The sequence below is a fragment of the Gossypium hirsutum genome, chromosome D04 (assembly GCF_007990345.1).
Source record: "Gossypium hirsutum isolate 1008001.06 chromosome D04, Gossypium_hirsutum_v2.1, whole genome shotgun sequence".
NCBI lineage: Eukaryota > Viridiplantae > Streptophyta > Magnoliopsida > Malvales > Malvaceae > Gossypium > Gossypium hirsutum.
The window spans coordinates 48,523,947-48,596,035 of record NC_053440.1 but is presented as its reverse complement, the minus strand read 5'-3'; the positions used below and the strand labels follow the sequence as shown (position 1 = coordinate 48,596,035).

General features: G+C 34.7%; 3 protein-coding genes, 2 long non-coding RNA genes and 1 other non-coding gene across 6 annotated transcripts; 4 read left to right on the top strand and 2 right to left on the bottom strand.

The window, feature by feature from the left end:
* Positions 1 to 32,934: 32,934 nt before the first annotated feature.
* TRNAA-AGC (transfer RNA alanine (anticodon AGC)) lies at positions 32,935 to 33,007 on the bottom strand. Its single transcript has one exon. It is a non-coding gene; the product is annotated as a tRNA-Ala (tRNA).
* Positions 33,008 to 33,168: 161 nt separating this feature from the next.
* LOC107899543 (uncharacterized) lies at positions 33,169 to 40,959 on the top strand. The gene is made up of 24 exons (XM_016825291.2): positions 33,169 to 33,504; positions 33,608 to 33,738; positions 33,945 to 34,029; positions 34,527 to 34,580; positions 34,663 to 34,754; positions 34,873 to 34,976; positions 35,268 to 35,343; positions 35,714 to 36,146; positions 36,556 to 36,894; positions 36,987 to 37,193; positions 37,262 to 37,360; positions 37,467 to 37,536; positions 37,612 to 37,739; positions 37,867 to 38,161; positions 38,265 to 38,488; positions 38,572 to 38,696; positions 38,820 to 38,934; positions 39,153 to 39,208; positions 39,300 to 39,393; positions 39,467 to 39,641; positions 39,719 to 39,790; positions 39,871 to 39,971; positions 40,061 to 40,123; positions 40,401 to 40,959. Exons 1-24 carry the CDS (start codon positions 33,460 to 33,462, stop codon positions 40,506 to 40,508), a joined length of 3,291 nt encoding a protein of 1,096 aa, XP_016680780.1. The 5' UTR covers positions 33,169 to 33,459; the 3' UTR covers positions 40,509 to 40,959.
* Positions 40,960 to 43,508: 2,549 nt separating this feature from the next.
* LOC107899542 (omega-3 fatty acid desaturase, chloroplastic-like) lies at positions 43,509 to 45,508 on the top strand. The gene is made up of 8 exons (NM_001326876.1): positions 43,509 to 44,014; positions 44,124 to 44,213; positions 44,308 to 44,374; positions 44,477 to 44,569; positions 44,651 to 44,836; positions 44,920 to 45,000; positions 45,094 to 45,231; positions 45,329 to 45,508. The coding sequence occupies exons 1-8, from the start codon at positions 43,509 to 43,511 to the stop codon at positions 45,506 to 45,508; spliced, it is 1,341 nt and encodes a 446-aa protein (NP_001313805.1).
* Positions 45,509 to 46,412: 904 nt separating this feature from the next.
* Positions 46,413 to 47,613, bottom strand: LOC121215897 (uncharacterized). The gene is made up of 2 exons (XR_005911875.1): positions 47,420 to 47,613; positions 46,413 to 46,823 (listed from the first exon to the last, which is right to left on the bottom strand). It is a non-coding gene; the product is annotated as an uncharacterized lncRNA (long non-coding RNA).
* On the top strand, positions 46,746 to 48,495 carry LOC121215896 (uncharacterized). The gene is made up of 2 exons (XR_005911874.1): positions 46,746 to 46,886; positions 47,067 to 48,495. It is a non-coding gene; the product is annotated as an uncharacterized lncRNA (long non-coding RNA).
* Positions 48,496 to 55,400: 6,905 nt separating this feature from the next.
* LOC107898249 (uncharacterized) lies at positions 55,401 to 56,514 on the top strand. The gene is made up of 2 exons (XM_016823776.1): positions 55,401 to 56,414; positions 56,494 to 56,514. Exons 1-2 carry the CDS (start codon positions 55,401 to 55,403, stop codon positions 56,512 to 56,514), a joined length of 1,035 nt encoding a protein of 344 aa, XP_016679265.1.
* Positions 56,515 to 72,089: the final 15,575 nt, after the last annotated feature.

Sequence of the window (72,089 nt, the reverse complement as noted above, 5' to 3'; positions counted from 1 at the left end):
TTCACTTTCATATAGTGGCCTACACACAGTCCATGCCACATATGTGATCATTTCTGTCAATTCATTCGTATCCCTTTTTATTCCGAATGTTCAATCGAGAAATTTCTCACTTTTTCTCATTTTTTTTCACTAATCAAAGTCAATTCCTTGTCTTTCTTGACTTATAATAACACATTTAACTTATTTAACACTCACATTATTCAATCCAGTCCAAAAATCACATTTTGGCAAAATTATATTTTTGCCCCTAAAGTTTCACAAAATTACAATTTTGCCCCTAGGCTCGGATATTAAACTTTATCCCTTATTATTATGTATTATGACATGCTGAACATTTTTCCCTTCTATGACAACACCAAATTCCCACTCTAACACTACTTATGAACATTTAGTATTTTTATCGATTATGTCGTTTTACTCGTTTTCACTCAAAATCGCTTAGCAAAAGTTGCTTAACATAATTTATAGCTTCATATTCTACCATAAAACATCAAAATAAACACATTTTACATATGGGTATTTTTTCAAAATAAACGCTAGATTAAATTATTGCTAGAATAAGCAAAATCAAGTTACCGGGACTCCAAAAACGTAAAGAACATTAAAAACGGGGCTTAGAATCACTTACTATGGAGCATGGAAGCTTGAAAACCCTAAAAATGGCTCCCCCCTTGCTGATTTCGTCCCAATGAAGAAGGTGAGCCCCAATTTGCCATCTTTTTCCCTTTTAATTCATTTTAATTACTAGATTACCAAATTGCCCCTAACTTAAAAATTTCCTATTTCACTTATCTCATGCCCATTTTTGTCTACCAACTTAACCAATAGTATAATTACCATATAAGGACCTCCAATTTAAAGTTTCATAACAATTTAACACCTCTAACATGTAGAACTCAACCTTTGCACTTTTTACAATTTAGTCCTTTTTACTAAATTGAGTGCCCAAACGTCGAAATTTTCGAACGAAATTTTCACAAAATCATTCCGTGAAATCGTAGACCATAAAAATATAAGAAAAATAAAATTTTCTTCATCGGATTCGTGGTCCCGAAACCACTGTTCCGACTAGGCCCAAAATCGAGCTGTTACATTCCTCGTCACGCCGTGGTCCAAAACCTAGATCTCATAGTGACGTGGACTCTGTTTTGGCACAAAATAAACCTTTTGGTGCCTATTTCAACCAACCAAAATTTATATTTCTATTAGTGCATATTTGTACACTTGCACCTGCACAAGATTAACCAATAACTCATCCCAAAACATGCATTTAACCATTTACACATCACTCAATCCATTATTCCATAATTTGGCACCAATTCAAACCAAAAAACTTAATCTAATTCAACCTAAATCACAAGCCTTTAAAACCATTCAAACCAACCTTTTACAATGTCATTCAATGATTATTTATGCTACCAAATTGCCATATAAATATCAACAAATTACCAAACATACATTCTCACATTTGAGCATTAACACTTCATGATTCAAAAATTAACCAATTTCAAAACAAACTATTCATCCAAAGTAAACTCTTATAGATATAACACCTATGTACATGCCACATAACTGAGCTTAAAACGAGCAAAAGTCTATCGAGTCGATAGCTAGATTGTTTGAATTTCGAGGTGATATAATTAACGAGTTTCACAAACCAAAAATCTACAGAAAAGGGGAAACACAACTAGGTAAGCATTTTGAATGCCTACTAAGTTCATAGGCATAAATCATTAACTTACCTCACTTTACACTTATACACAATAAATTACTCAACTTGACAATTAGACCTAAACATGGTAATACAATTTCACAATGTGAGTTCTCATATAAGCGTATCATATAATAAATCAACATATAACGTTTCATTTCACTATAAATCAACATTCCAATGTCATTATTATAATCAATCCAAAATCTAACCAAATTATTATCAAGCTTATGCCATTTCAATATCATTTCTCAAATTTTATTAACCATTTAACCATTTGAACTCTAGTAAATAAACCACACCAAAAAGCACCGAAGTGCTAAATATAGAGCATTGAACTACTAAGTAGAGAGCACATGAGTGCTAATCAGAGAGCACTAAAGTGTTGAACTCGTACAAATACACAAATAACCCTATTGGCATGCCAATCGTATCTTAATCTTTTACTAACTTCACACGGGCGTTAATATTGTATTCGCAACATTTAAATCACTGTATTATCATCATGCACATATCATCCAACCATAAAACATTTTGTATCCACTAGGTACTTCATATATGTTTATAATTGTCACATATACAATACTTTACAATTTAGTCATTCCAATACTGAATATCATTAAATTCACATCAAATCAAATAATAAGAAAAATAAAACATTACAAACACAACAAGAATTAACACAGTCAATTTCATATGAACTTACTTGACAAAAACAACAACAAACAAAATGTCAAGGACCATTATGCAATTTTGCCTTTTCCTCAATTATTCTCTAGTGGATTCAAATCTCGATCTATAATAATATTTCATTTCAATTATCAATTCCAAATACCTTATAACATTCTATTTTATTCATATGACAATTTAATTTCATTCTTCGGATGTTTCCTACTTTTTTCATCTTATTCAATTTAGTCCCTAAAACTAAAATTGCTATAACTTTCAAATTTGAGCTTCGATTTTGAAACCTATTTAGTTTCATCCTTCTATAGCCCCCTACTGTCCAAACAAACAGAAATTTCATACCAATTGTGAAATATTTACACTTTAATCCCTATGTTTAAAACTAACAATTTTCACTTTACTAATTAGTCCTTTTTCACTTTTAAGCCTAAAAACTAACAAATTAACACCAATTTCATCAAGTATTCAATAATGGAATCTTGTGAAAACTGTAATAGTTTTAAAAATTGGTACATGGGCTAACTTGATTTTTGGGACTTCAAAAACATAAGAATTATAAGAAAATAACTTAATTTCACTAACCAATTAGTAGCAAAAAGCTTGAAACACTAGGGATATTTCTTTTCCACGGCCAAAGATGAAGAAGATAAAGAAATGGTTCATGTTTTCCTTTTAATTTTTGTTTATATATTTTAATTAGTTATTAATTAATTAAGATTAACTTAATTAATCTATGCTTAATTAACACTTTTGGGTGGTTCACAAGTCATCCCCACCACCGTTTAACAATATAATAAGGGTCTAATTTCTCAATTGATCCCTCAATTAATTAAAAATCCGTAACGATTAAATTTTACGACCTTTACGATTTAGTCCTTATACATTAATTATCCAATTGACAAATTTAAAGAACTAAAATTTAATTAAACCTTATACTAACCTCATAAATATTAAATAATAATATTTACAGACTCACTCGTTAGAAATGGTGTTTCAAAACTACCATTTTCGACAACATTGACTTTCAAGTCGTTACAACTCTCCCCCTTAAGAAATTTTGTCCTCAAAATTTTTACCTGAGAATAGATTAGGTTAATGTGCTTTCATAGCTTCCTCCAACTCTCATGTAGCCTTCTCTATACCATGTTGATGCCATAACACTTTCACTAGTGGTACTCGTTTGGTTCGAAGTTGTTTTATTTCCCGAGCCAAAATTCTAATTGGTTTTTTCGAATACGACAAATCTGGAAAAAGTTCTATTCATTAGGAGATATCACATGATATGAAAATGATCTATTCCTTTTTAGCATTGATACGTGAAAAAAATTATGAATCTTTTCATGTTCCAAAGGCAAAGCTAGTGGATAGGCTACCGAACCAACCCCTTCTCGAATCTCGTACGGCCTTATAAACATCGGGCTAAGTTTTCCTTTCCTGCTAAAGGATAGAACCTTATTCCAGGGTGAGACTTTCAAAAACACTTTATCACCAGTCTAAAACTCAATATCTTGTTTTTCCAAATCAACATATGATTTCTGGTGATCTGCGACAGCTTTCAAACAATCTCGAATAACCCTGACTTTATCATCTGTATTGCGTATCAGATTGATCCCTGCTAGCTTTATTTCACTCAATTTTGACCAATAAATAGATTTCTACATTTGTGTATGTGTAAAGCTTTGTATAGTGCCATTTTTATGCTCGAACGATTGTTTTTATTATAAGCGAATTCAACTAATGGCAAAAATTTCTTCCAACTACCTTCAAACTTGATTACACAACATCGTAACATATCTTCGAGTATCTAAATCACCCATTCTAATTATCCATCTATCTAGGGATGAAAAGCTGTATTGAAATTCAATTTTGTACCCAGGGCTTCGTGTAGTTTTCCTCAAAATCTGGAAGTAAATCTCGGAACTCGATAAGAAATAATGGATAATGGCACACCATGTAGTCAAACAATCTTAGAAATCTACAACTCAGCTAACATCTCTAGTGGCTAATATGCTTTGACCGAAATAAAGTGTGCTGATTTGATCAATCTGTCAACAATTACCCAGATTGATTTTTTTTCGGTGACACCGATAATCTCGATACAAAGTCCATCGTGACTCGTTCTCATTTCCACTCTGGAATCATCGTAGGTTGTAACAAACCTGATGGAACCTGATGTTCGACTTTCACTTGCTGACATACTAAACAATTTGTCACAAACTCTGAGATTTCTCATTTCCTTCTCGACTACCAATACATTTATTTCAGATTATTATACATTTTATTACTGCCTGGATGTATCTAATATGTACAACTGTGAGCCTGGTGTAAAATGACCCATTTCAACTCTAAATCATTCAGCACACACTACTAGTTACGGAAGTATAAACTACCATTATCACCGATGTTGAATTCGACCGTCTAACCACTTTTAACTACTTTTCTTTTTGCAAGTAAATTTGGATAATCTTTCTGCAACTCCTGAATTCTCTATAAGAATACCGGTTTAACTCTCAACTTAGCTAAAATAGGTGAGTATTCATTACTTTCAAAGCATAAAAATATTTTTGACTCAAAGCATCAACAACCACATTCTCTTTACCTGAATGATAATCAATGATCAGATCATAATCTTTCAACAACTCTAGCCATCTTCGTTGTCTCAAATTCAATTCCTTCTGTCTCAACAAATACTTCGGACTTTTGTGGCCGGTACAAATGTGGCATTTCTTACCATATAAATAATGTTGCCAAATCTTTAATGCAAATAGAATCATAGCTAATTACAGATTATGAATAGGATAATTCTTTTCGTTCGACTTAAGTTGTCTAGAAGCATAGGCTATAACCCTTCCGTCCTGCCTCAATACATAACACACCCCGTTAAGCAAAACATAACTGTAAACAATGAATAATTTTCTGGATTCAGGCTGAGTCAATATTAGAGTCTCTATCAACATGGCTTTCAACTGCTCAAAACTCTATTGACAGCTTTCAAACCAGATAAAACTGAAATCTTTCTATAATAGCTTCGTCAACGGTAACACTACCATTGAGAAACCTTTAACAAATCGTCGATAGTACCTGGTTAAACCCAGAATACTACGTACCTTAAAAACATTTCTCGGAGGTTTCTATTTCACAATTCCAGAAATTTTATTTGGATCAATACGAGTACCATCAACTAATATTACATGACCCATAAATCCGACTTCTCGCAGCCACAACTCACACTTACTGAATTTTTCATATAATTGTTTTTCTCGCAGAGTTTGCAAAATTGTTCTTAAATGATGAGCATGGTTAGCTTCATTCTTTGAATAAATCAGAATATTATCGATGAATACCACCACACACTTGTTTAAATACAATTGGAATATCTGATTCATCAAAACTCTAAATGCAGCTAGGGAATTAGTAAAACCAAACGGCATTACAAAAAACTCGTAGTGTCCATATCGAGTCCTAAAAGCAGTCTTCGGCATGTCTAGCTCTTTAAATCGAAGCTGATAGTAGCCTGATTGATGGTCAATATTTGAAAATACTGTAGCTTATTTCAACTGATTGAACAAATCACTGATACGAGGCAACAAATATTTGTTCTTTATTGTCACCTTATTTAGCTGTTTGTAATTGATACACAGTCTCATCGTTCTGTCTTTCTTTTTCACACACAGAACAGGAGCACCCCAAGGTGATACACTCGGTCTAAAAAATACCTAGTCAAAAATTTCTTGCAACTGTACTTTCAACTCTTTCTGTTCTGTCAGAGTCATTCTATATGGAGCAATCAAAATCAGAGCAATTTCAGGTGCCACTTCAATTAAATCTTCAACTAAATTTGACAATTCTTCTGAAAATACATTAGTAAATTCATTAACTTTCGGTACTTGTTCAATCTTAGATTCTAACACTTTGGTATCCAAGATGAAAGCAAGGTACGATTCATAGCCTTTTCTGATCATTTCCTGAGTCTATAATTCTGATATGATATTGGTCTCACAATCTGTTCTGTTAGCTTCAACATTAATATTTTCACCATTCAGTCATCTCAATACAATCTGTTTCTATCTACAGTTAACCACAACATTATATAGGGTCAACCAATCCATACCGGGAAGAATATCGAATAAATCAAGTGGAAGTATCATCAAATTGTAAGGAAAATCACAACCCCGTATTCTCAGTGGAACTTTTTACATGTATTATTAATTAAGACACACTGTCCCAACGGATTTGTTACTCAAATAATATAATCAATCAACCTTACTGGTATATATTTTTTATTTACTAATGCATTGCATATATAAGAATGAGTTGACTCGGGATCAGTCAATGCATATACATTAACATCAAAAAGAGAAAAAGTACTAGCGATGACTTTGGAGCAGAAGCCTCCTCTCGAGCTCGAATGGCATAAGCTTTGGCTTCCGATCATACAACCGTGTCTATGGCTCTACCCTGATTAATTTTTGTATTACTACTATTCCTAAATTATTAATTCGCCATAATTTGATACATCAAATTAAGCTTTCCATTACACTTAACGAGCTTATTCTCAAGCAATTTTAATGTCTTTTTTCTTATTTTTACTTAGTTTTAGTTCTTCGTTTTAGTAAGTGAATTAATTCATTTTATGCTACTTTTGATACCCGAATTGGCCAAATGCATCGTAGGGACCCTAACGATTGATTGCGTGTGTAGAGAATGTAACACCCCGAATTTTGGGCCTAGAAGAAATAGGTTTTCAACAAGGGCACAGATAGAAAACTGCACATGAATATTTAGTTGTGCAAGGAAGTGACATAAATGAATGTCTGCTTCAGTGGTTAAGAGATTTAGGAGTGTTTGGAAGTGCCTGAGAGAGAAGTCAGGGGTTCAAGCTTATGCAAATTTTTTTTATTTTAAGTGAATAAAATCCCTGGATCTAGTAGGTTCTTAAATTATTGTGGTTAAAATATGACACAAAAATAGCTTGTGGTCTAGTGGCAAGGTGGCGTGTTGTGTAACTGTGAGGTCTGAGGTTCAAGTCCTGGGTTGCACAATGGAGTAATTATTTTGCTGCTTGAGCTGGGTAGATGGTGGAGTTGGACAAGAATACTGCTAAAAAGAGTTTGAACTGGTCATAGAGTGAGTTGAAGAGAAATTGGTGGAGTGATTCAAGGAGGGATAAGGGGAGAGATTTTAGGAGGAAATCAAGGAGTTTGAGAGTGAGGGTGAGCTGTGCCGTTTGGGGGTATGCTTATGCTGAATTTGGTCTTTAGGCATTGAGGGAATCAATTTTGGGGTTGTTGTTTTTTCTCCGTTTGCTTCGGCCTTGGTCAGTTTTTTCTTTCAAATTTTACTTGTGCCGAATTTTGCTAAAAACTTCGGGTACCTCTCGGGTTTGTTCTTTTTTTTCTGCTTTTCCCTTTTACTTTTCTTTTCTTGTTTTGTTTTGACCGAATAGTTATTTAGTCCCCTCTGCCGAATCTCCTTTCTCATCCTTCTCTGTGTTGTCGAATTCTTGAACCTTCTCCACTATAGATTCTTATAAAAGGGAGTATTAGCGTTGGTTCTTCTCTGTTTTCGTGGTTGAATGTTGATTGTTTCCGGATCCCCTTTTTGGTTTGCTCCTTCTTGTGTTTCAAGTTACACTCTACCCTGTCAACAGTTTGGTAGGTGAGTAAGTGTTTGTTATTCATTGTATGGGATGCGGTTTGAAAGGATATATGTTCATTATTGGGTTTAATTGGATTGTTAAGCGAAATGCGATCTAAGGGTTGGAAGTAAAGGGTTTTGCGGCTTTTATGTTAGGTGGAGTTCAAGAGTTGGTTGGTGCTTCTCCAAGGAGCTAAGGGTGCGGTTCGGTTGATTTCCTGTGAGGGGTATCGATTACTGATTTTTCCTTAGCATCATTTGGCTTTGGTTGATTAACGAATCTTGGTAGTTAATGAAATGACGTTTTGGTTGAATCTAGGTTGGTGTACGTGGAGATTTGCGCTCTTCAGTCGAATTCAGGTGTGTAATCACCCCACTACAACCGTAGATCGGCGTAAAGCCGAAAAGCCATAAACATGGCATTTGAAACTGCACGGGCGTGCGATCGCTCGAGTGGTACACCCAACGTGCGATTCGTGGGTAAATAACCGAAATACCCTTGATGGGTAAAATGACCGAAATACCCTCGATGGGTAAAATGATCAAAATACCCTCAATGGGTGAAATGGCCGAAATACCTTCAATGGGTAAAATAACCGAAATACCCTTGATTGGTAAAATGACCGAAATACCTTTGAAGGATAAAATGACCGAAATACCCCGAAGGGTAAATGACCAAAATACCCTCAAAGGGTAAAATGATTGAAATACCTCTGAAAGGTGAAATGACTGAAATATCCTCAAAGGGTAAAATGACCGAAATACCCCTAAAGGGTAAAATGACATCTAGGCCGGGTTAGGGGTTAAAGAGAGTCAAATGTGGCCCGTGTTGGAAAATGTGCCCATATTGTAGTAAACATGTAATAATTTTCTATATATTTAAACGATGAATAAATAAATAAATTTAATTTAACATTTCACTATTATATCTTTTTGTGTTTTTGTCTTTCATATTTTGCACATATAGCAAAAGTGTGACAAACAAATATTAGCTCATTGATTTTCTAACTTCAAAATGATGATAAGTGACACTGTAAGAATGTTTACAGTGCGAGAAAGAAAGCTTATTTCAGTAGATAATCTAAAAAAGTCCATAATCCCATAAAAGAATCAAAGTGACCATTTGATTCAAATACTTAGAAGGATTATTATGTCGTCTATAATTCCAATTGGGGCGATGGTTAGTCTTGGCTATTGGAGAAGTTGACTCCACGGGTAGAGACATAGATGTATTCATTGGGAGAATGATACATTGGACTGGACCCAAGATGAATTAATTTTGAACTCGTTTGTGAATTAATTCATTAGTGACATTCATGGTGTGATTTACCTAAATACTGAGTTAGTCATTGACCATGCGTATGTACCTCATGTTCTTTAATATAAATGGAGACTTATGTTCTAATGATGATCAAGCCCATAGCTGGTATGCTGGGTACATGACTTGTGTACGACATGGTTTTACTAGCAACAATGAAATTCATAATTCAATTAAAGAGTTAACCATATCCTCTCATTGGTATTTTGTGGATTGATAAATATGGAACGTGGCCATTGATTGCTTGTTCTCGAACGACCAATTTATCACAGTTATTTGTTAGCAGTGATCATATAAATCAATAAGAAGACACAATGGTGATAATGAGATAAAATAAGATTGTATTCAGTGAACGAATGTAACTCAAATGAATCAATGATATCATATGAGGGTAAGACACACATGACGAGGTCATTGGACAAAGAAGTTGGATGAATTGCTTTCATATAGAGTATACAATAAGGATTTTTCAGTCATGATACTTCTTATGGACTAACTCCATGATTAAGTAACTTGAGAATTATCATGATAATGTTTCTAGAAATAATTACAATTTCTAGAGCCAAATTGTATATGTCTGATTGGTCCCTCCGCTAGCTCAACAAAAGCTCGATTAGACTATATTAGAATCAGAAGAAAATTCTACGACTTTGGAAATAATTTAATTGAGTCAATTTATTCGATGTGGAATTAAATTACGTGATTGTGATAATTGTTCAACTAGAGAATTTGATTAAAGATTTTTTTTTTGATAAATTAATTTTGGAAAATCTAAGTGAGTTTTGGGAAAATAATTTTGATCAAGTAAAATTAAATTAATCAAATTAATCAAAATTAATATGATATTTTTGGAAATTAATTTCAAGTCAAATAATTGGTCTAATAGGTAATTGAACTTGAAAATTGGGCTCGAGAATCTAAAACCGAGATCAAGACCCAAAAATTGGTCAAATCAGGCATAGTATGTAAAACTGGATTGGCGGTCCAATTAGTAGTTGGACCGAACCGGTCGAGCCGTTAATCGAATCGACAACAGTCGAATCGGCTCGAGGTGCCATGAGGGTGTCAAGCTTGCACCACCAGGCGTGACGGTGCCGGCGGTTGAGACGATGGCAGTCCGATGGTCGGCGGGTGATCCTTCGACGATTGAGGAGTGGAGGAATCACACTCCTACTTGGACTCTATCAGATAATTTGATTTTGGAAATATCACAATCAAGTTTGATTAGCTGGTTATTACTTTAAATATAACAATCAAGTTCTTCTTTTTGGAAAAAAAAGATTAAAACTTTGGTTTTCCCTTAAACTTATTTTCCACTGTGTTTTCCAACAGCCTGTGTAACACCCCTTACCCGTATTCGATGCCGGAATAGGGTACGAGGTATTACCAGAGCACATACACTTTTAACACTCACAATCTTTCACTTCCTTGTCGTATGAATTTATAAATTTCCACTTACTTGTTGAATTCATCACGAGTACCTGAATTGATCCGTATCATTACATATTCTCATGTCGTCACATTTTCCCATTTAACTATTGTAATATATCAATTACTCAATATCTCATAAGCTAAGTGTCACATATACATTATCCATTCATCTCCCATACAACTATCAATATTAGCCACAAAGATAGTACAAATTTTCTCTATTCGATGTTAAACCAAAACATGTTACTTCATTACCAACTAACCTTACTAAATATACACCTTATACTAGCCCAAGTGTTTAACCATTCACCCATGACATAAATATATTTTATCTATTATTGCAGAATATAGATGTGCTACCCAAATCATAATTCACCTCACATAGTAATTGACTTAATTTTTATCATTTGTCAAATAAATTACAAAACAAGTTATATAACAAAATATAGATACATTTTAAACTTCACCAATAAACAAATTCTCATGGCATTAAATAATCATCACGCATCAAAGACAAACGTACTTGACATTTCCATCACATAAACCGAATTAATCAGTGCAACCTATCATAGAATGACCCACCTATCATGCTTCTCAATTGCGTCACTTAATAGACCAAATATACCTAACATTTATCATCATGATCAATCCACAACAAAAATACATCCAGATATCAAAATTACTACACATACATATATATCTACCATGACTAAATTTCTTAAACATTTGATCAACTGCTTTTCAATACCGCAATAATTCTTTCAATACCAATACATATTTACCATTCAATTTACCATTGACCGATTATAATTGGGCATATAACCATTTATACACAATTCATTCATGTATTTTATTGTCCTCCTCCTCCTCTCCATTCCACATCCTTAATGTATATAACACGCTTATTAACATTATACATAATTTCATTACTCACTTATATGTAAATTTAAAGCTGCCCATCTGAGTCAGAGTCACTAAATTATTTTATTCCGAAGCTATGGAGCTCCAAATTAAAATCCATTAATTTCTACTAAAACTAGATTCATATATCTTTTTACCATAAAAATTTCAGAATTTCTGACTTAGCCAATAAGTACAGTTTATTCTTTAAAGTTTCCCTTGTTGCACTGCTCGACAGTTCTAACCTCTCTTCACTAAAAATTGATTATCTCATTGTACAGAATTTGGATGGTATTCTAGTTTATTTCTCATGAAAACAGACTCGTTCAGGATTCTAAAAATATAAATTTTAACCATACTTAATTTTGTACAATTTTTAATGATTTTCCAAATTTAGAACAGGGGATTCCGAAATTATTCTGACTCTGTCTCACAAAATTTATTATATCTCATCATTTACAATTCCATTGCTTACAACGTTTCTTCTATGAGAAACTAGACTCAATAAGATTTAATTTCATATTTTACTAATCTTATAATTCTATTCCTATGATTTTTGGTGATTTTTCAAAGTTGGCACACTGCTGCTGCCCAAAACTGTTTTAGTGCAATATATTGATTACCATTTTGACCCTAAACTTTTAACACATGACAATTTCGTCGCTAGGCTCGGAAAATGAAATTCTTGCAATTTAATCCTTGATCCAAGCCTAATAATTCTCATACATATCAATAACAGCCCATGGATTCCATGAAATTTCAGAATTTTCCACAATTTCAATACTTTTCAACTTAATCCCAAATCATGTTTTCATCCAAAATTCTTTAATTGAACACATTTAAACATCCATTAACATATCAATTTCATCATCAAATAACAAAAATCATATGAAATTATCAATGGTATCTTCCGAAACTTTCAACAAAATGAGAAACTAGTAGAATACTAGGTTGGACCTAATTGTAAAAGTCTAAAAATATAAAAATTTTAAGGAAAAAGTAAGAATTATGCTTACTTGAAGCTAAAATATGGAAGACCAGATCTAAACCCTCTTCCATGGCTGTTTCCCACCGAAATTTCAAGAAGAAATGCTCTTGAAATCGTTAAAATAAATTTTGGCCACATAAACTTTATTATAATTCCAATTTTGTCCTTAAATACATAAAAATCTTCGATTTTTTTAACGGTATGTCGTCTCTGCCACTTAATTTGGGCCATTTACTCTTTTAGTCCTTTCTTATTTAATTTTTAAGCTATTTAATCACTTTAGCAAGTTTTTCATCTTTACAATTTAGTCCTTTTTAATTAATTGACTGTCGAAACGTTAAAATTTTCTGACGAAACTTTAACACTACCATATTGACACTCCGTAAATATTTATAAAAATATTTATGGCTCAATTTGTAACATCGAGGTCTCGATACCTTTTTTCCTCTATTTCTTGACTTAATAAATTTTTATAAAACACAAATTACTAATTCAAAAATCTCTTAAAAATCATATTTGACTCGTAATTATTAAATAATAAAATTTACGAGCTTATTTTCTGAATTTGGTGATCTCGTACCACTGTTTTCAACATTTCTAAAAATCGGGCTATTACAGCCTAGACGTGAACGAAAACATCACCTAGAAGGGGTATCCTAATATCAAAGCATGGAAGTCATGATATGCCTAACAGTGTTGAAACGAGAAGAATTGAGGCCATCTACAGTGGTATCGTGATACTAACCTTGGGTATCATAATACCTAAAATCTCAAGGCTCTCTCTTTTAATATCGCGATACCAGACCATGGGTACCCCTGTTGTGAGGAGGCAAAAATTTACTGTAGGGGTAGTCCTTGTCCAACTCCAACACCAATAAAAAATAGACGATGAGGGGCATTTTGGGTACAAAATTTGGGTTGTAATCAAATGTTAAAAGCCACTTTTGGTTTAGAGAAAAAAGGAGAGCTTTTAGTTTAGGTTTTCTTTTATCTTTTTACCTTAGGTTTTAGAGTAGTTTTCTTCTCCATAGTTCTAAGGTTTTTAGTTTATGCTTTTCTCTGGTTTTTCTTAGCATTTTATTAGTTAGTTAAGTTAGTTATCACTGTAACTAGGATTTATTTAGTTGTTTAGCACTTCAAACTCTCCTGTAATTGCACTTTAATCCTTTAGTTCAATATCATTTAAATTTATTATATTTCATCTTTCAAAAATCATATCTTTGATGTTTTTATTTATCTTTCTTGCTGCCATTACTTCTTGTTATTGTTGTTCTTTATGTTAATTAAGTTAGTTATACTGTAGCTAAGATTTATTTACATTTCTAGTCTCTGTACCTCGCATTCAAGACTTTTTAAGCTTAGTTTAATGTATTTCAATTTATTTTACTTTAACTATGCTAAAGCTTGTTCCTTTTATGTTTCTTGCTCTAGATTTCGCGGTTAACTGCTTTTAATTTCATGTTATTTAAGTTTTATTGCATAAAAATCTCAACTTTCATATTTTTCTCAAGCATTAATTTCATGGTTGCTTTGTTTTCCATTGTTATGTTTATTTTCTTAACTTTGAGTATGTGTAGCTAAACCCTTAAGGAGGTTGGTTGATGGAGATGTGGATAAACTAAGACCTTTAGACAAAGAACTAAATCGTAACAAATTTGACTAATTTGAATAGAACTAAGATCTTAAGTAGTGACGCCCTTAAAGGAATATTAAGATAAAATGATACCTGAAGGTAAACCTCTTGTGTACTCGTTTGTTAGTCGAGAATTAACCGGCAAGATCGAAAGATAAACTGAACCTAATTCGTCTAAGTCGGTAAAATTGAGATCGTAAGATAGAATGGAGCCACTTGGTAATTTACGCGATTTATGTCCCTAGTCTGAGGTTTGGTGAACCGCATCGAAGTCAACCAACCCCCATTAGTCATTTATTAGATAGTCCCTCTAGTTTACATTTCTTACAATTTAGTCCCTAAGTAGAATATTTAATTTTCTTACAAACTCATCTTTTATGAATCGCCGTAATATAAAATCGTATTAAGAGACACTTAGCTTCTATTGTGTATGCTAGTTATTACTCAATCGCCTCTTCCTTTGGGTTCAGTCTTTAGAATACTTTGATGTTTTATTGTATCACTGTAAATATTACAACTGACCTGTACGCTTGTAATAAAACTGGGATTTAAAAATTATAATATAAATTTGTTGTTTTAATGCACATGCGTGCAGCTGGTCACTTAGAAATTAGTATAAGTAGCTAAATCATAGGAGGTTGGTTCATGGAAATGTTGCGTAGCTAATTTTTGGGTCAGGGACTAAATTGCAATAATTGGACTACATCAAATAAACTTCAAAACTTAGAATTGAAGCCCCTAATAGAAAATTAAGATAAGTGAGACCGTGAGGAGATCTTACCGGGTACCAATTTGATAGTCCTGGGTTAGTTGGGTGAGGTCGAGAAATAAGTCGAACTAATTTGCCTAATTTGGTAAAATTGAGTCTGAAAGGTAAAATTGAGCTACTTTAGGAGTTTAAGTGATTTAGTTCCCTAATTCGAAGATTAACTAGCAACACGGAAGTTAACCAACCATCGTTTATTATTAATTTGATAATTTTTTAGTTTTGATTACTTTACGATTTAGTCCCCCTTAGTGTTAGAAAGCAAATTAGTGTAATCAACTTCAAATTATGATCTGTCGTAAGATTTAATGACTAGTTGGCTATAATCCTTCAATTGCATGTTTATAATTGGAATCACTTAATCGTCGACTCTTGTGGGTTCGATCATTGGAATACTTTGATGTTTCATTGAATATTTTAAATATTACAATTGACCTGTCACACTTGCAGATACCACTTTATTATTTGATTGAGTTAGTGTTGATTCTGAGCCCCTAGTGTTTACACACTGGTGGCGCAAGCGGTCATTCATCTTCCTTTCAGTAGAGTTGCCTCATGGCTTGGTAGTCTGATCCCCAATAACATTAGATTTCTTTGGACAATCTCTCAAGAAGTGTTCCATAGAACCACATCGAAAACAAGTTCTCATTTTCGCTCGACACTCACCGAAATGGTTTTTACCACAACGATCACAAATTGGTTTATTCCCATTACGAACACTGCTGACACTGGTTGTTGGTTTAATAATGTGTCTTAAATTGCTCGATCTCGTTCTGTCCCTCTCCAAAAACCTGGATGGAGAAGTGAAACGATTATGAACAACCCTAGACTTCTTCAATGGAAGAGTCTAAAATGATCTAGTCGAATTTTGTTTACCAGAATCTTTACGTTACATATCTCTTCCATTTTCTGAGCTCTTTCTGACAACACAACATTTTTTTTCAATTTTAAAGCCTCGATAAGCAGCTGCATGTCTTTGTTTGAACCCCACTAGAATCGGGTACATATCTCCCCTCAGTGGATACTAAATCTTGGGAATATTTGCTGAGTCAAACAAATTCATGTTCATATTCAGCGACAGTTATATCACTCTATTTCAATGCTATAAATTCTTTCTTTTTCTTCTCGAGGTACAAATGACTGATATATTTCTTTCTAAACTTAGTCTGAAAAAACTCTCAGTTTACCCAATCTCTCCGAACAACAGATATCAACATTATCCACCACTTATATGTTTCATCTTTTAATAATGATACCTAACATCTCAAACTATCTTTCGATGTACATATCATTTCGTTGAACACTCTCAGAGTATTTTCCAGCCAATATTCAGCTTTAGTTGGATCATTGTCCGTTTTACTTCGAAATTCTTTGGCCTCACGTTTTTAGATTTTGTCGGTTGGAGGTCGGTGAACAATTACTGGATTTGTGTTTTGAGGACAAAGGGGTTTCGTGAGAGGCACGGTCAGGGTAGAGGTTACGGACTTGAGGAAGTAGCTCCTATGAATTGTGAAAACCATTGATTCATCATTTGGAAGAAGGCAGTTTTCGCTCCACTTCCAGAAGTTTGCGAAATTGGAATACTATGAATTGCTCTCTGGTCAGAAGTTGGTACATTACTATCTACCTCATCAGATACGACACGATTTAATTCGGTCGACATTGTAAATCTATAAAAAAACGAGTCAAATTGGATCAGAAGGCATCACACTATCACAGGTTATTGTGGCATGTATTTCTAGAATCGTACACACTACATTCAATCCTAGAATCGACTAAACTAGACAATGCTATCATTAATTGTAAGACCCCTCGCTTGACCCGATCGTCAGATTCGAGCTACAGAATGCTACAATCTTTGCCGAAGCAACTACGGTCGAATAAAATGTACCGCTAATATTCCAAATACCCCAACTTCTTTGTCATGGCAGTCACCATGATAGAATTATTAAATGGGTTCACTATCGAGAACTCTTTTAGATAATGCCTCATAGGCATACCCAGATCTTACCACAATGCTGGAATAACAACTCACCGCAACAAATTTCTAGAGAATTCACCATAAAGGCTTTCTAAATGATACACCACAAGGGCTTTCCAAATAATTCACCATAAAGGCTTTCCAAATGATACGCCACAAGGGCTCTCCAAATAATTCACCACAAAGGCTTTCCAAATGATACGCCACAAGGGTTTTTCAAATAATTCGCCATAAAGGCTTTCCAGATAATTCTTCATAAAGGCTTTCCAAAGAATTTGCCACAAAGGCTTTCCAAATGATACGTCAAAAAATCTTTCTAGAGAGTTCACCACAAAGGCTTTCTAAATGATACGCCACAGAGGCTTTCCAGTGAAATCACCACAAAGGCTTTCCAAATGATACGCCATAAAGGCTTCCCAGAAAATTTACTACAAAGGCTTTCCAAATGATATACCACAAAAGCTTTCCCAATGATATGCCAAAAAGACTTTCTAGAGAATTCTCGAGTTTACAATTTCAACAGACCTCGTGTTTAAGGTTCCGACGGACTACATCTTTGCCATGCTAGCCTTCGTGTTTATTGTCACAATGGGCCAACACCATGGATGTTATAGAGCCTCACTTATATGGTCTTACGTCATTTCGCCATCTTGGCATATTATCAAATGATGCCACAGGGCCTTACCCGCAAGGTCAAGCCGTGATTTGTCCTTCGTTTTGCAATAAAACTACCCTACTGAAGGCATCACAAATAAATTTTCATTTACATACTTGCAGATGCTTCTTAGAAAACACATGTACACATGTTTACATCACTATACAAGAATACATTTTCATTCACAGTAACATCAACCATAACATAATCAACATAAAATGACATGCATGAGTCAGGTTCAGAGGCTCACCAGAGACCTACCTTTACTTTGATCTAGAGTTTCTATTTCGATTGTCTTTCCTAATCCAGCAGTAGCAACTACTTAAAAGATCATAAGATTTCCATTATAATCCTCATTACAGACATTTTACTAACATTTCAACTACATTTGACCCCCATGCAGAGCCTTCCTATAACACTCTTCTCTTCTATAATCGTAACGTGCAAAGTTGTAAGACTTAACAAAAGGTAGAATCACCTACTCATTAGACGAGATCTTAGTCCGATCTTAATGAAGAAGAAGATAATGTTAAGGTTATAAAGAAGAACATAAATATTAAGCAGATAGAAAAACCATCTGAAATGTACCCTTCCAAAAAATATACTCTCGATCCCCCTGATTTCCCTACCAAATCTATGGTAGGTACGATAAAATCTAGTGAAGGTTTACCTTATTGTTGACTAGTCATGGGAAGGGTCAAATCAATCTAATTGACTCTTACCGAGAAACGGCTATTCATGTTGCTTGTGATGATTTGTTTAGTTGGCTTATTTTAGTGTACAAGCATTCTCTCGCACATCTTACTAATTTGCTATTTATTTTGATCTTTGCTTCTGTTGCTAAGGAATCCCAACAACTCCCAACCAAACCCGATACAAAAATCCAATTGGACAGCACTCGTGCAAATCGGGCACACCATAACTTAGCGATAACTAGCGTTCAGTGTGATCTTAAAGACAATTAAGACTCCTACAGATTCCCCATACACTTGACAGGCTCTTAGTGCTCAAAAAAAAACTTTAGGGCATACCCCTTCAAAGGCGCACACTTTCTTGGCCGTAATCTTTCTTCTCTTGGAAACTTCCTACAATTAATTCCTTAAATACCACCAACGGATGGATGCTTTAACTCTAGTATGCACCAATACTCTAACTTTCCATCAAGCCAACATGATGGTAGATTATGTTACCACAGCGTGCCCAACAGTCTACATACCTACCTTACTCATCTTTTCAGATCCGTCGATTTTAGGGGTGTGACACAAACACCATTATTACATATCATAAATTCATTGTACCATCATTACACCATCAATACGTATGCTCTAGAATTAACCCGGAATCGCATAAAGACCAAACTGAAGCATTTTTAAAATTTCGAAATAACGTCGTGACGTGAGGAGTTTCTCGTCACGATGTGACTGTCTGCGTCTCATTGTGATGATGGGGTTCCTTGACATGAGATGGTCAAAAATCCAAATCTCGTTGCGACGACCATCGTTTGACGTCACGATGTGGACTCTATTTTTGGCACAAAATAGACCTTTTGGTGCCTACTTTAACCAACCATCTTTATACTCTTTTGGTGAATATTTTCACACTTGCACATGCACAAGATTAACCAATAACTTATCCCAAAATATACAGTTAACCATTTATACATCACTCAATCCATTATTCCACAATTTGGCACCAATTCAAACTAAACAACTTAATCTAATTCAACCTACATCACAAGTCTTTAAAACCTTTCAAACAAACCTTTTACAATGCCATATCAATGCTTATTTATGCTACCAAATTGCCACACAAAATATGAACAAGTTACTAAACATAAATTCTTACATTTGAGTATTAACACTTCATGGTTCAAACATTAACCAAGTTAAAAAAAACTATTCATCCAAAGTAAACTCATATAGATATAACACCTATGTACATGTCACATAATTGATCTACCATAGTTTGGTGTAGTAGTTTAAACTAGTTTTTGCACTTTAGAAGCTTGAAATTAAGCATTATCATTAGAATTTAATTATGTTTTAGTAAGTTTTGTTAAATTCAATAAATTGTGCAATTTGACTCTTTTATTGACCTTAAGGGACGAATGAGGCTAAGGGTGAGCTAACGCACTTTGTGAGTGTGCAGGAGACCATTAGAAGGCATGCTAAACCAATACTGATCACTATGTCGCAACACGGAGGATTCGTTGTCACAACAAAGGGAGTGGAATGGAGAAATCATAAAACTGCGTTTGATGTCACAGCACAGACAAGTAGTGTTGCGACATACCCTTGAAGATATCCTAGGAGGAGTACACTAACTACTATGTCGCAACACTGGTCCTGGTGTGTTGCGAAATCGACTCTGGGACCGAAAATAAACACGAAGTAGTGAACTTAAAGCTTGGGGATGTTAATTGACCTAGGGTTAAGGACGACGGCCACCTGAAGGCTATAAATAAGCTCCTTTGGCACATGTTATAGACACAATTCCATTAGTTTAGATTCTTTCTTTAGATTTAGTTTTATTTTCTTACTTTCTAAGATTTTCTAGAATTTAGTTTATTTGTTTTTGTTTTATTTCAAGAGATCTGAATTGTGAAGGAGATCAAGTTCTTTGGATTCGCATTCATTATCAATATCAATCAGGCTTTCTTAAACTTTTTACTTTAATTCATTCATTATGATTAATTCTTACATCTATTCCATATTGCTTATGAAAGCTATGAGCAACTAATCCTTCTATGGGGGATTAGCGAGTGGAGGTATGATCTATTAACTATTTTGTAGGGTTACTCAACAGATCAGCTGTTTCAGAAAGGAAGAACGTGAAACAAACCCTATGCCTGACAACCGTGAGACGTCATCAAGGTGGGAATTAACCTAAAATTGTTATGGCCCATCCGTTAACACCTTCAACCCAAGCCAGTTTAGACTGTGAGGTCGGAAGATAAATAGTCATTACTGAATCGTTATGGTAGTGGAAGATTGGAAGATCCTGCTAGGGTATCAACTAGTTGATTGACGAGGAACCTAAAACAACAGTTGGTTGGAATTGCAGAAGCGAGCTAATCACCCATAATAAGATTTGATTTATTCTACTTTTTTATCTTTTGAATTTTATCCTTTTATGTTATTTTGTTATTAGTATTACTCTAAAAACCCTAAAAAATGTTTATTTATATTTATTCATAATATAGTTTATTGAAAGTACTAATTAGATTTATTGGTGTTTAGGTTAGAATTAATTTAGTACTAGCCTACCTTAGGTACGATCCCCAAAATACTTATAAAGTGTTTCGTTGTAAACAAATTATATTACAACCTGACTCGTATACTTGCGGACACTGCCTCAAATTCCATATATTTTGTAGTAGTATTTACACTGTGGACGTTAGTACGTCTGGAAGCGGTCAATAACCAAGCTTAAAATGAGTAAAAGTCTACCGAGTCGATAGTTGGATAGTGTGAGCTTTGAGGTGATCCAATCGACGAGTTCTACAAACCAACAATCTATAGAAAAGGGGGAAAACAACTAGGTAAGCATTTTGAATGCTTAGTAAGTTCATAGGCATAAATCATTAACTTACCTCACTTGACACTTATACACAATAAATTACTCAACTTGACAATTAGACCTAAACATGGTAATACAATTTCACAAGGTGAGTTCTCATATAAATGTACCATCTGATAAATCAACATGTAATGTTTCATTTCACTATAAATCAACATTCCAATGTCATTCTCATAATCAATCCAACATCTAACCGAATGCTTATCAAGCTCATGTTATTTCAATATCATTTCTCAATTTGTATTAACCATTTAGCTCAATGAACTCTAGTAAATAAACTCAGATACACAGGTACTAAACCACACCTAAGAGCATCAAAGTACTGAATAGAGAGTGGTTAAGTCATAACAGAGGACACAATAGTGTTAATTAGAGAGAACTGAAGTGTTGAACCCGTACAAGTGCGCAAATAACCCTATTGACATGTCAACCGTATCCTGATCGTTTACTAAGTTCACACGAGAATTAATATTTTATTTGTAACATTTAAATTATTGTAGCATAATCATGTACATACCATCCCATCATAAAAAATTTTGTATCCATTAGGTACTTCATATATGTTTATAATTTTCACATATACAATACTTTACAATTTAGTCTTTCCAATGTTGAATATCATTATATTCACATCAACTCAAATAACAAGCAAAATAAAACATTACAAATATAACAATAACTAACATAGTCAGTTCCATATGAGCTTACTTGATAAAAAAAACATCAAACAAAGCATCGAGGACTATTCCGTAATTTTGTATTTTCCTCGATTATCCTCATGTGGACTCAAATCTCGATCTATAGTAATAATTAGTTTCCATTATCAATTCCAAATGCTTTATAACATTTTTTGATTCATATGACGATTTAATTTAATTTAATTTTTTGAATGATCTCTAAAGTTTTACATTTTATTCAATTTAGTCCCTAGAACCAAAATTGCTATAACTTTCAAATCTGAGCTTTGATTTTGAAACCTATCTCAATTTCATCCTTCTAAAACCCTCTATTGTTCATAATTACAAAATATTTTATACCAATTTCAATATATTTACACTTTAGTCCCTATGTTCAAAACTAACAATTTTAACTTTAAAACTTAGTCATTTTTCACTTCTAAGCTTAAAATCTAACAAATTATCACCAATTTCATCAAGTATTCAACAATGAAAAATTTTGAAAACTTAAACTGTATTACAAATTGGTACACGAGCTAGCTAAATCAAGCTCTCAAGACCTCAAAAACATAAAAATTACAAGAAAAAGACTTAATTGCACTAACCAATTAGTAGTCGAAAGCTTGAAACCCTTGGAACGTTTCTTTCTTCGTTTCTTACGGCCAAAAATGAAAAAGATAAAGAAATGGTTCATGTTTTCCTTTTAACTTTTGTTTATATATTTTAATTAGTTATTAATTAAGATTAACTTAATTAATCTATGCTTAATTAATATTAAGCTTAATTAACACTTTTAGGTTGTTCACAACCCATCCCCACCATCATTTAACAATCTAGCAAGGGTCTAATTTCTCAATTGGTCCCTCAATTAATTAAAAATCCATAGCAATTAACTTTTACGACTTTTATGATTTAGTCCTTATACCTTAATTAACTATCCAATTGAAAAAATTAAAGAACTAAAATTTAATAAAACCTTATATTAACCTCTCAAATATTAAATAATAATATTTATGGACTTATTTGTCAAAAATGGGGTTCAAAAACTGTTGTTTTTGACACCACTAACTTTTGGATCATTACACGAGCCGTCGAGAGGGAAAGAAAAAGCGAAAGTCATCGACAAGTGACGCGAGATTTTAGTTTGTGCTTTTATGATTCAAGATCAATCTATTTATTGCATATTCTTATTATAATGCGTGATTGAGTATCAATGTGAGTAAATAATGATTGTATGAATTGATTTTCTATGATTGGTACTGAATATCGAGATAGTAGCATGATTTAGTTGGAATATAATATGTGATATGAAAAATGAATTTAAATATGCTATATGATATGAGATAATTTTGTATTGATGATGAATTGAAATAAGATTATGAAATTGAATTTGAGATTATACATTAATTGAATGATATAATGAAAAACTAGATTATTGGTACCCTCTTAACTATTTGGGCTGAGTCGAATAAAGTTGGCATGCTATAGGATTATATTGTGTATGGGTTCATGCACTTTTTATGCCAATATTCACTTCGTGTGCTAGGATGTGCTTCATGCACTAGGATGAGCTTCATGCGCCAGTATGCACTATGTATCCTAGTTTCCCTTCAATTTATCCAATAATGCACTTTGCTGCCAGATTTGTCTGTTGGTTAGATGATCTGTGTATTTGTCCAAGTCTCAGTTAGGTTAACAGGGATTATAAAATGTAATCTTGACAAATGATATTGAATTGAAATGATTTGATGATATGGAGTTATATGTGTGCATATATGTATATAGATAAAGAAAATATAAAAAAATTATACGATCCGATTAGAATCAATCCCTAGGGGCCGAATTGAGTACAAATGAATCAACAGACTTCATAAAGAGATTCAAACGGTAAATTGAATATTTAAATGGCATCGATTGAACATGGAAATTAGATAGCTTATTTTTAAAGGTATACATGTTTGATACATGAATGGTATTGAATGTTTTAAATGACATATAGATTATCACTTGATAAATTGTAACGCCCCAAAATTTTAATTTTGGGTATTGTGAATGTGTGACACAAAATATATGTCTACTTTACTAGTGATGTGTTCTGGGTGTGTTTGAGAGGTTCCAAGTTCAAGCCAAGACTTAGGCAAGTTTTGGTATTTTTATGAATAAGTCCTATCTTTGGTTAGTAGGCTTTTAAGTAAAAGTTGGCAAATAAGTAACAGAATAGGCCTGCTGGTCTGGTGGATAAGTGAAGTGTTGGTGTAAAGGATCGAATCTTGGCGTGGGCATTATTTTTGCTCGTGCATCCAGGAGAGTTTGAGATGGACTAAAAATCTGAGTAGTGGATTTAGTGGGGAGTTTAGTGGAGAGAAATAAGGGATTGAGGTGGTTATCAAATATTATGTTCATCTTTTTTTCTTTTTTTTTTACTTTCCCCAAAATCCCTCCACCATCTTGTCATTTTTCTCTTCATTGCTACCGAATTTCTGCTCTCTTTCACCCTTTATCTTCTTAATTTTTCTTTTCCCGCTCTGCCTCGTGTCGCTCCACATTTGTCTATGATTATTTGGAAAGTTTTAGATAAGTGATTTATCTCTGTTTGTTAACTTTCTTCTAAAGTATTTTGTTTATACCAATTAGGGGAGGATTCAAGGGCTCGTAATCACCAATCGGAGTCTTAGTTTGTATGGGAATTACTGTTCATCGATTGAAGGTAAGGTTTGGTCGCGTATGGGTTAAAACTTCAATACAAGTTTGATTTGGCTATGCTAAGGATTTTGGAGAGGGTCACTAGGCCCAATACTGGATTTAGGGACCGAAGGTCGATTACGGAACGACTCTGCTCCAATGGAGCTGACCTCTTCAAGGGTGTCACTAGGGTCGCCTCTAATGTGGCTGAGTACTAGATTGAGGCCACGGAGAGGATCATGAATGATCTAGATTACACCCCTAGGTAGAAATTAAAGGGTGCAGTCTCACTACTACTGTGGGACGAGGCTTATCAGTGGTGGCTGACCATTAAGAAGGGCACTTAGCCCGAACGTCTAACCTAGGAGTTCTTTAAGACCACCTTCTAGGGGAAATATGTCAGAGCTAGTTATGCAGATGCACATAGGAGGGAGTTTCTGAATCTTACACAGGGGGATCGATCAACCAATTATGAGGTCGAGTTTCTGAGACTGAGCCGCTATGCGCGAGGTATGGTGACATCTGAGTATGAGCGATGTGTCTGCTTTGAGGATGGTCTCAGAGATAATTTAAGAGTTTTGATAGCCCCGTAGAGGGAGTGAGATCTTTCTGCCCTGGTCGAGAAGGCGATAATCGCCGAGAAGGATATGGAGGAAGTCATGATTAGAGAATATCGAAACTACTTATCTAATGTGATCTCTGCAATGGAAGCGAAGAAGTTGGTTTGTAAGGGATGTGAGGCATTCTTGGCCTATGTAAGTGTTTCGGATTCTGGGGACTCTATAGTTAAGGATATTAAAACGGTAAAGGATGTTCCGAACATCTTTCCTGAGGAGCTACTAGGTTTACCTCTGAATCATGAAGTGGAGTTTGGGATAGAGCTCCTTCTTAGTACAGCTCCAGTGTCTATCTCCCTCTACCGAATGGCACCGAAGGAGCTTACGAAGCTTAAGGCTCAGATTTAGAAGTTATTGGATTTTGGGTTCATCCGCTCTAGCATGTCTCCGTGGGGAGCACCGGTACTGCTTGTAAAGAAGAAGGATGGACTCATGCGGATGTGCATCGACTATCGACAACTAAACAAGATGACCAATAAGAACAAGTACCCTCTACCGAGGATAGATGATCTATTTGACCAGTTTCAAGGAGCTTTGTTTTTCTCCAAGATTGACCTCTGATCTGGATATCATTAATTAAGGGTTAAGGAGACTGATGTTCATAAGATGACATTTAGGACTCGTTATGGTCACTACGAGTTTCTAGTGATACCATTCAGATTGACTAATACACCGGCAGCTTTCATGGATTTAATGAATCGAGTGTTCCAGTCTTATCTGGACCAGTTTGTGGTGGTATTCATCGATGATATACTGGTTTACTCGAGGACTGAGGATAAGCATGATGAGCACCTTCGAGTAATTCCTCAGACTTTGAGGGAAAAACAACTCTATGCTAAATTTAGTAAGTGCAAGTTCTGGTTGCGTAAGGAGACATTTCTTGGTCATGTAGTTTCAGCTAAGGGGATTCAAGTTGATCCTCGAAAGATTGAGGCTGTGTTGGAGTGAAAATAGCCTAGGAACGTGTCTGAGATCCGCAGTTTTCTGGGACTGGTAGGATATTATCGATGATTTGTAGAGGGTTTTTCATTGATTGCAGCTCCTTTGACTAAGCTGCTACGTAAGGGTGTGCTGTTTAACTGGACTGATGTGCAGCAAAAAAGCTTTGAGAAGCTCAAGACTGTACTGACTGAGGCCCTTATTTTGATATAGTCGGAGTCTGGAAGGGAGTTTACTGTTTATAGTGATGCATCACATGTCAGTTTGGGATTTGTGTTGATGCAGGATGGTAAGGTGGTAGCCTATGCGTCTCGTCAGCTTAAGACCCATGAGGCGAATTATTCGATACATGACTTGGAGTTGGCCGTTGTGGTATTCGCACTAAAAATCTGGAGGCATTATTTGTATGGTGAGAAGTGTATTATCTACACTGATCATAAGAGCCTCAAGTATCTCCTCACTCAGAAGGAACTTAATCTTAGGCAGCGCAGATGGACTGAGCTTCTTAAAGACTATGACTGCACCATCGAGTACCCCCTGGTAAGGCCAATGTGGTGGCTAATGCACTGAGCTATAGGGCTATGACTAATTTGAGGGCGATATTGGCTCACCTAAGTTTATTTGATAATGATAGCTTATTAGCCGAGCTTCAGGTTAAGCCGTCATGGATTAAACAGATTAAAGGCAAACAGTTGGAGGATGAGTCATTGGGTTTTCGATTCTGAAAGATTGAGGGTGGTAGTACTACAGATTTTGGACTGAACAATGATGGGGTACTCTATTTCCGTGGGAGAATCTGTGTTCCGAATGATACTGATTTGAGACAGGCCATACTGAGAGAGGCGCATAGTAGCACTTATGTTATGCATCCTGGCGAAAATAAGATATATCGAAACCTCCGTGAGTTATATTGGTGGTCAGGGTTGAAACGTGAGGTTACTGGTTTTGTAGGAAGATGTCTGACTTGCCAGCAGGTTAAGGCTGAGCATCAGTTACCTTCGGGTTTGCTGTAGCCAGTTAAGATTCCTCTTTGGAAATGGGAGCGCGTAACTATGGATTTCGTTAATGAGTTACCTCTAACACCCACTAAGAAGGATTTAATATGGGTCATCGTGGATCGATTGACCAAGTCTGCCCACTTCATACTGGTTCGTACTGATTATTCTCTACAGAAGCTGGCGAAGCTTTATATTTTTGAGATAGTGAGACTGCATAGAGTATCGATTTCGATCACCTCTGATAGGGATCCTTGTTTCGTGTATCGATTTTAGAGGAAGTTACATGAGGCTATGAGTTTAAGGTTGGACTTCAGTACTGCATTCCATCCTCAGACCGATGGTTAGTCTAAGAAGGTGATTCAGCTACTGGAGGACATGTTGAGGCGCTACCGCTCTGATCCTACTCATATTGTCCCTATTGAAGAGATCGAGGTTAGGCCAGATTTGACCTTTGAGGAATAGTCGGTTCAGATTCTAGATCGTGACATTAAGGTTCTAAGAAGGAAATCCATTCCACTGGTAAAGGTTTTATGGCGTAATCATAGCCTGAGGATGCGATGTGTCAGCACTGTCCTCATCTGTTCTGATCAGGTAAATTTTGAGGACAAAATTTTCTTTAGGGGGTAGAATTGAAATGCCCCAAAATTTTAATTTTAGGTATTCTGAATGTGTGGCACAAAATATTTGTCTACTTTAGTGGTTATGTGTTCTGGGTGTGTTTGGGAGGTCCCAAGTTCAAGCAAGGACTTGGGCAAATTTGGGTATTTTTATGATCTTTGGTCAGTAGGCTTTTAAGTAAAAGTTTGCAAATAATTAACAGAATGGGCTTGCTGGTTTGGTGGATAAGTGGAGTGTTGGTGTGAAAGAGGTCCTGTGTTCGAATCTTGGCGTGGGCATTATTTTTGCTCGTGCATCCAGGAGAGTTTAAGATGGACTAAAAATTTGAGTAGTGGATTTAGTGGGGAGTTTGATGGAGAGAAATAAGGGATTGGGGTGGTTATCAAATATTCTGGTCATCTTTTTTTTTTTCCTTTTTTTACTTTCCCCAAAATCCCTCCACCCTCTTGCCATTTTTCTCTTCATTGTTGTCAAATTTCTGCTCTCTTTCACCCTTCATCTTCTTGATTTTTCTTTTCCCACTCTGCCTCATGCCGCTCCACGTTTGTCTATGATCGTTCGGTAAGTTTTAGATAAGTGATTTCTCTCCGTTTGTTAACTTTTTTCTGAAGTGTTTTGTTTATTCCAATTAGGGGAGGATTCAAGGGCTCGTAATCACCAATTGGAGTCTTAGTTTGTCTGGGAATTACTATTTATCGGTTGAAAGTAAGGTTTAGTCGCTTATAGGTTAAAATCCCGATACGAGTTCGATTTGGGATCACCTTATATGAGATTAAATAAGTGTTATTTGTTCAATTATAGGCTTTGGAGTGCTCGGGGACTGTTTTAGCATCAAACAAAACCAGGTGTGTACCCGAAACGTAGAAAATGGGATTCGGCGAAAAGCTGAAATTCCTTACTGTTTGGACAGTAGCAGTAGGCTAACTTTGAAAAATCACCATAAATTGTGGAAATCGAATTAGAGGATGAACAAAATATAGCATTAAAGCTTATTGAGTCTAGTTTCTAATAGAAGAAACAATGTAAGTAATGGAATTGTAAATCGTGAGATATAATAATTTTTGTGAGACAAGGTCAGAATGAATTTTGGTTCCCCTATTTTGCCTTTGGAAAATTATCAAAAATTGGAGAAAAATAATTAGGGGTTAAAATTTACATGTTTAAATTATTAATGAGTCTATTTTTAATAGAAATAAATGGTAACATCATTCAAATTTTTTACTAAGAGATAATTAATTTTTAGCAAAGAAAGGTCGAAACTGTCAGACAGCAGAACAGGGGTAAGATTGAAGATTTTACTGTACTTATTGGCTGAACCAAATATTCTAAAAATTTTATGGTAGAAATTTATTTGAGTCTAGTTTCAAAAACATCAAGCGGACCTTAATTTGGAATTCTGTAGCTCAAGATATAAATAAATTAGTAACAACGACTCAAGTAGACAGCTTTGAAGGAACGTATAAGTAAATAGTGAAAACATATTTGAATATTTAGCTAGCAAGGCTTACATTAAAAATGGAGCACACAGCCAAGGCCAATTTGAGCTGAGTGGGCCACATAGGCGTGTGAGCCCATTTTCACTGAATTGATTGCTAAGGTTGCATGGGTCACGCAAGTCGACTGTGAACCTACTGTAGGGTCGGTGAGCATCACTTAGACCCCTAATTGTACGAACTGACTGTTTGATTTATATATGTGTTGAGCACGATGATAGTATGCTTGTATACTAAGCTAGTTATATGTACTGATATCTTGAGATAGCATGTCATGAATTTTATGTTGCATTGCATGGGGTTGGGTTAATTATATTTGGAGGAAGTGTACTGAAAGGCTTTTAAGCCTAACATACTGGCAGCTCAGCTGTAAATTACTATTTTGTGCCGCATTCGGTACTACCTAGAGTGTAGGGATGGGTGGGTTGATATGATCCTCACATGGAGTGTAGGGTTGGACGGAGATGGTGTGTAGAGGCTGGTTGGGTAGGACTTTGTTACTGAATACTACATGACTGCTACTGATACTATGATGGGCTAAGGCCCAAACTGTTACTGATACTGAAAAAGGGCTTAGGCCTAGGACTGCTTTAACTGTGCACTGTGGTTTGCTATTGTTTGTTTTCTGTGGGATTACACATTGAGTTTTCGTAAACTCACCCATTTTATTTAAATGTGCACAAGTAATCCCCAGATCTAGACGGATCGGTGCGGCGGAGGGCTCAGCGGTGAGCATGGTTTTGGACTTTCATGGTTTTTAACCCATATTTACGATAATTGGTTTTATTTCTATTCTATTTTTATTGGCTAATTTTTTGGGTTGTAATTGGACTTTCAGACTTTGGTTTTGGGTTTTAATTATCTTTACCTTATGGATTACAACTGCTAGTAGTAGGAAACCTCGGTTTTCAAAATAAACAAATGTTTTTCCTAAACGCACAATTGTTTAATCTATTTTAAAAGCTTCCACAAACGAATAATGTTTTGAAACTATCGATTAAATGAGTAACACAATTTTTGAACTAATAAGATATTAAGATAAGGAATTCAATGGAAATGGTTTTAACGCGATGACACGGTTTCAAACACCCTATCATGTGACATCCCTAGATTTGGCCATAACGTCTGGGCCAAGTTTGGGGTGTTACATAAATGGTATGATTTGGTCAATTCTATTGCAAATGTTGAATGAATTGATTTACAACTTGCCATATGTATATACATATATAATATGATAATGGAAATTCTTGGCATGATAGAATGTAAATTGGTTAGACATTGGGCTTGAATTCATTGTAATCATAATGTTAATGTTGTATTGTCTTGAATAATGAAAGTATCATTGAGCTTTATCACTCAGCATACGGTTTGTCTACTCTATGCGTAAGTATAGGTGATTCTCAAAGTCTCGAAAGGTGAATTTAGCATCTAAATTGCAGCTATCGACTCAACTAAGTTAGTATAACTCTTTACATTTTGATAAATGGCATGTACCTAGGATTGAGCTAGTTCTAAGTAAAAAATGGTCAACTTTGAGTAATTGTGTAGTGGGTGAATGAAAATGATAATGGTTCATGTATGAAAAAGGTATTATTGATTTTGAGTTGTATATCGAACTTGTTAATTGTGTTGAATTGTCATTTTGGGTCTTAAGACCAACTATATTTTGCTATATGTTAGGTTGGAACCAAAAGGGATTGGGATTGTTGTATTTTGCCTATAGAGTCGCGACACCACCCTATGGATGTTGCAACACAAGCCTTTATTGTTGTGATACCCCCTGTTTGAAGTCGCGACGCTAACTCAGTGAAGTTTGTAAACTTTACATTTTAGTCCCTAAGGGTGGAACCAACCTACTGTTTTGGAGGTCGCGACATCGAAACCCTGAATTCACGACTCCAGCCTAAAATTTTTTTGAAAACTTTTTAGTTTGGTCTTAATTCAATCTTGGGATAGCAAATAAGCTTTCGTATGCTCATATGAGACCTGAAAATGATTATGTATCATATTATAAACATGTAATATACATATTTGCATGTCTAAATTATTGTTTTGTGTATAATCGATCATAGTTGCTACGACACGGATGTGACATCCTGTAGCTCGGACCCAACGATCGGGTCGGGTATGGGGTGTTACAATCCTGAAATACCATATCTTAGTGTCGCATTGGGCATTAATGTATTTAGCAAACAACACACTACCTGATATAACATTTGTTGAAAGTTTATTAGCAAGATTCAACTCTTCTCCAACACAAAGATATTGGAATGGAATTAAGCATTTATTTAGACATCTTAAAGGAACAACTAATTTGAAGTTATTTTATTCAAATCATTTAAATTCTCAATTAGTTGGCTATGCAAATGTTTGATATTTATTGGATCTTCATAAAGGTTGATATATTTACATGTGAAGGTACAACCATATCATGGCGTTTAACAAAATAAACATTAGCCCCTGCCTCTTCAAATCATTGAGAGATAATTGCAATGCATGAGACTAGTATAGAGTGTGTTTGGCTAAGGCTAATAACTCAACAAATCCAGAAGATGTATAATTTATCTCTAGAGGAAAAGGCACCAACCATTTTATACGAAGATAATACGTGTATACCTCAATTAAAAAAATATACATTAGGAAATAAAATAAAACATATTTCACCAAAATTATTCTTCACTCATGATATTGAGAAGAAAGATGATATTGAAGTTTAACAAATTCGTTCCTGTGATAATTTAGCAGATCTGTTTACCAAGACATTACCAACCACAATATGTGAAGGCTAGTATATAGAATTGGAATGCGTCGCCTCAAAGATGTTAAGTGTCATCATCATTAGGAGAGTCCAAAATATGTTGCACTATTTTCCTTTAACCAAAGTGTTGTCCCATTGGGTTATTTAACGAGGCAACATACAATGAGAGATTCTGCACTTCCTTAAGTAAGTTCTTATCTCATAGAATTTTTCCTAATAAAAGTTTTAATGAGACACATATTTTCTTTTATAGACATCCAAGGGGGAGTGTTGTATTAATAATAGATGTCTATAGTCCTCTTAAACTCTCATTAAAGTGATGAGATAAAATTCTCTAGTTCATTTATAAACATGAGAGTAAGTTAGATGTTTTAATGAAATAATTAAAAAGACTTATTTACTTATACTTCATTGAATCTAAAGAGTTTATAAATAAAACTCATTATAAGTGAAATTTGAAAACGAAAAAATTTCTAGCTTATTTTTCTTCTTTTACTTTTTAAAAAAAAATTGTTTTTAATGCATAACATATAAAACTAATTATAAAAAAATCCCTAGCTTATTTAGTGGGGTTTTAAATAAGACGGAAGAACAAATGATATAGAGGTTTTAAATAAAACAGAAGAACAAATGACAGTGACAACGGATAGAACAGCTAATGAGTGGACCGGAAGAGATAGCAAATAGTGATGTTTCCATTCTCTGGGTTCGTCGGAAAATATGTTGAACAACACTCAATCATTTGAAAAGAAGCTGTGAAACTTGTCCTTTTACGTCCAACCTCTCCTTTCACAGCACTCTTGTTCTGCTGTTTTATAGTTACAGCCACGAACAGAGAGGTCGACAGGGGAAAAAAGAAGGCATGATGGAAATGCGGGGTATCGATCCCCGTACCTCTCGCATGCTAAGCGAGCGCTCTACCATCTGAGCTACATCCCCATTTTGATATCTGCTGGCAGATATAAATTCACGACTTCTACATCTACTTTAAGCCTATGACAAACTAACAGTCAACGAATCCAAAATCAGAAAGTCGCCAAATGGGCGTTTGTTCATACTTCATATATCATGCGACGAATTTATTTGAAGTTTCCTGCAATCACATGGCTCACAAATCATATCCCGACAGCTGTCCAACAAAGTCATAACATGAAGTTCAAAACGCAAGCTTCTTTTTTTTTTTTTACTTGTTTTGATAAAACAAGCTATATTCTTTCTGGACTCCTGCTTGACAAAGTCTCAAATTTTAACTTTTTTGCATTGGGTTAATCACTGAAACTAAGCAAAGCAAGAAAAAAAAGGTCTTTGATCCAAACCAAACATCCCCCGAAACTTTGAAAATAAAATAGAAAAATTCCTCCGATTTGCTTTCATCTTAATCTGGTTTTACCATGTTCGCTAAACGCCTGCTTCAGAAAACGGTTCATCATTCCCAGGTACCAAAAATGAAATTCCTTGCTTTTAGTTTTAGAAATTTCAGATTCTTCCCCTTTCTTTTCTTTGTTAGTAAAACATCTGATTGGAGCTTGTTGGTTTCAGCAAAATGTGCAGCGTGGGGATTTGAAATCAGAAGATTTGGATTTGCGAGTTGCTATCCACTATGGGATCCCATCTACTGCATCAATTCTTGCTTTTGATCCTATTCAGCGCCTCTTGGCTATCGGGACTTTGTGAGTTTCAATTTTTAAGCTTTAACTAGTAAACATTATCAACTCGATTTCTTTTTTTTCTTTGCTATCAATCCAAAAATGTCTTAGATAAGAATGTTTTGAATGTTGACCATTAGATTGCTTCATCTACAATTTTCTTTTTGGTCCTAGTGTGGTGTTTCATTACTTGCTTTCTTAATATGTATTTTTGGTTCCATTTATTATAGAGATGGACGGATTAAAGTTATTGGGGGTGATGGAATTGAGGGACTTCTCATATCTCCGAAGCAATTGCCTTACAAATATTTAGAGGTGTGCATGATTTCAGCGCAAATTTTTATCTCAAGGCTTGCTGGCAATTTTGTTATTTCTTTAATCCTTAGTAAACTCTAGTGAACTTGGATTTGAAAATTTGGATTTGGATTTCAATTATAATGCAAAATGGTAAGAATGAAATGCATATATTATGGACAAATTAGTTAAGATTCAATCTAATATATATTAGAAAAGTATAAAAACATGGATTTGTCAAATCCAAAAATATTTTACGGATTTCAAATTCATTACTAAATAGGCTTCTAGCAAAATCATGGATTTGAGAAATGATCATGAATGTTACATTTTTAAATAGTTTACTGCTCAATTTATACTATTTTTGAAATCCTAATTCCCAAACATTACCTTGAGCAACTCCAAGTTGAAGTCTTTCTCTATTGAGATAAATTTTTTATTGTTCATCTATGAAAACTATGTTAAGATTGTAACTTACACATATAGCTGTGAACTAAACTTCAGTATTTTCATGGCAGTTCATACAAAACCAGGGTTTTTTGATTGGTATCTCAAATGACAATGATATTCAGGTATTTATTTGTTATAAAATGTGCTGCGATTGTGTCGCAAGGGATCTTGCCAGTATGTTAAAAACTTCCCAATTTTTTGCAGGTCTGGAATCTGGAGACCAGGCATCTAGCATGCTGCTTACAGTGGGAGTCCAACATTACTGCCTTCTGTCTCATTGGTGGCTCACATTTCATGTATAATAGTTTGCAAAATAATGATCTTCTATATTTATAAAATCAGCTGCAAATTTGGTAGTTATGGAAGTGGTATGTGGCTATGCTTACCGCATTATTTCTCTATCTTATCTCACAGGTACATTGGAGATGAGTATGGTATACTATCAGTGGTTAAGTATGATGGTGAAGATGGAAAACTTTCGCACTTACCCTATAATATAACAGCAAATTCTTTAAGTGGTAGTTTCTTCTTTCCTTTCTAATGGTCAATTAATAATCTCCACTGATTAAAATAACTAAATGATTTTTCATGTTTCTCCTTAGGAAGTTTTAGGCCTATGTTACTTGGATTTCCTATGTATCATTCTTGTTGTCCAGTCTGATTATGTACAGTTTTTTTAGTCTCTACAAAATATGTAACTGCAGCATGATGAATTTAATTCATGAAGAGGAGTCTGAAATCCTATATATACTATTTAAAGCTTTTGGGTTCTCTATTCCTTTAACGGACTGTTTTACACTGTCTTACAGAAGCAGCTGGATTTTCATTTCCTGATGACCAACCTATTGTTGGGATTCTTCCTCAACCCCATTCTTCTGGAGATAGGTGGGTGCAATTGCTAATATTAGCTCGACCTTTGGAATTGATAAAATAAAGACTTAAGGCTCAACTTAATAACTAGTCAATTAATCCTGAATGCTTGAATTTGAACCGTCACCGTTACTTTTACATGTAGGCTATATGGTGAAACAAACTAGGATGATTTGATGCATTACCATAAAATAACATATTTTATATTAAGGTATTGTATCTAGTCTTTCATTCCATCAGTATCTCGATGTGCCTGCAGCCTTACTAGGATGAAACAACCGTCTTAAGTTAGAACCTAATTACCATATGCAATAAGAAAAAAGAAATCCAGATTGCTTTAGCATCGTCTTTTTACTTTAATATTTTGAATTATATTCTTTTTCAGGGTCATAATTGCATATGCAAATGGTTTGATAATTCTTTGGGATGTTTCTAAATCTCAAATTCCCTTTATTGGAGGTGGAAAGGATCTTCAATTAAAGGATGCAGTGGATTCAGATGTTCAAGATGATACATTTGAGCATCATCTCCAAGAAAAGGAAATAAGTGCTATTTGTTGGGCATCTTCTGATGGATCCATTCTCGCAGTGGGATACGTAGATGGGGATATCTTGTTTTGGAATACAAGTATTACCTCTTCTAAAGGTGAAAGAAATGGACAAAACAAAAATGTTGTTAAGCTGCAATTGTCATCCGCTGAGAGGAAACTTCCTGTCATTGTCTTACAATGGTCCTCAAATAATACATCACGCAATGATTATAATGGCAAACTTTTTATCTATGGTGGTGATGAGATAGGATCTGAAGAAGTTCTGACGGTACGTAACACATTTGATTGCAATTTGACATTTTCTATTCTAGAATTTATATAATAAAATGTCTGATGTAATGAAGTTTACTAATTCTGAATGCATAGACTATATGTTCCCAAAGGGGGTAAAAGTTCTCACTGGCATTTTAGTAGATTTAAAAGAATACTCATCCATTAATATGTTTTATTCATTTTAAAGGCTACAATTTCTAGTGAATACATTTAATTAGGAATTCCTATTTTTATCACAATAACAATAGTCATTACTTGAAGTTGTCATGTCAAATTAATTTTAATCTTGCTTTTGGATGATGGAAAATCTAACTTTGGTAAGCCTTGATTTGTATTAAGTCAATTAGGAACTTTATTGCAAAATGAAGATTGTATAAATTTAGAGCTTAATGTGGCTGGTACAGGTTTTGAGTCTTGAATGGTCATCTGGGATGGAGACTGTTAGATGTATTGGTCGTGTGGACCTTACATTGACTGGCTCTTTCGCTGACATGACTTTATTGCCGACTGCTGGGGCAACAGGGGGAAATCACAAAGCTGATCTCTTTGTGTTGACAAACCCTGGACAACTGCATCTTTATGATGGTACAAACTTGTCTACCTTGCTATCTGAGAAAGAGAGGAAACAATTTGCCCATCCAGTAGAATTTCCCATGTTTATACCTACAGCTGACCCATCAATGACTGTTGGAAAGTTCAGCGCCCTACCTGCTGGTGGAATCTCATTAAAATGTCTTTCAGAGGTATTGTGTTTTGCCATAAATATGTTGATTATTCGATGTCGTTGTGTTCCCTTAAGTTTTTCTTGCCTAATGTTTTCCCCCTGTTGCATCAGCTTGCATCAATAACGAAACTTTGCTCAACACCAACCCCTGCTGCTGGCATAAAGTGGCCCTTGACTGGCGGTGTACCCACTCAACTAGCTGTCTCTAAGGATAACAGTATTGACAAATTGTACATAGCAGGTTACCAGGATGGTTCGGTCCGGATCTGGGATGCTTCATATCCTATACTGACTCTTCTCTTTGTTCTTGAAGGAGAAGTGAGTTTCAGAATACTGTCCTTTCAATGCAACTTTGTTTGCATCAAATAATTTCTATTGAATGTCAGGTGCAAGGCACAAACATGGCTCGTTCTAGTGTTCCAGTTACAACTCTGAACTTCTGTTGGCACACTTTGAATTTGGCTGTTGGAAATGAATGCGGTGTGGTTAGTACTTTTTCTTTACATTTTCTCTTTAGCTTTTAATATTTCAAGGTTATGCATTAAGCTGATACTTTTATGTATATGTTTTTTAACATTTGGTCTTGTATAGGTAAGCATTTATTACCTTGGCAGGTCTGATAAAACAAGCTTTCACTATGTCACGGAGACCAGATGTGAAGGTAAGCTTTCACTCAGTGATGCTTTTGTTGAAGCCTTTATTTTCTCAGATTAATATCGTTCAACTTGCCCTACAGTTCAGAGTTTTACGCAAGGAAAAGGACCTCAGTGTAAAGCTGTATTTTCCCTTCTTAAATCACCAGTTCAAGCCCTGCATTTTGGGAATTGTGGAGCCAAGCTTACCGTTGGATTTGAATTTGGTCGTGTAAATTTCATCTGTCTTCTCTTTGTTTGACACATCCTCTTCATTTGTCTAAGCTAGGTCATTGTTGATTTGCTGGTTTTTTAGCTTTATATTTCAGGACTCATCTTTCTTTATTCTTCCACCACAGGTTGCGATGCTTGATGTGAGTTTACCATCAATTTTGTTTCTCACCGACTGTGTATCTAGTTCATCATCTCCGATCATTTCATTGTCTTGGTTAGAGTTTAAAAATGTTCATAGTCATGTCAAAAGCCCTGAGCATTCAGAAACAGATGTTGCAATCAAACCTGAAGAGGAAATAATATTTATATTAACCAAGGATGCAAAAATAATCTCTATTAACGGTGCTAATGGTGAGATGATACACCCTCATCCATGGCACTTGAAAAAAGAAGAAACTGCACTCTCCATGTACATTATAGGCAAGTACCGTAATAGAGCTAGATGCTTATAGTTATAGTTAACACTTCTTTTTGCATTTAGTATTAATGAACAATAGAATTCTAATAATATTTCAAACTCCAGAGAACAGTTTTCCATTATCCATATTAAACTGTGAGAAGCGGTCTGAGGAATCCAACAAGGATACCACTGCCAAGATTGAGGCTGAGCTTGATGCTTCTTCAACTGGGACTGAGCATCCCTCCTCTTCAGAAGCTGCATCCTCTCTGGAACACTCACTTGATACACTTTTGTTGCTTTGTTGTGAAAATTCCTTGCGCTTGTACTCGATGAAGTCTGTGATTCAGGTGCCTTTATTGCCTTTACTATGTTTTTCTTCTGAACATTGTTGTGCCTCCATTTGTACGCTAAAGAGATTTACTTTCTATAGGGCAAGGATAAAACAATTCATAAAGTAAACCATACGAGACCTTGCTGTTGGACCACCACTTTTAAGAAAGATGGAAGAGTTTGTGGACTTCTATTGCTGTTTCAAACAGGGGATATGGAGATCAGGTAAAAAATGCTGATATTATTTCTTTTTTCTTTTTTCCTTAACTAGGGTAGTGATTTCTATGTCATATCATCTGATTCCCATGTTTATCAAATGACTGAATGCTACTACCTATCTCCATGCAGATCCTTGCCAGACTTGGAATTGGTTAAAGAAAGCTCCATAAAGTCAATACTAAGGTGGAACTACAAGGCAAATATGGATAAGTTGATGACTTCTGATAATGCTCAAGTTGCACTGGTACATTCTCTTCTTTCTCTTTGGAATGCCGTTTCATTGTTTAGCAGTGTGTATCATGACACATTAAATATAGATTTAAGAACATGCATTAACATCTGCGATTATTCTGTGCTGACAGAACCAAAATTACCTGTAATACTGAAAAACCCTTTGTTTGGTCAGTATATTTGTATTCTCAATAACTCATCTGATATATGCCTGATGTTTGGTATAAATAGACGAGCGGATGTGAAATGGCATTCATCTCTCTCTTGGCTGGTGCAAATGATTTCAGGTACTGCCATCACTAAATTAACCAATTCTTTAGCGACAATTTTAAATTTAATGAAGAAAATGATTCTGAGAACTTTTTGTATTGTTTCTAGGATTCCGGAATCTCTGCCTTGTCTCCACGATAGGGTTCTTGCGGCAGCTGCCGATGCTGCCTTAAGTTTCTCTTCAAACCAGAAGAAGAAACAGGTCCATAGAAATCTCTTCTAGGTCTAATTTCTGACAAAACAAAACTGCTTATCGTTTTACCATATTACTGCAGGGTATGGCACCAGGGATTCTTGGTGGTATAGTCAAAGGCTTTAAAGGAGGAAAAGTGAATACATCTGCAATGCCTGAATCCAATTTTACTCATTTGGAGAGCAAATTTTCAAAGACCCCATTCATAGACACAAGCCAGAATGTTAATAAGCATGAAGAGATGGAGCTTGACATAGGTTTGGTCCATAGTTACATCTACACCCTTTCTTAATTATTGGTTTCCTCTGACAACACATTTTTCTTGTGGCACCAGATGACATCGAAATAGATGACACTCCACCTGTAACTAGCTCCTTATCTCATGAAGCTGTTCAAACGAAAGGAGGTAAACTTCACAATCGTACTTGCTTTTCTTTGCTCCTAAACTTCTAAAACAAATTGGTGAATATTCACTTTCCCTTGCAGGAAAAGAAACAGACAGGGAAAAACTGCTAGGTGCAGCAGATGATTCAACACCCAGGGTTAGAACAGCTCAAGAAATTATTGCAAAATATAGAAAAGCTGGGGTAACAGATCTAGATACATTTTTGCTTTTACTGGTTCACCTTTTATCAGTAACTGCTCTCTAAGCAGACTCCATTGTCTGATATTGCAGGACGCCTCTTCAGCAGCAGCGCATGCGAGAAATAAACTGGTAGAAAGACGGGAAAAGCTGGAGGTAAAAAAGGATTTCCCATAAAACGAAGTTGACATTTGTTGGATGAATAAAATCTAATTATAATTTAAATTTAAACTGCTTTCTCTTTTGTTATTCTTAGTTAATGAGATGAAAGGGTACAAAACTGTAAATAGTTCCTAGAACCAGAAGAACTAGTTAATGCCATTCGATGAACATTTTACTGCAGTAAATAAAATTTAAAAGTTGTCAATATAACAGATCCTGCCTTATCTCTAAGTGTAACCTGCTTCTCTGTGGTTGCTTATGATTGTATCAGAGAATCAACAGACGCACCGAAGAGCTGCAAAGCGGGGCAGAAAACTTTGCGTCATTGGCAGATGAACTGGTGAAGGCAATGGAAAATCGAAAGTGGTGGCAAATATAACTGGACACAAATGGGGAATTATATCTTGAGATCATTTCTTCATACTCCATAGTAGTTGATCACTTCCGAGCTCATGATGGCGCCATTATTGTTCACAGTAAAAAATTTGGAATCATATGAGTTGGTTGGTGAAATAGCGAGTTGAAGCTTCAACTTACACTAGTGTCTTGAGAGTTGTTTGTATTCTGATGTAAAGTAGCATAAAGTCAACATTTCAGCTCCTTTAAAAAAAAATCCATTATTGAAAAGAAATTATTGGGTTGAAAATCATAGATTTTGTTTTCCATGCAATATGCATGTTTAAATATCGAATGTAAAGAGTTGATGTTGATTAAGTATAGAGTTTGTAAAATCCTTACTTTGAAACAGTCAAAAACCATCCATGTTATTGGTAAAAGTATTGATTTTCTATTCTAAGGAATGACCAGACCCTGCCTTTATCTTTGTTGAATTTAGGTTATTTTGTTTGGTCTCACAATAGAAATTATTTAATTAATAATTAATTCCCTTGTCGTGTTTCGCATGGTCCATGTATTCCTTGCCGACTTGGTCGGTTGGCTAATTTGTTATAGAGTTTTAGTTTTGAGGAGCAAGGAAAAAGAAGGTATAATTGGAAATTTAGTTCTTAATCTTTATATGTTAACTTAGTCTTAATATTTTAAAGAAGAGTTATATTAAAAAAATTCTAATAAAATATTGATTAAATAGTTAAATTGTTAAACATGTAGTTCTAATGATAGACCATTTAAATTATTTATTCACAAGACATAGAGTTACGTGAAATGTCACATAGGTTGACTCATTTTTTAAAATTTAATATTCAAATTTAAATAAAAGTAGATTTAATAAAATATACAAACATTAAAAATTAAATTAAAAAAGTTAATACTTTGACATTTTAAAAGTATTCATTAGAGAGGAAAAAGAAGAAGTGATTGTCAGCGTGTTTCATGAGCGATTACTTCGAGTTTGAGTTGGAGATTAAATTAATCAACGATTCAATGAATCATAAATTTCATCACGTGGGAGGGAGTTCCCAGTCCGTGGGTTTTTCATCATTTTGTTTTCGGGGAACCGACCTTAAGAAGCTCGTGTTGAAAACCCTCCGTCCATGAATAACTGATGAAGGGAGCAGGAAATCCACTGCTACAACCGCCTACCTTTGGAAATATCAAATCTTACAACTCTTGGATTTTATATTATAAAAAAATAAAAATCGAGTTTTCAGTTGGATATGTTGGGTTTTTCATTAAAATTCTCAAATTTCTGTCAATATATTTATTAAGATTTTCTTTCTATTTTTTTTAGGTTTTAACTATAATTTCTACCGTATATTTATATTATTATCCAGGGATTTAAATAGCGGTCCATTACTGAAATAGCGGCCGTTATATAGCGGTAGCGGCATCGTCTTAAACCGCTACTGCTGAAACCCGCTATACCCGCAATACACAATAAGTAGTGTAAAATTCACGACCGCGATACCCGCAATGACCACAATAGCATCCGTTATGTCCGCAACCGCGATAAACGCAATGCGACCGAAAACGCGACTGCGATCGCAATTTAAATCCCTGTTATTATCTATGCTTTTGATTAAGTTAATTGGCTATTACTTTAAGTTCTTTTACAATACATTGAAAAGTTAAATCAATATTAATGGTTTAATTTTATATAAAAAATAAAAAATGATAAGTAAATAAATATTTTTTTAATAAATTAAGTAGATAAGTAATTCCTTACCACTTAAAATGGAGAAAATTTTCAATCTATTTATTTCTATCAACATTGTATTATCATTTACAATATTAAAGTTTTTTTTGGTTTAAAAATTGACTTCGTGAAATGTTAAAAAAAATGAAGGACTAAAATGCAAAATAAAAAAATATAAATTAAAATGTCAAATAACATCTAAAATAATTGAGATATAACCAAAAACAAAATGTTATTATAAAAATGGAGCGCATTACCCTCTTGTTTATGGATTGTGCAAGAATTATATATAATTTTAGATATTGTGTCAAAAAGAAAAGTTATAAGTAGAATCTATAATAAAATTGTTAAAAAAAACTCAATAATATTTTTACCTTAAAAAAAATTCTTTAATATTATCATTGCTTTTATTAATTTTTTTAAAAATTTATATTACATTATTTTATTTCACTCACATAATAAATACATCATGAGATTACAATATTTTAAGTTTATAATAAACGCATTTAATTTGATTTTGGTAAATTTTAATATAAAATAAAATATCACATAAAATTTTTTAGATCAAAAGATTCAAAATAAGATAAAAGAAAATATTTCAAATAGATTGAGTCTTAATTTTATTGATTGGATTGACTATTATAATAATTGAAAGTAGATGAATTTAAACATATTTAAATATATTTTTATGTAAAAATTGAAGAATAATTATGAATAAAAATATTTATAGTATAAAAAATGATTTAAAATTGAATTTAAAATCAAATAATAAAATATTTAAAAGAAAAAAAAGGGGGAAGTGAGATTGGAAGGAGAAGAAAACGCCCGCCCTACCGGTTGCGCCAGTAATAGCGGCTGCCTTATCCCTTGAAAAAGTGAAATACACGCTCCAATGACAGGGACTGGAAATCGAGTTGAGAGTACTCGGTAACTTTATTCCATACATACCTCCCATTATATATTGAAAAAAAAAATGTCTCTGACTCTGAACAGCCTCTCCGCAGCCCGGCAACCTTAAATATAAAATCCCCCTCCTCCCTTCTTCGTTTAGCCGCGATCCTCTCAGTGTTTGCCCATCTCTCTTTCTTTCTCACTATAGCATCCTTCTATCTCACCCCTTTTTATTTTCTGTTATTCTGTGAGGAGGAACAGCATTAAAAAGGCAGGATCTTTGACGTTGTCGTGTAACCAAAGATTTTTACTTGTACTTACATATTTTTTCCCTTTATTTTATTCTTTTCTGAAAGCAAACCGGTGGTTGAGTTTTTCTTTTTATCAGAGTCTTCAATGGCGGGTTTCGTTATATCTGGTTTAAAGCCTCTTCCTTGTATCTACGATAGACCCGCCGCTGGTGTTATCTCGACGAGTTCTTCAAAATCCAGATTTTTAACCAAAAACAAGAATTTCCCAGGTCTAAAAACGTTAAATCCAATCAAATCCAGGAACTGGGGTCTAAACGTGAGTGCCCCATTTAGAGTTGCATCCGTTGAAGAAGATGAGGGAAGGAAAGAGAGAAACCATGGTATTAATGGATTTGAGGAACAAGAACAAGAGGCAGGGTTCGACCCTGGGGCGCCTCCGCCGTTTAAGCTGGCTGATATAAGAGCGGCCATACCGAAGCATTGTTGGGTGAAGGATCCATGGAAATCTATGAGCTACGTGGTGAGGGATGTCGCTGTGGTGTTAGGCCTTGCGGCTGCTGCGGTCTATGTTAACAACTGGATTGTTTGGCCTCTTTACTGGGCTGCACAAGGAACCATGTTTTGGGCTCTTTTTGTTCTTGGTCATGACTGGTAAACTTTTTTTTTTTTTTGAATTGCATTTGCGAGTTGCAACCTCCTCTGTTATTAGATCTGACTGTCTTAATATGTTTCATGGATTTTGTTTCATTTCATTGTGCAGCGGCCATGGTAGCTTTTCAAACGATCCCAAGTTAAACAGTGTAGTGGGGCATCTCTTGCATTCTTCCATTCTTGTGCCTTACCATGGATGGTATGCCTAGTATTTTTTGAAAGGTTCATCTCTTCCCCATTTGTATATGAAAAGTTTAAATTGAATTCATTTCCATTATGATTGAACTTTACAGGAGAATTAGCCACAGGACTCACCATCAAAACCATGGTCATGTTGAGAATGATGAATCATGGCACCCGGTGAGTTAATTTCTCTCATCTTCTTTCTTTTCCCTTATATTGAGAATGATGAATCATGGCCTTTGGTCTAAATTGTAAACACTTTTGTCAATTCAATTGCAGTTGTCTGAGAAGATATACAGGAGTTTAGATACTCTAACACGAACATTGCGGTTCATATTGCCTTTTCCCATGCTTGCATTCCCTTTCTACCTTGTAAGTGTTTTCGTTGTTATTAAATTTTTGATGATTCCTATATGTTGAGAAATTAATGGTTGATTTCACTTTAAATTGCAGTGGAACAGAAGTCCAGGAAAGAGTGGTTCGCACTTCGACCCCAGCAGTGATTTGTTTGTCCCGACTGAAAGAAAAGATGTGATTACTTCCACTCTATCTTGGACAGCCATGGCTGCTATTCTTGTTGGCTTGGGTTTCACAATGGGTCCTATGCAGTTGCTTAAGCTATATGGCATTCCATATTGGGTAGGTTTCAAGTTTCTTCTTTCAAGGAAACGATATCGGGAAGTAGAAAATATGATTTGACTCGTCTTTGGTTTGATGTTTAGATTTTCGTGATGTGGCTGGATGGGGTTACATACTTGCATCACCATGGTCATGAAGAGAAGCTTCCTTGGTACCGTGGGAAGGTATATGAAATTTGTTGGTCTAATTTAATATGCTAAGGCGCCTATGTTGAAATTCATATGGAAACTTACAAATAAAATAATAAATATGGATAGGAATGGAGTTACTTAAGGGGAGGTCTTACAACACTTGACCGTGACTATGGATGGATCAACAACATCCACCATGATATTGGAACCCATGTCATACACCATTTGTTTCCACAAATCCCACATTACCATTTAGTAGAGGCGGTTAGTACCTTTACGTATCTCTTTTTTTTTTCCACTTTGATGTTGTCTTATTTCATTGGTTTTCTAATTGTTATGTTGGTATAATGTTGTGTCATAGACTGAGGCAGCGAGGCCAGTTCTCGGAAAATACTATCGAGAGCCGGAACAATCAGGGCCTTTACCTTTCCACCTCATCGGAAGTTTGATGAGAAGCTTGAAGAAAGATCACTATGTTAGTGACACTGGGGATGTTGTTTACTACCAAACTGACCCAGAACTCAAAAAGAATGCTTCATAAAATAGCTCAGCCCCACAACAATGGCTGGAATTCAAGCTCTTGGCTTCAGACTTGCTAGCTTAACCATAAGAGACCTGTGCAATGAGCTTTCATTGCCATGGTAGAAGACAATTGGAGTTTCATTTTTTTTTTTTGACCTTTTTCTACGGGGAAAAAGTTAGGCACATATATATTTAGTGTATTGGCATTCTACTAGTGAAGGAAAGATGTAAAGTTTTATTCTTTGAACGAGAAATCGCAATTGCTTAAACCAACAAAAAGAAAATGAAAATTTATCGCTTTCTTCTAAAAATGGAAGAAAGGAGTTATAAGTTGGTGCTTGTTTAAGTGTGTGGACAAGAATGGAAGTGCCGGCGTAATAGTTTTGTCAATTTTGTGATGGAGAATCACATCATGTTTACCTATATTCAGTTTTGTGAAACTACAGTTTTGTTGCTTTATAGCTTTGGTAATGGATCCATTATCAACAATCCTTATCATTTGTGGTACCAATAAATTATCGTCGTTAGTAGTCATTTTCCTCTACTACCATTATATCAAATTGTGTCAACTTCAATCATTATTATGATATATAATTTATTAAGTGTGATTTTTTAGTGTGAACGTTTTAAGTCATGTTATCACTTAAAAATTATAAAAGAAAATATTTAAATGATGAGTGTTACTCTCATTTCATCAATCTATTTACATTTGTCGAGTTTAAGGATCAAAATGAATTGAGTTATCAAGTTCAATATTAAAATAAACAAAAAATGCAAATACTAAAATATATTTACTTGACAAGTTCAGTAACTGGAAATTATATTAACCTCTAAATTTTTTATTTTATTTAGTAGTGGTATTCTATTATTAAAGGAAGTTATGATTAAATTGTGAAATTTGGAAAACAGTAAAAACTTTTAGATTAAAAGATAATAATAAATAAAATGATTATAACCATATTGTTTTTCTAAATATAAAGTGTAACATCGTCATTGTCAGACTTTGTTATTGAATTCTTCTTTTTATATAAAATAAACAGACTATCACCATCTGTTCTTGACTCCCTATATTATCCTGTATCAGACATTGAACCACCCAGAGGCGGTTGGCTAAAAATCACCATACTCGCATCAAGATTTCTCCCTATCCTTGCAATACTGTCAGCACATCTGTTCACCTCACGTTTCACATGACGCGAAGTTAACTTTCATTTCCTACTGCAGAGGTTTCGAAGCTGATGGATCTCAGCTAAGACATGGGAATCACCATTCCCCTTCTGTAACGTCTCCATCAACAATGCATTGTTTTATTCCACCTTGAAACCACTATCCCACTGGCCAGACATAACCACATGATCAATCAGATGCCCCAAACTCTCTATACCAAGCATATAAAGGTAACTTGTTGAAGGCTTGATGTATTAATTTTACATTTTTTCTTCACATTGGTATTATTGAGAAAATGAGGAAAAAATATCACAAAGAAACTGGACTCTGAGATTAAATTAAAATTTGAGTTATCAATGCTTTTCCCTAACCCATTCTCAAAATCGTTTCTATTTCTTTATATTCAATAGATCGAGTAGAGGTCTAAAACAGCAATGAAGTTCAAAGAACCAAATACATTCAAAATAAGAGATCTTTTTGAAGCTTTAGCATGCAAGACGCGCAATTTATTAGTGTTCGGTAGTGATCTCTTAGCATCAGCTTGATAAAAAGTACAATTTCATGCCCAGGAAAAGGTTTATTTCCAAAGGAGTATCCGCATACAACAACAGCAACAAAGTGATTGAAGGAATTGGAGGGTTCATTTTTGTTTAGAAAGAGGGAAACATTCTTTCAAGAAAGTATGAAGCTCTGATGAGCACAAGTTAGGGAAATTCCGGTAGTGGTCGACATGAGGAGACGTGCCAAAGTTGAAGGACGATACCTTTATCCCTTTCTTGCTCATCTCCTCGATACAACACTCAATTGATTTATAGGGAATGACCTTATCAACTGTGCAATAAAGATATAGTTGCGGACAGTGCGAATGGGCTCCCAAAGCTGCATCAACCACCGCTCTAAACTTTCTGCATTAGGAACCACAAGTTGATTATCATGAGCACAGTGCGAATGGGTCATACTAATGAGCGCATGCTTTACTTCCTTGTTACGAGAGAAATTGTTTACTAATAAAGGTGGTTAGCAACGAAATGGGATAGGAGCAAGGTGAACAGTGCACTTAGATTAGTTATACGGTGCATTTTGCACCAAGTCTAAATTGATGAGTTTTGACAACCTATACTTACAGCTGTAGTAACTAATTAGCGGTTAGTTTTCTTTCCAGCTACATAAGGAAGGCAGTGTATGCATGACATATTCATTGAATATTTGGTTAATCAGCTTGTCTTCTTATCAATTCTCCTTCTGCTATTCTATTTTCTTTGCTTCTCTGTTTTCTTTTCATTTCCCTTCTTCTTTTTCTTCTTCCTTCTTTTTCTATTGGATTTCTCTCTTTTTTACCTTTCTTCTTTGTTAGTTTCTGCTTTTCTAGTTCGTTCCAAAACAAAGGTATCAGAGCTTCAGTCGATTCTCATGGTCGATGATGGGATTACTACCAGGCTTTAAAAGGATGTTAGCCAACTCCAACAAGAGATGGCTTAGTTGCATGCGGTTGTGTCTCTATTGGATACCAAATGGGAAGGATGCATGAAGGAGTTACGTGAGGATGTGCGTAGAGAAATTAAATTTGAACTACAAAGTCTCTTTGAGTAGTATTTAGGCCACTTGACATTGAACCTTAGGGTTGCTGATACATCTCAAGATCGAGGCAAAGGCATTTTGAGAGTCCTCCACCCAAGTTCCCTCTACAAGAGCCCCATCTGTCATCTTTGGTTGGAGAAATAGGAACTGTTGGCTCTCCTATTCATGGTGATCATGTTGAGAAATGTGCACATATTGTAGTAAATATGTAATTGTTTTCTTTATATTTGAACGATGAATAAATAAATAAATTTAATTTCACATTTCACTGTTATATCTTTTGTGTTTTTGTCTTTCATGTTTTGCATACATAACAAAATTGTGACAAACAAATATTAGATCATTGATTGTCTAAGTTCAAACTGATGATAAATGACACTGAAGAACATTTATATTGCGAGAAAGACAATTTACTTTAGTAGATAATCTAAACGAGTCTGTAATCCCTTAAAATAAATCAAAGTGAGCGTTTGGTTCAAATACTTAGAAGGATTGTCATGTCGTCTACAATTCCAATTAGGGAGATGACTAGTCTTTGCTATCGGAGTAGTTGACTCCACAGGTAGAGACATAGATGTCCTCATTGAAAGAATGATACATATGACTAGACCCAAGTTGAATTAATTCTGAATCCGTTTGTGAATTAATTCAATTGTGACATTCATGGTGTGATTTACCTAAATCCTGAGTTAGTTACTAACCTTGCATATATAACTCATGTGCTTTGATATAAGTGAAACATTATGCTCTAAAGATGGTCAAGCTCATAGGACGTATGTTGGGTACATGACTTGTGTATGGCATGGTTTCATTAGCAACAATGGAATTCATAGCTCGATTAAAGAGTTAATGATATCCTCTCATTGACATTGTGTGGATTGATAAATATGGAATGTGGCCATGGGTTGCTTGTCCTCGAACAAGAAATTTATCAAGGCCATTTGTTGACAGTGATCATATTAATCTTTAAGAAGACACAATGGTGATAATGAGATAAAATAGGATTGTATTGAGCAAACGGATTTAGCTCAAAGGAATCAAGAATATCATATGAGGGTAACACACACATGACAAAGTCATTAGACAAAACAATTGGATGAATTGCTTTCGTAAAGAGTATAAAATAATGAGTTTTTAATCATGGTACTTCTTGTGGGTTGACTCCATAATTAAGTAAATTGTGAATTATCAAAATGATGCTTCTAGATATAATTGCAATTACTCGAGTCTAATTGTAGAAAATTCTACGACTTTGTAAATAATTTAATTGAGTCGATTTATTCGATATGGAATTAAATTAGGCAGTCATGAGAATTGTTCAATTAGAAATTTTGATTAAAGAATTTTCTTGAAAAATTAATTTGGAAAATCTTAGTTATTTTTTAGAAAATTTAATTTTGATCAAATAAAATTAAATTAAAAAATTAATTAAAATTAATATGATATTTTTAGAAATTAAGTTTTAAGTTAGACAATTGACCCAATGGGTAATTGAATTTGAAAATTGGACCTAAGATTGAAAATTGGGTCCGAGAACCCAAAACCGAGAACGAGACCCAAAAATTGGTCGAACTGGGCCTGGTATGTGAAACCGAGTCGACGGTCTAATTAGTGGTAGGACCAGACTGGTCGAGCCGTCATTGGCTCGGACCGAACCGGTAACAACTGAATCAGCTTGGGATGCTGTGAGGGTGTTGCACCTGCATTGGCACCACCAGACACAACAATGCCGACGGTGATGACGACATTTCAGTGACCGGAGAATGGTGCCAATGGCAGTGACAATGACATTCCAATGGCCAGTGGGTGGTCCTTTAGTGGTTGAGCGGTGGAGGAATCATACTCCTAATAGGACTCTACCAGATAATTTGATTTTAAATTAACTATTCCAAAAATAATATTATTTTAATATATTTAATGTTTAATATAATTTAATACTTATCTTCATAGTATTTTATTAATTTAATATTAAAGTGATTATCTTAATGTTAAATTTAAGTTAATATTTATCTTGTAGATAAATATTCCATTAATTTAATAGATTTGATATTAAATTAAATTTAATATTTATCTTGATAAGTATTATATTAATTTAATATTAAAGTGATTAAGTTTAATTATAATTGAATTCTCTAAATTCTCTCCATATAAAGGCAACTATAGGTCATTATTTTTCATACACTTGAATTCAAGAGAAAGTTGAAGGGAGAAAATTCTCTGAAATTATTTTAGAAAGTTTCTAGAGATATCAACTTGACGTAAAAGTTTAGAGAAATTGTGAAATTACCCCATAGGTAATTTTGTGAAAAATTTTCTAATTCGAAACGAGCCCACACTCGACAGACATAAGCTTGAGAATAGCAGAGAAGACTACTCGATTAAGCGTTCACCCTAGACGAATTGAAAAGGTACAATTTCGATCAAGTTTTTATTACTTTAGATATCACAACCAAGTTCTTGTTTTTTTGGAAAAAAGGATTTAAAACTCTTGTTTTTCCCTTAAACTTATTTTTCGCTATGTTTTTCAAACCCAATTTTCCAACAGGATAGTGGGAAGGACCACCATGTAACCATAGGTTGGATTGTCCCAAATTCAACTATTTTGTTTTCTTTGTTTCTCTATTTTCTTCTCAATTCCCTTCTTCTTCCTTCTTATTCTCTCGGATTTCTCTCTTTTTTCCCTTTATTCTCTGTCAATTTCTCCTTTTCTAGTTCGTTCCATAACATTCCTCTAATGAAATCCGAATAATTAAAGCCATTTTATTTTCCTTAGAAATGCAAGGAAAACATTGTGCTAATGGGAACAAAGGCTACGCCACAACATCTACATGGTATAACATCGAGTTAAAAAAAAATGTGCGTTCTCCTAATACTTCTTGATCGATTCCCTCTTTTTCTTGCCATGGTTCGACTAATTAAAAAAAAAAGAGTTCTTGTTCTTTTTCAAATATTAGAGGAAAATATTTTTCTCGTTTCCTTTAATATTTTCGCATATGAAAATGAAAAAAAATTATATTAGTTTTTCTTTACACTTGGAGGCATCTTATTGGTTGAGGATGGCAAATTATTTTTTTTAACAATCCCATGTTTAGGTATCAATTTAACAATCTGTTTTTCAGTGGTATCGAAAATGATGGTTTCAAAACCTCATTTTTTATTTTCGAGTCCATAAATATTATTATTTAATATTTACGAGGTTAGTATTAAAGTTTATTAAAGTTTGGTCTCTTAAATTTTGTCAAATAGATAATTAATTAAAGAATAAGGACTAAATTGTAAAAATTGTAAAAGTTTATCACCTTATATTTTTAATTAATTGAAGGACCAAATGAGTGAATAGACCATTAAATAATAGCCAAACAACTAATTATGCTTAAGGTAGCTTAATTAAGTTTTAATTAAATAAATTAATTATTAATATAAGTACAAAATACAAAATATGATAAAACAAAACATTCCTCTTCTTCATCTTCTTCAACCGAAGCAAAAAGAAGAAAGTTAAGGTTCAAAGCTTCAATCTTTCGGCTAAAGATTAATGAGTTCAATTTATTCATTTTCTTGTAATTTTTATGTTTTTGAGAAGGTGGGAACTTGATTTAGCTAGCCCATGTACTAACTTGCAAAACTGCTAATGTTTCTAAAAGTTTCCATTGATGAGTTCTTTATGAAATTGGTGTTCAATGGTTAGATTTTAAGCTTAGAAGTGAAAAATGACTAGTTTATAAGATTTAATTGCTAGCTTTTGAGCATAGAGATTAAAGTGTATAAATTTCAAAATTTGTGTAAAATTTCTATAATTATTGATAGTAGATAGTCTTAAAAGGATGTAACTGAGATCAGTTCTGAAATCGAAGCTCAAATTTGAAAGATATTGCAAATTCGATTTTAGGGACTAAATTAAATAAAATGTAAAAATTTAGGGGAATTCAAAAAATAAAAGTTGAACTAATTCATACTTTTAATAAGATTTTATAAAATGTTTAAAATTGATAAATTGAATTGAATAATTGTATAGATTAGAAATTGGACCAAATCGGAAATAATCGGGGAAAAGACAATATTGTTGAATAGTAATTGAAGTTCCAACTTAATTGTTGATTTTTCTTCAGGTAAGTTCATAAGGTATTATTGTATTTAAATTGTTATATATTTTAATTATGAATTTTTGTATGTTTGATAGTAATTTGAATTGTTTGCAATTTGGTATAAAAGGTGAGAAATGGACTAAATCGTAAAGAAAGAATAAATTGACTAATAAATTGAATAGGATGAATTGCAATATGAGATATTTAAAAAATTGATATTTGCTTATGACTGGCCGAATCATATTGGTATGAATTTGATTGATTATTGAGATAGAGGATTAAATTGAATAAAATTGAAAATAATATAACTAGGTGAAATTGTGAAGTTTTCTTGAAATTGAGATGAATCATGACACGCTATCTTTGAAATGATATTTTCACTGATGAAATGATGATATTGAAATTGATAGAACGATAATCAAACAAATAATGAAATTAGATTATTGGTTAACCTATTAACTGTTTAGGTAGAGTCAAATATAGTTGTCATGTCATAGGATAGACAGAGTACGGGTTACTTCGACTATGTGTCGATGAGTACTAGGCGCAACTTTTACTTTGGTTATACCGATGAGCATTGAGTGCAAACTATTTACTTCAGAATTGTTCGATGAGGCACTAAGTGCCAAATTGGTGTGTTGGTTGAATCCGTGTATTCATTCAAATCCGAGTCAAGTTAATAGAGATATAAAATGTAAAGTTGATAATGGTATATCAATTGATTTGATGTTGTGAAATAATGCTTAAAAGAAGAGTTATAATATATGAATTGAGATAGTATACAAAAGATTATGCAAACTGGATATACAAGTCTAGAGGATTGATAAGAGAACGTGACAAATCAATCGATTTGATTTGGAAAATGATATGAATATGATATTGAATTGATTAAGTGTTGATTGATTTTGTGAATGACATTGTAATGTTGATTATAAGTGAACTAGAATATTATATGTTTGAATTACTACGTGATACAATTATAAATTCAACTTACCTTGTTTATATGTGATACTATTTTCGGTATTGTCATATTGGGCTTTAGATATCGCGATACCATCTCGATATATTTTAAAAATTTTCAATTTATTTATTCCCGGGATGATAAAGAGTTTTTGTAAGTTCGATCAAGGCTCGGATTTAATTGTATATCATAATGTGAATGCGTTTATGACATGATTGTATGTTTGTATGTTATATTTACGGTGTATCTGACTGTAGTTGCTCCGACAACGGATATCGCATCCCATAACTTGAACCCAACAGTTGAGTTAGGCGAGAGGTGTTACAATTAGAATAGTCCAAACCAAAATATCAAAGTGGACTTATTAAGATTAAGGGTTAAAAATTACATTAACCTTAAAAACTCATTTTAGAGTGGAAATTGTGTGAGTTTGTGCTAGACAAAAAATCAAAAAAAAATTGAAAAATATTCGAAAAGGTTTTTGAAATAGGCTTAATATATTATTTGATATTCGAATTTGACATTTTTTTTCTAATGTGGTACATGTGTTATTTTTTGGTCCAATATGATACCTATATTTGACAAAACATAAATATTTTGGTACCCAAAGGTATCAATGTTAACTTTTTAGTGTTTAATTCAAGTTTTTGAGTTGATTTAATGAAAGTCGATTTCTAATATTATTAGATTTGAATTTTTTATGATTTTTATTAAAATAATTTTAGTGTTAATTATGAATTGTTTAATTTTACGTTTAATTTGTCAAATATAATCCGATGGATGTAATTTAATTTCGATTTTAGGGTTGATTTGATAAAAATTAATTATTAAAATTAACTAATTATAAAATTTTAATCAAATTAACTCTAAAGTCCATATTAAACACTAAAAAATAATATAAATACCATATTAAAAAGAACATTAAACTTAAGTACTAAATTATGCATTAAGCGTTTAAGATAAAAAATAATAATTTAGTCCACACAAGTTCTATTTTTTATTTGGATGATGAAAAAATAAATATTTTATATTTTAAAAAAAACCAACCAAGTCTTAGTAAACAAATTAAAAAATTGAAGTCAAGCCATCAACTCAAAAGAACTATAAGCAGAAAGAAATTTCGGAGAAGGCGTCCCCATCAGCAGCAGCAGCGACCGAAGTCGGTGATTGTGAATACGCGCTACCAAGGTCAACACCTCCATCCTCTGCTCCAAAATCAAAAGTCCACAACTTCGGCTGCCCAAACACTGCAACACTATTTATTTATTCCTCTTACTCTCCAATCATGGCGCGTAGTCTAAGCACGGCTGACGCTTTTCGTCTTAATGCTCCTACATTCTGTACGCCACTTAATTGCGCGTAGGTCTAGTGCTTTTCTCGTTTTCTAATGTGAACCCGACGACCAAACCTAGCTTTAGTCTTTGGGTGTATAGATTATAGACCGACCTTTCTACCTGGCATATGAATCAAATTACAAAACTATTTAGGGTTAATACCACAAGACATACCCAAAATATACTCTAAATTCTAAATTAATCCTCAAATTTCAAATATATTGTACTTCCATTACCCTCTTTGTCAACTTAAATGTTAAATCTAGTCCAAATTTCACATAGAATATATTTAAAACACATGATCAAATTTTAAGCACATGCCTTCACATTAGATCATTTAGATCTAATATATGATAAAATGAAAGAAAAAAGAAATATCTCTCTTAAATATTAAGGACACATTCAATTCTTTTTTAATATGTCAAATCAAAAATGTAAAATCCGAGCTAGTATCTAATGTTCAAATTGAAGGTTAAATAGATGGAAATATCTTATTATATGATATTGATATTTTGATAATTCAATTAAAATTTTTTGAAGTTATAGGATCAATTTAAAAATTAGACTATAAATTGAGGATGTTTGGAGTAATTAATCCAAGTTTAAAAAACTCATTCGTACGAGTCAAAATCGAAGCCGTCGTCCCCCTTGTTTTTGCTGACTATATTTTGAGCCATTATTCATCATTGTCATAATCATCATCTCACAATCACGGAAGCAAATTTGTGATTCTCACTAACTTCACTACATTTCAGCTATTCATTATTTTTTTGGTGCTAGTAAGCCATGAGGAACACAAAAAATTCAAGTTCTGGGTGTTTCTCCGCCGTTTTCCGCCGGCTTTTTTGTTCGGGGAGTCCTCAAACACATCCATCAGACCCCATTATAGAGTTAAACGCCGTTGATATCATGGCTAAGGCTCAAGTCCAAGCATCTGAAAGTGGTCCTGGGATAGTGGCTAGGCTAATGGGGCTGGACACATTGCCTGACAGCAACTGGGTTTGTAGAGCCAAAACTCCAATTTCAGTTCCTCGGAGCAAGTCAGTCAATTTCATGGATTATATGCCGGATTTTGATTTAACAAAAGCCACTCATCGTCGAGTGAAAACGTCGACGTCGTTTCAGGAGCTACCGCAAAGTCCGCAGCTGTTGCAGCACAATCAAGAAACAATGTCTGAGCCAAGGAAATGGAAATCCCAAAGAGTAAATGGATCAAGTGGTAAGAATGTTAAGCAAAATGTGAATGTTAGAGAGAAAGTATGTTCCAAGAAGAAAAACAAGAAGATATCTAAGCTTAAAAACGAGCCAAGGAGAGTTTCTAGTAAACAATCTTTGAAGTCCAGTGGCTGCATTGGTGTAAATTCAAAGGCAAAAACTCCATTGGAGGAAGTCTCTGTTAAGACGAAGAAAAAAAACCAATGTGCAGTTAAGAAAGTTGAGTATACTGACAGTAACTCGGAGGGTTCAAGTTCAAGTTTAAGCCCAGTTTCTGTCCTCTATGTCAATGATTTTGAGTCGACGAAAAACGAGGAGACTGCGTGTTTCATGGAGTTGGTGGATAGACCTAGCAAAATGACAGATGAAGATATAAAATTCTCAAATTGGATAACGAAGAAACTTTTCACGTTTGAAGACTATGAAGAAATCTGTGTGAAGCTTGAGGAGCAAATACTTGATTTAATGTTGCACCAAGTAGCTGATGAACTTGTGGGATTCCACACATGGAATGTTTGGAAACAAAAAACAAACTTGGTGGGTACTTTGAGCAAAACCCAGAGTTTTTATCCTTCAAATCTACAGGTAAACCTTGAAAAATAAAATTCGAAGGAGTTGGCCGAATTTGATTACTGGTGCGGTTCTCTCTGCTAGCAAATTGCAGCATGGAGTTAGTGTCAAGTAAGCAAAGGATATATAGGAATGATATTTTACATGTTCAGAAATTGTAAACTATAGTTTAGGGGGGGGGGGGGAATGCTATTTATAGTTTTATATTTCAGCTTTAGGCAGAGAATGGATATTTTCCACCCTTCCTTGTACTTGAATTTGACATGAATACATCTTCATTGACCATTATAGTTTTTGGTATGATTGAAATCGGAACTAAGAGAATGATCGAAAAAATATTGCTTCTGTGTACTAATAAAATGGTGTCAAAATCTAGCTATGCATTAGCTATATAACACCTCTGTCTCTGTCTGAGCATCCAAAACCCCCTCAATCTTTAGGTTTTACCCTTATTTTTCCTCACTGCATCGATGAAATTAGTCATCACTTGTTGCTCATCGAGTGGTGGTCGTGAGGCAAAGTGCTGCTGCACATCATTGATAATTTTTACCCTTGATGAACCAGGCCGGATTCCCTTGATTTTGAAGTACCTTATATATCTTCTCAAAGTATTAGTTTCTAGTTTTGCGAAGTTCACCTGAGTAGTATGTCTTTCTGTACGAACTCCACGATTTTTCCCATGCTTAGATTTGACATCATTCATTTTGAATTCAGTCAATTTCATTATCAAGTCTTGACCATTGTCTTCTGCATCTCCCTCAGCGAGTTTTTGCACAGTGACATCTCTGGAGCAATGGCCTTTTTTCTTACGAACCAGACTATTTTTCCCATGCTCAGACTCTTCGAAGTTCTTGGTTACAAGTCTAATTGTTTGTCCACTTGATGAATCAGGTTTGACATCCTTCATTTTTAAGTCTCTGATAGTCTCTCCCTCGGCAGGTTCATACATAGGAACTGGAGGATTTTTCGCAGGCTCCTCCTCTTTGAAGTTCGGAAATTTAATCTTTAGTCTTGTTGATGAATCAGGTTTGACATTCTTCATTTTGATGTCACTGATCGTCTCTCCCGAGCTTCGGTTATCGTTTTGTTTCTCTATCTGTGACTGGTTCTGTTCCCATGCATCTCCCTCAGCATGTTCATACATAGTGTTGCGCGGAAGCGTGTGAAAGAGTAAAATTATTGTACTAAAAAATCACACTAAGTTCAATTCCCAGGAAAGAGAGGTGGATCACGAGGATCACTTAAGTACCAAGTCTTTCCTAGCCAGAATATCCCTCTATCGTAATTTAATAGCACAATAAATCACTACAATCAAATTCACAAAATATGAACAATAAATAGTAAAGAACACCAGAATTTTAACGAGGTTCGGCAAATCTTGCCTACGTCCTCGGGCACTACCAAATATATTTCACTCCAAAAATACAAGTGAAACTTTACAAATAGGGAGAGAGAACAATTGCCTTAAGTAGAGAATGGCAAATGTGGGATGATGAGAATGAGCAATGGTTGGCCTATTTATAGTTGAGATTCAAGGGCCACCTTGCAAAGTCACTATTCACTTAGGGACCAAAAATTGCTATTTTCCCATGCCCAACACTAAATAAATATTTGGTGCCCATAACTTTGACCTTTCCAAAGTATGGGTAGGTATGGGAAAGGTATGGGCAAGGTATGGGGTATGGGTATATTCTAATAATCTCCACCTTGAAGATTTGATTAGGATAATCTTATCTTCACACAATTCTTTCTGCTTTTGACAACAATACTTGATAGTGCCTTCTTCAACTGTTAAACTTGCAGGATATTAATCAAGTTCAAACAATGTTCGAACTTGGTTGCTGTTACCACCTTGGTCATCATATCTGCGGGATTATCTGCAGTCTTGATCTTCTGAAGACAAATTTTCCCCTCTTCAATAATTTCCCGCACAAAATGGAATCGTACGTCGATATGTTTTGTACGTGCATGATAGACTTGATTCTTTGCTAAATGAATAGCACTTTGACTATCACAATACACGTTAATATGCTCCTGAACCAACCCCAAGGTTTTAGCCATACCTTGTAACCAAACAGCCTCCTTTACAGCCTCTGTTACAGCCATGTACTCGGCTTCTGTGGTTGACAATGCAACTGTAGACTGTAGTGTAGACTTCCAACTTATTGGTCCTCCAGCAAGTGTAAACACATAACCGGTGGTTGATCTTCGCTTGTCCAAATCACCGGCATAGTCAGAATCAACGTACCCAATAACACCTTTACCAAGTGTATTATCCTGCTTGAACAGTAATCCAACATCCACGGTCTTCTGAATATACCGTAGAATCCATTTCACAGCTTGCCAATGTCCTTTTCCAGGATTATGCATATACCTGCTCACTATACTAACTGCCTGTGAAATGTCGGGTCTTGTACACACCATTGCATACATCAAGCTACCCACTGCATTAGAATACGGAACTTGCAACATGTATTCTTGTTCCGTATTCGTCGAAGGAGATAGTTGTGCAGAAAGCTTGAAATGAGAAGCCAACGGGGTACTTACAGGTTTGGTCTGCTCGTTCATACCAAACTGCTGTAGTACTTTCTTCAAATACTGCTTCTGAGACAAGCTAACTCTGCCATGAGCTCTATCTCTACATATTTCCATGCCGAGAATCTTTTTAGCTTCTCCTAGATCTTTCATCTCAAACTCGAGATTGAGTTGAGTCTTCAATCTTTCAATCTCAACTTTGCTCTTAGATGCTATTAGCATATCATCAACATATAAGAGCAAGTATATGAAAGTTCCTTCTTGTAGCTTCTGAAAATACACGCAATGATCAAATTTACTTCTTGTGTACCTTTGCCCTTTCATGAACTGATCAAATCGCTTGTACCACTGCCTCGGAGATTGCTTCAATCCATAAAGCGACTTTGTCAGTTTGCAAATCCAATTTTCTTTTCCAGCAACCTTGAATCCATCTGGCTGAGTCATATAGATTTCCTCTTCCAAATCACCGTGTAAAAACGCGGTCTTCACATCAAGCTGAACTAGTTCAAGATCATATTGCGCAACCAAGGCTAGCAAAATCTGAATAGACGAATGCTTCACAACTGGAGAAAACACTTCATTGTAGTCTATTCCTTCTTTCTGAGCGTAACCCTTTGCTACCAATCTAGCCTTGTATCGAATTTCATTTTTACCAGGAAATCCTTCCTTCTTTGCATATACCCATTTGCATCCAATTGCCTTCTTTCCCTTGGGCAGTCTCACCAACTCCCAAGTCCTATTTTTATGAAGAGACTGCATTTCTTCATTCATAGCTTGCTTCCACTTTACACCATCAGAGTTACTTATTGCTTCTGTGTAAGTGGAAGGAACATCATCATCTGCAATTGGAAGTGCATAGGCCACCATATCGTCAAAGCGAGCAGGCTTACGAATCTCTCTTCTTGGCCTCCTATATGCAATTGAATCTTGTTGCTGTAGAAGTTCTTGGGTCGAAACTTCTTCATCATTTGTTCTTTCAATATTAGCTGGATCATCATTAACCTTTTCAAACTCCACCTGCTGCAAAGTACTACTGGTTTTGTCATCCTTTTGTGAATCCTCGTTCTTCATCATGGTTGATTCATCAAAAGTTACATCTCTACTGAAAACAATCTTCCTTGTATCAGGACACCAGAGACGGTATCCTTTTACACCACCAGTTATACCCATGAATAATGCTTTCTTTGCTCTTGGGTCTAACTTAGATTCTTTTACATGATAATATGCAGTGGAACCAAAAACATGTAAAGAATCATAATCAGTAGCAGGTTTACCAGTCCACATCTCCATCGGAGTTTTTCCATTTATTGCAGCTGATGGCAATCGGTTAATTAGATGGCACGCATATGTAACTGCCTCAGCCCAAAATTCCTTGCCCAATCCAGCATTGGACAACATACATCGAACTTTCTCCAGTATAGTCCGATTCATGCGTTCTGCCACCCCATTCTGCTGTGGTGTATCTCGAACAGTGAAGTGTCGCACAATGCCCTCATCTTGACATACTTGTAGAAATGGATCATTTTTGTACTCAGTACCATTATCTGATCGAAGTCGTTTGACCTTTCGACCTGTCTGAGTCTCCACCATCTTCTTCCACTTCAGAAATGCATCCAAAACTTCATTTTTCCTTTTCATTAGATACACCCATACTTTTCTTGAATAATCATCAAGAAAAGTGACAAAATAGTGCATACCTCCCAAAAAGCCACTTTGGTAGGTCCCCACACATCACTGTGAACGTAGTCCAGAATTCCTTTCGTATTCTGAATTGCTGGACCAAATTTTACCCTCTTCTGCTTGCCCAGAACACAATGTTCACAGAATTCCATTTTGCAAGAATTTGCACCTTTCAACAAGCCTTGCTTCGCCAAAGTCTGCAAAGCTTTTTCACCAGCATGTCCCAATCGCCTATGCCATAACCTGGTAGCCTCTGAATCTGCATCTTTCGCAGAAGCTGTTGATGTTGATCCAATAACTGTACTTCCATTTAAATAGTACAAGTTATTTCTTCTAGTGCCTTTCATCACCGTCAATACCCCAGCTACTACCTTTAGTAATCCATCTCTCAAAGTGATTGTGAACCCTTTAGATTCTAGGGCCCCTAATGAGATGAGATTTTTCTTCAAGCTGGGTACATAGCGAACATCTGTCAGAACTTGGATTGAGCCGTCATGGTTCTTCAATTTGATTGTACCTACACCCATTGTCTTACAGGCACTATCATTGCCCATAAAAACAACTCCACCTTCTAGTTCTTCAAGACTAGAAAACCAGTCCTTATTAGGACACATATGGTAAGTACATCCCGAATCCAATATCCACTCATCCGTTTGACATGCCATTGCCATGCCAACCAAGCTAAAGTCTGACTCCTCATCATGCTCCGCTACACATGCATTAGAAATAGACTTGCCCTTTTGTAACTTAGGACAATTCTTTTTCCAATGCCCTTTCTCACGACAAAAGGCACATTCATCTTTGGCGGGTCTCCCTTTGGACTTACCCCTTCTACCAGGTTTGCTGCTGTGTGAACGACCTCTTACTGTTAAGACTTCTGCGGTTGTATCTCTGTGATCTCTTTTATCTTTCTTTCGAGTCTCAGATCTATACAACGCACTACAGACTGCATCAAATGTGATCGTGTCCTTCCCATGAAGCAATGTGGTGGTAAGATGATCATATTCATCAGGAAGGGAATTCAACAATAATAATGCCTTGTCTTCATCTTCAAATTTCTCATCCAAATTTAGCAAGTCTGCTAAAATTTTATTGAATGAGTTCACATGGTCATTCATCGACATACCGGGTGCATACGTGAATCGATAAAGTTTCTTTTTCATATAAAGCCTATTTTCAAGACTTTTCGTTAGAAACTTTTCTTCCAGTGTATCCCATAACTTCTTCGCTGATGTCTCCCTCATGACAGAGTACTTCTGCTCTTTGGCCAAACATAGGCGGATTGTACCACACGCCTGTCTATTGATCTTGGCCCACTCCTTGTCATCCATCTTGTCAGGTTTTTCTTCAAGGGCTATATCTAGCTCTTGCTGACATAAGACATCCAGGATCTCACATTGCCACATACCAAAATTATTGGTACCGTCAAATTTCTCTACTTCAAATTTTGCATTTGTCACAGTAGTCCTTGCTGATGACGATGCTGCTGCCATTTTTCTTCTCAATCCCAACTACTGTATACGTGAACAGTACCGTATACGTGAATAGTGCCGTATACGTGAATAGTACCGTAAACGGTCGTATTCTCCAAGTACGAATCTGGCTCTGATACCAATTGTTGCGCGGAAGCGTGTGAAAGAGTAAAATTATTGTACTAAAAATCACACTAAGTTCAATTCCCAGGAAAGAGAGGTGGATCACGAGGATCACTTAAGTACCAAGTCTTTCCTAGCCAGAATATCCCTCTATCGTAATTTAATAGCACAATAAATCACTACAATCAAATTCACAAAATATGAACAATAAATAGTAAAGAACACCAGAATTTTAACGAGGTTCGGCAAATCTTGCCTACGTCCTCGGGCACTACCAAATATATTTCACTCCAAAAATACAAGTGAAACTTTACAAATAGGGAGAGAGAACAATTGCCTTAAGTAGAGAATGGCAAATGTGGGATGATGAGAATGAGCAATGGTTGGCCTATTTATAGTTGAGATTCAAGGGCCACCTTGCAAAGTCACTATTCACTTAGGGACCAAAAATTGCTATTTTCCCATGCCCAACACTAAATAAAATATTTGGTGCCCATAACTTTGACCTTTCCAAAGTATGGGTAGGTATGGGAAAGGTATGGGCAAGGTATGGGGTATGGGTATATTCTAATACATAGGAACTGCAGGGTTTTTTGCGTGCTCCGGCTCATTGAAGGTCCCAATGACGAGTCCATTTGATGAATCAGGTTTGACATCCTTCATTTTCAAGTCACTGATTATCTTTCTCCGGCTTTGCATATTGTTTCGTTTCTCTATCTGTGGCTTGTTCTGGTCCAATGCAATTCCCTCAACATGTTCATACATAGGAACTGCAGGGTTTTACGCGTGCTCCAACTCATCCAGTCCAAGTCCTAGTCCTAGTTCATACATAGCCCCCACTTTTGCAACATTCCAAACTTCAACTGGTAAGCTCAGCACACAGTTAAAAACTATCAGGAATATGATAGACCACAGTTGACTAGATTACAATTCTAACCAATTCTCTGCTTTTCCCATCATTTTCTTGCCCACCAAAATGCATGACACCAATGTACTTTTGTCCTATTTTCTGTATAGCTCCAAGAAAACTTAATTCATAAAGAACAGTTGTTGGAGTCACGACATAAAACCCAACACCATGAAACAACTTTCTTTTTGTTGTTGTTTCAACAGGTTGAATATCTGTAACAACTACCAAATGCGACTTTCGGACACCCTTGAGGAACATTTTTCACTTCATTATGTATTGAAAGTCAAAAGCAAAACATAAAGTTTTCTAAGTAGTTCATTAATTTCCTTTGGTTTCTCAGCAACCAAAACAATATATAATTAAAGCCTGAAGATGACTACCCAAAGAACCCTAAAAAGTACTAAAATGTCGGGTTTTCTTTTACGACTTTCTTGATAAAGAATCAAAAGATTTCAAAACAGAAGAAAAGAAAAATGCGTAACGAAAGCAAAGAAAATAAATAGTTTGACAAATGACAAAGGAGTTAGAGAGAATGACCGTACCTACGTACCTTGAGAGGGACAAGTGGGTGTATAATTAAAGATGGTGACGTGAAAGAGAATGAGTCTTTTGTTTCTTTCTTCACCTTTGAAATCGGAACTCAGAATTTTACACCTTTTTTCTTTGTGTAATTAATGGCAGAATATATAACTAGTCATGGACCATCTCTCCTTCTAGTTTTAAAAGCTTTTAGACTTTAGTTGAGTTCCCGCGGAGAAAATTGGCTAAATTCCTCTTCAGTCCTTGTACATTGATAAATTTTAAGATGTAGTTCTTATATACTTGAAAGTTATATTTTGAAATCTTCTAACAGATCATTAAATTCATCAGTATTTCTCATTAAAATTTATTTGACTAAGTTATGAGATAGAAAATAAATATATTAATGATGTTAATAATTAAATAGAAAATTTTCAATCGAAAAAGTATGAGAATTTTTAATTTTTAACTTTCAAATTTTATAAAAATTCAATATATATTGACCTTTAAAATAAATATCATGCTCCATCCTCGTAAACCCACGGGTCACTCCATATATATATGTCAATTACAGAATAGGTGTTTATATATATATTTTTTAATTAAATATAAAAAGATTTTTATATACTTTTTTTTTATTGAACAATGGATCGTATCGATGATGGCCATGAACACCTCTAATTAGAAGTGAAGTTAATACTAAAGGTATGATGTCAAATTTAGCCCTTAACATTTACATATTTTGTCAATTTGACTTTTATTCTTTTTTAAGCTAAATTTGGCCCTCAACTTCTTGAAAAGAATCAAATTTGACTATCGACCTTTCAAAAAGAGTTGAATTGTTATTTTGAACGAAAATGTTGACTAAAACATTAAATTTTTAAACATTACAGCCTACATGTGCTCCATGCTAATTTTTATGGAATTTTTACATTTTTTTAATTTTTTTTTTTATTTTAACTATTTTTGTTAATTTTATATTGTTTGTTAGTGTGATATAAGGCAAATAATATCATATTAACATGAAGTAAACGTGGATTTCTATGCGAGTTGTCATGCCAATATTATTAAAATGTAATGTTTTAATCAATTTTTGTGTTAAAAAAAACGTTTTGACTCTTTTTGAAACTAATGGTCCAATTTATCTTAAAAAATAAAAATATAATTGATAAAAATATAATCATTGAGTGTTAAATTTAACATTATTTAGCTAACTTGTTTTGGTTTTATTTTATTTCTTTTATGGTTAATTTAGCTAGAAAAGTTTCATATATAACATATTTATAAATCAACTTTGACTTTTCTAGAAAAAAAATTACTTGTCTAATTAATTAATTCAATTATAGAATTCAATTTTTTTTCTTTATTTTTGTTCTGATTGATTCTTGGTAAATGAAAAATAACACTGATATATTTTGTTTTACAAAATACCCTTAAAATTTAAAAAAAAAAATCATTTCCTAACAAAAAATTATACAATTCTTCAACTACTTATAATCCCCAAACTCTTAAATTGAAATATAATGAAAACTCAAAAAGAAAAAGAAGAAGAATACATACTTAAACAAGCTTGAAACACATCGTTGTAATTGTCATGACAACAATACCAACAAAATTCAGACTCAATCCCTCACTTGACTTAAACCAATTTGGAACAATTACAGACATTTAGCGAACAATTCAAAATGAAAACCATTAAATACATCATTTCAATCATTCAATACAATTTAAAACATTTCTTGAGTCTTATTCATGCTTACGTAAGCTCTAAAGTTGACATGGGATCAAGCAAAAACCAAACTGCAAAGATTTCAAAAGTTTAAAAAGACGTCGTGACAATGTGACAAACTAACTTGGCCTCGTTGCGACGACAAGGTTCCTCGTCGCGCAGTGGCCTAAAGTTCCAAACTCATCGCGACGATCTCTACACGACATCAAGACGTGGACCCTATTTTTGGTGCAAATTAGGCCTTTTGATACCAAATCACTTGGCCACCTAAACCATCAATCATATAGGTGCAAAAATGCACAACTTAACTTGTATAAACCAAGCCAAAACACATGCCAAAGCATTCATTTAATCATTTCTAAAATCAACAAATGCATTATGCCTTAATCATAAACCTCTGCATATCAAACAACTTATAAAAATCAACCTATTCTATGCCATCACATTATCACACAATTTTCCATTCAACAAGGCATACACAATGCACATACCATGCATCAACCTTATATCAAGATCATATCATAATAATAAGCCACATTTGATGCGGAACCCCGGATCTAGACACAAGAGAAATACAAATTAGAAATAAAAACGAGAATAAATAAAATTAGTTAAATAATAATAATAATAAAAGGATAGATTTGCCCTATGGAACCCTTGGCTAACTTGCAACCAAAAACGCCAATTACAAAGTCTTGGACAAAAGCATTCATCTTTGATTTTAATTGTCGTGCCTTGCTTCGAGTGATTGGACCACAAGGAAAAACAACCCCTTGAGTGTCACCTCTTTGACTTGTATCATTCTCCCCCTCTTCAAGAAGATTCGTCTTCGAATCTGAACCTACATCAAATTCAAAAGGAGAAAGATCAGAAACATTGAAAGTAGCACTAACACTATACTCACCAGGAAGATCGATGCGATAAGCATTGTCATTTATTTTCTCGAGTACTTGGAATGGTCCATCTCCTCGTGCATCAAGTTTACTCTTTCTCTTAGAAGGAAATCGTTCCTTCCTCATATGCACCCATACCCAATCTCCAGGTTCAAACAAGACTTGCTTTCGCCCTTTATTAGCTCGATGTGCATTGGACTCATTCTTTTTCTCAATGGCTTTACGAGCCTTCTCATGTATCTCTTTCACTAAATCAGCTTTCCTTTCACCATCTAAATTAGCAATCTCATTCAAAGGTAAAGGAAACAAATCTAAAACAGTAAGTGGATTAAAGCCATATACAATCTCAAAAGGAGTAAAACCTGTGGAAGAATGAACAGAATGATTATAAGCAAACTCAACATAGGGTATCCATTCTTCCCAAGATTTAACATTCTTACCTATTATGGCTCTAAGCAAAGATCCCAAAACTCGATTTACCACCTCGGTTTGACCATCAGTTTGAGGGTGGCATGTAGTAGAGTAAAGTAGTTTAGTACCTAACTTACCCCATAACACCTTCCAAAAGTGACTAAGAAATTTTGCATCTCTATCGGAAACGATAGTCCTTGGGATTTCATGTAATCTCACAACTTCACGAAAAAATAGATCGGCAACATGGGTTGCATCATCAGTCTTATGGCATGGAATGAAATGAGCCATTTTAGAAAATCGATCCACAACCACAAAGATGCTATCTCGTCCAAGCTTTATCCTTGGTAAACCTATTACAAAATTCATTGAAATGTCAGTCCAAGGTGAACTAGGAACAGGAAGAGGAGTATATAGACCATGAGGCATCACAGTGGATTTAGCTTGTTTACAAGTAATGCAAGTAGAGCAAATTTTCTCAACAAGTTTTCGCATGTTAGGCCAATAAAAATGCTCATGTAAAACATCATAAGTCTTACTGACTCCAAAATGACCCATAAGACCACCACTATGAGCCTCTCGAACCAACAATTCTCGCATTGAACACTTTGGTAAGCATAGTCTATTATTTCGAAAAAGATGCCATCATGCTTATAAAAATTGTGAAATGCACCATGTTCACATGCGTCATAAATGCTTGTAAAATCAGAATCAGTGGCATATAAATCTTTGAGATACTCAAAACCTAATAACTTAGTATGCAAAGTACTAAGTAAAGTGTACCTCCTTGATAGAGCATCAGCCACAATATTATCTTTACCTTTCTTATACCTTATAACATAAGGAAAAGATTCAATGAATTCAACCCACCTCGCATGTCGCTTGTTCAACTTACCTTGTCCTTTTAAGTGCTTAAGTGATTCATGGTCAGTGTGAATCACAAACTCCTTTGGTAAAAGGTAATGTTGCCAAACTTCTAGTGCCCTTACCAAGGCATACAACTCTTTATCATAGGTCAAATAGTTCAAATGTGCTCCACCAAGTTTCTCACTAAAGTAGGCTAGTGGTTTACTATCTTGCATGAGGACGGAACCTATACCTACACCAGAAGCATCACATTCAATCTCAAAGGTCTTTTCAAAATTAGGTAAAACAAGAATAGGAGCATTACACAATTTATCTTTAAGTTCATTAAATGCTAATTCTTGCTTATCTGTCCAATGAAAAGATACATCCTTTTTAATAAGTGCAGTCAAAGGCGAAGCAATTGTGGAAAAGTTACGAACAAACCTGTGGTAGAAACCAGCTAACCCAAGGAAAGACCTTACCTCAGAAACAGTTTTAGGGATAGGCCATTCTTTAATTGCCTTTACCTTCTCTTCATCCACATGGATTCCTGTAGAACTTATCACAAAACCCAAAAAAACAAGCTTATCCATACAAAAGGTGCATTTTTCAAGATTAGCAAAGAGTCGTTCATGCCTTAACACATCCAATACTAATTTAACATGCCCAACATGATCATTCAAAGTTTTGCTATAAATCAGTATGTCATCAAAATACACAACGACAAATTTTCCTAAAAAAGGTCTAAGTATGTGGTTCATTAATCTCATGAATGTGCTAGGAGCATTAGTTAAGCCAAATGGCATGACTAACCACTCATACAGGCCATACTTAGTCTTAAAAGCAATTTTCCATTCATCACCTTGTTTCATTCTTATTTGATAGTAACCACTTTTTAAGCAATTTTAGAGAAAATGCATGCACCATTAAGCTCATCCAATATATCATCTAATCAAGGAATTGGATATCGATACTTTACTGTAATCTTGTTGACAGCACGACAATCAACACACATTCTCCAAGAACCATCTTTTTTTGGGACGAGAAGTACAGGGATCGCACAAGGGCTTAGACTCTCACGAATCAACCCTTTCTCTAAGAGATCTTCAACTTGCCTTTGCAACTCCTTAGTTTCTTCAGGATTGCTTCGATAGACTGGTCTATTCGGAATACTCGAACCAGGCACAAAGTCAATTTGATGTTCAATCCCTCGTAAAGGAGGTAATCCCTTAGGCATTTCAGAAGGAAATACATCCTCAAAATCCTGCAAAAGATCAACAAAACAACTAGGCAAATGTGTATTAGGGTTAGTCAAAACAAAGTTTTCTCTAAACCTAATAATTACAAATGTTTGTTTTGCACAAAGAGCAAATTTGATATCTCGAAACCTAGCGAATAAACTTACTCTCTCATCTCGTGACTTGTGTGTGCAATCACTTACCAATGTTGGGCCTTTAAGTTGGCTTTTAACATTAAGGGCCTCTTTACTCTCAGCCTTTTTTAATGATTTTACCTCACTTCCCTTATCCATCTCACTAGCAAGTTTGAGTTGATCATTGTAGACTTCCTGAGGAGGAAGTGGAGCCAAAGTAAACTTCTTTCCGAGGAACACAAAGGTATATTGGTTAAGGAAACCATCATGATTTACTCGTCGATCAAACTGCCATGGCCGTCCAAGTAATATGTGCCCAGCTTGCATTGGAACAACATCACACAAAACTTTATCAAAGTATCTACCAATGGAAAATGAAACTAAGCATTGTTTAGATACTTTTACCTCCCCACTATCATTCAGCCATTGCAAGCGGTATGGCCTTGGATGCTTCACACAAGGTAGGCCAAGTTTCTCAACAAGGGAAGAACTCACCATATTGGTGCAACTTCCACTATCGATGACCAATGAACTAGGTTGTCCACCAATCAAACATCTCGTGTGGAAAACGTTATCTCTTTGTTCGCGCCCTTCCTCTTTAAACTGGACATTTAAAGCCCTTCGAGCAACAAGTGCTTTCTTACCATACTCCAAGTATTCTTCATACTCATCATGAGTATGCACATCATCAGCATCTTCCAAAGGAGGCATCTCACCTTCATTATCAGACTCAAAATCAACCTCGCCATCTTCTCGAATCACCAATGACTTTTTATTAGAGAATTCTCGAGCATAGTGACCCCTTCCTTGGCATTTGAAACAAGTAATATCTTTTGGCTGCTTAATGGTACTAGGAGAAGTAGAAGAAGAAGATGGAGCTCGATTAGTAGAACTAGAACCTTTAAATGAATTAGGCATACCTCTATCTTTGGAGTAAGTTCTAGGCTCATTTGGCTTGAACCGTGCATCTCTCCCATTCCATAATCTATCATCTTGTTTTTGCCAATTTTCTCTCCAAGCAGGATTAGAAACTGAACTAGCACCCCTCGTTGTCCCTTTCTTTCGTAATTGCTTTTCAATGGTGAGTGCGATTTGAAGCATCTCTTCAACATCCATGTAGTGTTGTAACTCAACTCGATTTGCAATATCAGGCTTTAGGTCGGCAAGGAATCTAGCCATAGTCACCTCGGCCTCTTCAACAAGATTAGCTCTAATCTGAATAGTCTCCATCTCTTTGTAGTAGTCATCCATAGATTTATCTCCTTGAACAAGATGTTGGAGTCTTTGATGGAGTTCTCGATAATAGAATGGTGGAACAAACCGTTTTCGTAAGATGCGCTTCATTTCAACCCAAGTAGTAACAGGTTGCTCTCTATAAAGAATCCTGCTTTTACATAATTGATTCCACCATGTTAGTGCATAATCAATGAACTCAGCGACAACGTGTGTTACCTTTTTCTCATCAGAGTAGTTGTAACAAGCAAAACTGCTTCCATCTTTTCCTCCCAATCAAGGTAAGCATCAGCATCATTCTTCCCTGAGAAAGAAGGAAATTTTGGTTTGGGGATGTCTTTGTTTCGTTTCAACCTTTCTCTAGGTACATACTCGGAATCAAAGTCATCATCAAAAACATGGTCCTCCCTTCGTTTAAAAGTTCGATCGCGCGAATTTGATCGGCTTATAAAGGCTTTGTTCAACTTCTTGTAATTATCGGCAATGTATCTCTCTTGAGTTGTAAGTTTTGCATCAAGATACACCCTTTGCTCTTGTAACATCTGGGTCATGCGATGTTCGAATTGAGTTTGCAACTTTTTCATCTCTTTTTGTAACAACTCGACCAAAGGATCGTTCTCTCTTTTTTGCTTATCCTCTTCATTTTTACTAGTTTGGGATCTAGTGAGCGGCATTGTATCTGTGAAAGATTAAACAAACAGGAACAAGAAAGAAAAAATAATAATAACCTCACTTGTTAGCTCTCAAAATAATAACTCTCTGAATGATTCAAAACTTGTAACTATGTTTGGAGAGGGTTACTAATCAAAATCAAATAACGGAGGTGCAAACTTCAAAGAAACAATGAAGACCCTAATTGCTCTAAGAGGCCAATAAACTTGACGAGGCAATTTGTAATGGAGGCTACACGGATGAAGGAATTGTGCGTGCCTTTAATATCTGCTAACACAAGAAGAAATAAAGTGTTAGAAAGCATAAGAGAAAAAAAACGTAGACCTGCAACGATCCCTAACTCTAGAGTCAAAGAAAAGCTTTAATAAGAAGAAAACTTAAGAAAACTCTACCCAAATTAAAAAAAAAATCGAAAATGTTTGGTGTTTTAAGATTTTCAAAAATTGAAGCTTTAATTATACTTGAGTCAAGAAAAGAAGAAGGAAAAAAAATTCAATTTTGGGAAAAATAAAAATAAAAATAATAACAATAATAGGAAAAGAAGAAACCTATGTATGAAAGGTAGGCAACTTTTTTTTGTGCTTTTTGCTTCTTTTTTTTGCGCTTTTTGCTTTTTTTCTGTTTTTTTAAAAGTAAGAGGAGAATAAACACAAACTTCAAAAAAAAAAGAGAATCGATGAAACCGATGAAAAGAGTTTTATTAGGATTCAATTACTCTTGTAATTTGCCTATAAATAGGCTTGCTTTCTACACATTGGGAAGGATATATAAAAAAGAGAGTATTTGTTTTCTTCCAAATTTGTGTGAGGCAAATTTTTGAGAGTAGAGTGATTCTTCTCTTACTATTTAGTTTGAAGTTTGTTACTTTTGAGGGTATTTCGGAGTTACAAATATTCAAATTTCTTTCCCGTTAATCGGTGTTTCTAGAGGTTCTTCTTTTAGGGGTTTCGTAGGGAGCCGCTCAATCATTGGCGTTTTTGGTTGCAAGTTAACCAAGGGTTCCATAGGGCAAATCTATCCTTTTATTATTATTATTTAACTAATTTTATTTATTCTCATTTTTATTTCTAATTTGTGTTTCTCTTGTGTCTAGATCCGGGGTTCCGCATCAACATTCTTACCAAATGTACTAACTCAACAAAATAAACATTACTATGCATTTCTCATATATATATACATATACATACAAATGTTCCAAAACTAAAGTTTATAATACTCCTATATACATGCCACATAACCGAGATTAAAAGTGCTCAAAAGTCTACCAAAAAGACATTTGGGTAGTGTGAGCTCTG

Bases quoted from the DNA above. Each gene is read 5' to 3' on its own strand.
- LOC107899543 (XM_016825291.2), top strand. From the start codon at position 33,460: ATGTTCGCTAAACGCCTGCTTCAGAAAACGGTTCATCATTCCCAG. The intron at 34,755-34,872 runs GTATAATAGTTT...CTTATCTCACAG, and splicing joins ATTGGTGGCTCACATTTCAT to GTACATTGGAGATGAGTATG. The intron at 38,935-39,152 runs GTACATTCTCTT...TGGTATAAATAG, and splicing joins ATAATGCTCAAGTTGCACTG to ACGAGCGGATGTGAAATGGC.
- LOC107898249 (XM_016823776.1), top strand. From the start codon at position 55,401: ATGAGGAACACAAAAAATTCAAGTTCTGGGTGTTTCTCCGCCGTTTTC. The intron at 56,415-56,493 runs GTAAACCTTGAA...AGCAAATTGCAG, and splicing joins TTTATCCTTCAAATCTACAG to CATGGAGTTAGTGTCAAGTA.
- LOC107899542 (NM_001326876.1), top strand. From the start codon at position 43,509: ATGGCGGGTTTCGTTATATCTGGTTTAAAGCCTCTTCCTTGTATCTAC. The intron at 44,015-44,123 runs GTAAACTTTTTT...TTCATTGTGCAG, and splicing joins TTTGTTCTTGGTCATGACTG to CGGCCATGGTAGCTTTTCAA. The intron at 44,570-44,650 runs GTAAGTGTTTTC...TTTAAATTGCAG, and splicing joins TTGCATTCCCTTTCTACCTT to TGGAACAGAAGTCCAGGAAA.